The sequence below is a fragment of the Mustelus asterias genome, chromosome 3 (genome assembly GCF_964213995.1).
Source record: "Mustelus asterias chromosome 3, sMusAst1.hap1.1, whole genome shotgun sequence".
Classification (NCBI taxonomy): Eukaryota; Metazoa; Chordata; class Chondrichthyes; order Carcharhiniformes; family Triakidae; genus Mustelus; species Mustelus asterias.
This window is the reverse complement of record NC_135803.1, coordinates 154,413,153-154,485,241: the sequence shown is the minus strand read 5'-3', so window position 1 is coordinate 154,485,241 and position 72,089 is coordinate 154,413,153. Positions and strand designations below refer to the sequence as shown.

General features: G+C 45.7%; 1 protein-coding gene across 1 annotated transcript; it reads right to left on the bottom strand.

Annotated features, from left to right (window-relative positions):
• Positions 1-26,151: 26,151 nt before the first annotated feature.
• mcm2 (minichromosome maintenance complex component 2) lies at positions 26,152-70,589 on the bottom strand. The gene is made up of 17 exons (XM_078209964.1): positions 70,499-70,589; positions 62,988-63,175; positions 61,963-62,135; positions 59,927-60,015; positions 59,213-59,387; positions 57,496-57,715; positions 53,204-53,411; positions 50,803-50,937; positions 49,463-49,654; positions 47,776-47,869; positions 46,152-46,402; positions 44,821-44,947; positions 41,415-41,527; positions 40,087-40,329; positions 33,287-33,469; positions 30,867-31,022; positions 26,152-26,774 (listed from the first exon to the last, which is right to left on the bottom strand). The coding sequence occupies exons 1-17, from the start codon at positions 70,502-70,504 to the stop codon at positions 26,664-26,666; spliced, it is 2,664 nt and encodes an 887-aa protein (XP_078066090.1). The 5' UTR covers positions 70,505-70,589; the 3' UTR covers positions 26,152-26,663.
• Positions 70,590-72,089: the final 1,500 nt, after the last annotated feature.

Here is a 72,089-nt window from a genome sequence, read left to right as displayed (position 1 = left end):
AACCCCCACCCCCCACCCTCCCAACCCCCACCCCCCATCCCATCCCATCCCCCACCCCCCACCAACCCCATCCCATCCCCCACCCCCCACCAACCCCATCCCCCACCAACCCCATCCCCCACCAACCCCACCCCCCACCAACCCCCCCCCCCCAACCTCCCACCCTCCACCAACCCCCCCCCCCCAACCTCCCACCCTCCACCCCACCCCCCAACCGTGAGAGAAAGTGCAAAACCTGTGAAAAAGGCCACAGCTGTGAGAAAGTTGATAGTTTGTCGACCTGGGAGGTGAAGTTGATCCAGAAAGTGGAAAACCGAAACGGAAAGTGGACGCGGCGAAGGAATGGGAAATTCCACCATCACATTTGTCCGCCATTATGAAACGCAAGGCAAACACCTTTGAACAATCCAACCAGCGGGCATTTCTCCAATGAGGAAGAGGATGAGAATGGCTGCCTGTCCCAACACTGAAGAAGCTCTGTTAAACATGGGTCAGGACAGCCCAAGCAGAGAACATTCCCAACTCCAGTCCAATCCTGCAGGAAAGGGGGAGCCACCCTGGCATAGACGCTGGGTCACACGGAGTTCACTTGAAGCGACTGAAAGCTGGCCCAAGGTGAGACAAGGCATCATCTTGGTGCGGTAAGCAGTGAGGGTACCGCGGTTACAGGAGCAATGACAGGTGATTGGCTCCACAATGGTCACACCCATGTCTTGAACCAGTTTGCACCGTGAGATATTTTTAACGCAGATGGAACCATCTTTTTACCATATTTTGCCAAACCACTCTGATGTTTAAAGATGAACGTGTCAGGTGGGGAGTGGAGAAAGGAGCACATTACTGCCCTGGTCTGTACCAACATGGATGGTACAAAAAGCTTGAGAGAATATTCAAGAAGCCACGTTGCTCCGTGAATGTTGGGACGCTACCCACGCAATACAATCTAATAAAACTGCCTGGGTGGCCTTGAGCATTTTTGAGGCATGGATCAGGAAACATATCAGTGAATGAAAAGGAAGACACGGTGGCACAGTGGTTAGCACTGCTGCCTCACAGCGCCAGGAACCCGGATTCAATTCTGGCCTCGGGGTCAGTCTGTCTGCAGTTTACACATTCTCCCTGTGTCTACATGGGATTCCTCCGGATGCTCCGGTTTCTTCCCACACTCCAAAGATGTGCAGGTTAGGCGGATTGGCCATGCTAAATTGCCCCTTAGTGTCAGGTGGACTAGCAGGGTAAATTATAAAAGAAATAATTGGAGATTGGGGTTAAAAGGATAGATCAGCAGACAGTCAAATATCATTCTTAAACCACAGTGGGTCCAGGGAGATTTACTAAAATGGTTCCGGAGACGGAGCAGTTCAGTTTTGGCAGAGAGAGAGAGACTGGGGTTATTCTCCTTTGAACAGAAGTTAAGGGAATGTGTGATGGAGGTAGTGGTTTCCTCCCACAGTCCAAATACGTGCGGGTTAAGTGAATTGACCATGTTAAGTTGCCCCTTAGTGTCAGGGTCCCTCGCAGGGTATATACGTGGGATTACGGGGATAGAGCCTGGGAAGGATTGTGGTCGTTACAGGCTCGATGGGCTAAATGGCCTCCTTCTGCACTGTAGGGATTCTATGAAGACTGTCATCAATACAGACGACTGCCCTGCTCATTCTGACCACGCTGGCCTCAGTAACATCTAGCTGATGTCCTTGCCTTACAACACCATGGAGCATGCGAATGGATCAGGGGTGCTGAGTGGCCTGAAGACCCAGTACTGACTGCAGCTGATTCCTCAGGTTACTGAGGTCATATCGATAAGAAGCAGGAGTACAATCCAACTGTTCTAGGGGCCATGTTCGTGATTAAGAAGGCACCAGGGGAGATGGTGTCAGAAGCCACAATTGTCAACATGCTTCCAGCATGCTGGGTTCAAACAAGTCACAACGGTTCAAGGCCAACCAATCCAATGATGCAACACTTGGCTTTAACCCATGAAAGTTTGGCATGGAAATCCTAGCCGAGACAGCCATGGAAGCAGATACGGAGATGGATAATTCCACACGATTCCACTGACAGATGCGATCGTAGATGCAGTGCATTCTACAACCGAAAAGGACACTGACTCTGAGGAGTCCGAGGAATGCCCACTTGCCTATTTCTCTAGATGATGCCACAAAGGCAGTGGAGATGCTCCGCGGTTTCACGCTGCAGCACGAAATACACGTTTGACTGCACGAGTGGCACGGTGGACAGTACCACTCGCATCCGATGACAGCACGCTAAGCCAGAAAAAGACGATGAAATTTTTCTGTTGCTAACTCCTGATATTTTCCAATGCAAAGTTCCGGCTCAAGGTCGAAGGAAGATGTGAACAAATGGAATAAAGACTTGACTGTGCCTTCATTTGGCATTTGAACCAGTTCCTTTTTTTCATAGAATCCCTATAGTGCAGAAGGAGGCCATTCAGCCCATCAAGTCTACACCGACCACAATCCCACTCAGGCCCTATCCCCATAACCCCATGCATTTACCCTAGCTAGTCCCCGAAACTAAGGGGCAATTTATCATGGCCAATCCACCTAACCCACACATCTTTGGAGTGAGAGAGGAAACCAGAGCACCCGGAGGAAACCCACGGGGAGAACATGCAAACTCCGCACAGACAGTGACCCAAGCCGGGAATCAGACCCGGGTACCTGGCGCTGTGAGGCAGCAGCAGCTAACCACTGTGCCACCCCATGTCTCATCATGTAACCGAAATCCCTCCCATCATTGGTATTATTCAAGTAAATCCCCTCTACGAGGTTTTGATACCTTTCCTAAAGTGCAGTACCCAGGCAGCACGGTAGCACAGTAGTTAGCACTGCTGCCTCAAAGCACCAGGGACCCAGGTTCAATTCCCGGCTTGGGTCACTGTCTGTGCGGAGTCTGCACGTTCTCCCCGTGCCTGCGTGGGTTTCCTCCGGGTGCTCCGGTTTCTTCCCAAAGTCTAAAAGACGTGCTGGTTAGGTGCATTGGCCATGCTAAATTTTCCCTCAGTGTACCCGACCGAATAGGAGCCGGAGTGTGGGGACTGGGGGATTTTCACAGTAACTTCATTGCAGTGTTAATGTAAACCAACTTGTGACACTAATAAATAAACATAAAACTTTTTAAAAAATGAAGCAGACACAATACTCTAGCTGAGGCCTAATCGCGTGTTTTAAGAAGGTTTCAGCTCCTGTTTTTTTTTCACGCTATTCCTTTGCTAATAAGAGCAAGAATTCCACATATCTTTTTGCAGCTTTTTTAATTTGTCCTGCTTCTTTAAAGTTTTGAGTCCATCAACTCCAAGGTCTCCCTGTGCCCATGTCTCCTTTAAAATGATGCTATTTATTCTTTATTCTCCCTATCAAAATGCATTACTTCACATTTCTCTGCACTAAATTTGATCTGACAAGGTTGAGCTATAAATATCCCACACTTTTCTCTGAATAAATCTTTTATGTCCACCAGAGAGGCTAAATGGGCCAGATTTTAATGTCACAGCCAAAAAGCAATGTCAGATACTGCAACACTCGCCCAGTGCTACACTGTGAATGTTCGGCTGGATTATACATTCAAGTCCAGGGGGATAGGACTTCAACCCACAACTTTCGAAGAGTATGAACCAGTAACATGGGTGGCACAGTGGTTAGCACTGCTGCCTCCCAGGGCCAGGGACCCGGGTTCGATTCCCGAATTGGGTCATTTTCTGTGCAGTGTTCGCACGTTCTCCCTGTGTCTGCTGCGTTTGTTTCCTCCCACGGTCCAAAGGGTGTGCAGGTTAGGTGGATTGACTATGGAAAATGCGTTGGGTTGCAGGGATAGGGCAGCTGGGTAAGACGCTGTTTCAGAGAGTCAGTGTAGACACGATGGACTGAATGGCCTACTTCTGCACTGCAGGGAATCTATGGATATGGATTCTACTGGACAATAATGTTGACGAACTGGTATGTACATGGTATAAAAACAAAAAATGATGGAAATACTCATCAGTTCAGGCAGCATCAGGTGAGAGAAACAGAGTTAACGTTTCAGGACGATGATATACAGCAAGATCCCTGAATGCACCGTGCACTCCTAGTCCTTCCCTCAAGCTTCTCCTAGAGTTGCTCAGTGGGTAGCACTGCTTGCCTCCAACCTGGAAGGTTCTGGGTTCGAGTCCAGTTCCAGGGTTTGAGTATAAAAGTCAAGGCTGATACTCCAGTGGCTGAGTGATATATTGCAGGAGATGCTGTCTTCTGTGGCACAGTGGTTAGCACGGCTGCCTCACCGCGCCACGGACCCGGGTTCGATTCCCGGCTTGGGTGACTGCCTGTGCAGAGTTTGCACATTCTCCCCGTGTCTGCGTGGATTTCCTCCGGGTGCTCCATTTTCCTCCCACAGTCTGAATGATGTGCTGGTTAGGTGGATTGGCCATGCTAAATTCTCCCTCAGTGTATCCAAACAGGGGGTGGCGACTAGGGGGTTTTCACAGTAACTTCATTGCAGTGTTAGTGTAAGCCTACTTGTGACACTAATAAATAAACTTTAACTGTAACTTTTGGATCAGCTTTGTCTGTGCTCAGTGGATATAAAAGATTTTACAGCACCATTTTGAAGAGGATCAGGGGAGTTCTCCATGGTGTCCTGAGCGATATTTATCCTTCAAATCAACATCACAAAACCAGATTATCTGGTCATTATCACCCTGCTGTCTGTGGGAGCGTGCTGTGTGCATGACCTAGCTGCCCAGTTTCCTAGAATGATAACAGTGTTTATTTATTTGTCACAAGTAGGCTTACATTAACACCGCAATGAAGCTACTGTGAAAATCCCCCAGTCACCACACTCCGGCGCCTGTTCGGGTACACTGAGGGAGAATTTAGCATGGCCAATGCACGTCTTTCGGACTGTGGGAGGAAACCGCAGCACCCAGAGAAAACCCATGTAGACACGGGGAGAACGTGCAGACTCCACACAGACAGTGACCCAAGCCAGGAATCGAAGCCGGGTCCGTAGCACTGTGAGGCAGCAGTGCTAACCACTGTGCCACCGTGCAGCCCTAAAAATTATTTATAAATAAATAAACAAACAAACATTCTCTCTCTGTCGGCATAGGTTTCCTCCGGGTGCTCCTGTTTCCTCCCACACTGCAAAGATGAGCAGGTTAGGTGAATTGGCCATGCTAAATTGCCCCACAGTGTCCAAAGATGTGTAGTTACGGGAATTTATGGGGTAACTATGTGGGGTTACAGGATAGGGCCTGGGTAAAGTGCTCTGTCGGTGTGGGCTCAATGAGCAGAATGGCCTCCTTCTGCATTGTAGGGATCCCATGATTCTATTTCTCACCATTCCTATTACAATGACAATTCCCTATCTGACTACGAGACGTACAGATTTAAACAGCACCCGTGGGCTTGATTAACCCAACCAGTTTCTGTGCCTGTGGCTCACAGCAACGAGACTGAACTGGGCTGTTCACCATCTAGGAAACTGCAGGAACAAATCTCCAAACAGCAGTCAAGGCAAGTTAAACTATTGATACTGAACATGCCACTGTCAGTCCATCGGTTCAATAATTTAACCGTGCACCATAAAGTAAATCAAACAACTTAAAAAAGCCTTTCAAACGTCTGACTGATTTACCTCCGTTGTAACTTTATCTGACCTGACAGTTGAAATTTCCCTGTTAGAAATGCAGAGCGTTTGAGTGATCAGCTGTGACTCAGTCGGGTAACATGCCTGTCTCTGAGTCCCAAGGGTTTAAAGTCCCACTCCAGGCTACCGGAATCTAGGCTGATACCTCAGTGCAAGGTTGTCTCGGCTGTTACTCAGGAGATGGCAGCGCGCAGTTTGTGAATGAGCAGGGTTTGCATTCATGTAGCGCCTCTTCATCACTCCGAAACATCCCCAAGATGCAAGCACCTTTGCAGCCAATGGGAATACTTTTTTGTTTGGGAGGTTTAGTTACTGTTGTAGTTGCAAGGGAGCGAGGATAAGACAGTAAACTGATTGAGGCTCTGTCTGCTGGGTCTTACAGCACTGTTAAGAAGAGGAACAGTGTTCCCTACTCCCGGGTTCGCTGGAGTCTGATATTTAGCAATGGGGTTGAGGGATAAATAAAGGGGCATTTATACATTTTTCAATTAAACACATGTTCAATAAATCAAACAAAAATAACCGCCCCTGGTGGAGGCACTGTAAGTAAAACAAAGACCTCAAAGGAAACTTAAGGGGCAGCACGGTGGCACAGTGGTTGGCACTGCTGCCCTACAGCACCAGGGACCTGGGTTCGATTCCTGGCTTGGGTCACTGCCTGTGTGGCGTTTGCACGTTCTCCCCGTGTCTATGTGGGTTTCCTCCGGGTGCTCCGGTTTCCTCTCTCACTCCAAAGATGTGCAGGTTAGGGGGATTAGCAGGGTAAATACTTGGGGTAACAGGGGATAGGGCCTGGGTGGGATGCTCTGTGGGAGAGTCAGTGCAGACTCGATGGGCCGAATGGTCTTCTCCTGCACTGAAGGGATTCTACGAAACTTAACGAACGAAACCATGATATTATTGGGGTGGGGAAGAGGGGGGTGATGATGCACCCCCACACTAAACATAATCTGCTGAGTTACCACACTGCTCCTTGTGGGATCTTGCTGTGTTGTAACTACAATAGGGACTAAACCTCCCAAACAAAAAAGTATTCCCATTGGCTGCAAAGGCGCTTGCTTCTTGGGGATGTTCCGGGGTGATGAAGAGGCGCTACGTGAATGCAAACCCTGCTCATTCACAAACTGACTGCGCGCTGCCATCTCCTGAGTAACAGCCGAGACGACCTTGCACTGAGAGAATGTCCTCAGCAATCCCCTCGCACATTCACACTCACCCTGCAACATTCTCCCCTTCCCCCAGAGCATCGACCCCTTTCAAATCCAGAAACCAACCCCCCCAAAGAATCAAACACTTTCACTCACCTAATGGACAAAGGAGAGACTGTGTGGGGTTCATGGTGCAGGGAGAGAGAGAGAGGATGATTCTGTTTTCCCCTCTCTCTCTGCCTTTCCCTTCCTCTGGCTGAATGTATCTTTCTCTCTGGGAGATATCTTGATGAAGGTTCCTTCCTCAATGCAATGGGTTAACAGCAGCCTCCGAACGCCTGGTACCCTCGCCCCTTTTTGTCCTCCTTGCCTGGGAGAACAATTGGATAAAGAAAAAACGGCGTGAAAACACATTTCAGTCAATCACAGCCTCTGCCAATCTCCAACCCCTCCCTCCTTCCAGGGACATTCGCAGCGCAGATGAATGAAACTTACATGCGATCAATTTCACAAATGTATCTCTTCCTCTCTCTCTCTCTCCCACCACCTTTCCCCCACCCTCTCTTGTCTTCCTCCTCCCTCTCTTTTCTGCTGGCAAAAACTATTGCAAATAAGTTCTCCTGTCCTGCCCTCTCCCCTGCCCGGTGAGTTTTCAGGCTGCTGTAAGAATGGATAATCTTTCTGGTCACAGAAAAAGCAGCAGGAACCCACTGATGATTGCGCAGTGTGTGTGTGGCCTCTCGGTCAAATCCTATTCGCTCCTGGGTCCTAAGCTCCTCTGGGGCCCGTGGCATTAAATATGTGGGAGAGGACCGCCTTCAGTGGCAGGCAATAAAGTTAAAAGTTTATTTATTAGTCACAAATAAGGCTTACATTAACACTGCAATGAAGTCACTACTACTTTTTACTAGGATGCGACCAGGACTTGATGGTTTGAGTTATAAGGAGAGGCTGGATAGACTGGGACTTTTTTCTCTGGAGGGTAGGAGGCAGAGGGGTGATTTTAGATCAGCTAGATGGTCAATATCTTTTCCCAAAGGTAGAAGAGTCTAGAACTAGAGGCCATAGGTTTAAGGTGAGAGGGGAGAGATACAAAAGTGTCCAGAGGGGCAATTTTTTCACACAGAGGGTGGTGAGTGTCTGGAACAAGCTGCCAGAGGCAGTAGTAGAGGCGGGTACAATTTTGTCTTTTAAAAAGCATTTAGACAGTTACATGGGTAAGATGGGTATAGAGGGATATGGGCCAAACGCGGGCAATTGGGATGAGCTTCGGGGTTTTAAAAAAAGGGCAGCATGGACAAGTTGGGCCGAAGGGCCTGTTTCCATGCTGTCAACCTCTATGACCACACTCCGGCGTCTGTTCGGGTCAATGCACCTAACCAGCATGTCTTTCAGAATGTGGGAGGAAACGAGGGCACCTGGAGGCAACCCACGCAGACATGGGGAGAATGTGCAAACTCCACATAGACAGTGACCCAAGCTGGGAATCGAACCAAGGTCCCTGGCGCTGTGAGGCAGCAGTGTTAACTATTGTGCTACCGTGCCCCCTCTTCAAAGTTATAGAATCATTGAATGCCTACAGTGCAGAAGGAGGTCATTAGTCCCAGCGAGGCTGCGCCATCAACAAATCCCACCCAGACCCTTTATGTTTTAACCAAAAGAGAAAATGCTGGAAAATCTCAGCAGGTCTGGCAGCATCGATACGTTGAGAAAAGAGCTGACCTTTCAAGTCCAGATGACCCTTTGTCAAAGCTCAGATTCCAGCATCAGCAGTCAATTGCTTTTATCCTTTACGTTTTAAAGTTTATTTATTCATTAGTGTTACAAGTAGGCTTACATTAACACTGCAATGAAGTTACTGTGAAAATCCCCGAGTCGCCGCACTCCAGCGCCTGTTCGGGTACACTGAGGGAGAATTTAGCACGGCCAATGCACCTAACTAGCACGTCTTTCGGAGTGTGGGAGGAAACCGGAGCACCCGGAGGAAACCCACGTAGACACGGGGAGAATGTACAAATTCCGCACAGACAGTGACCCAAGCCGGAAATCGAACCCGGGTCCCTGGCGCTGTGAGGCAGCAGTGCTAACCACTGTGACACTGTCTCACACCAGTGCCTCATTTCTCTGACTCCCCCCCAATTCCCATTCACACCCATGTGTAAGATGGGTATAGAGGGATATGGGCCAAATGCGGACAATTGGGACTAGTTTAGTGGTAAAAACTGGGCAGCATGGACAAGTTGGGCCGAAGGGCCTGTTTCCATGCTGTAAACCCCTATGACTCTATGAGCCCCAAAATACAAGGTTTCATCAGTGTACGCAGGAGAATATTTTTACAACACCTCTCATCTGGCATTTTTATGCTTTCTCAAAAATCAAAATCCCCCCCATGTAATTCAAACAGTTTTTTCTCTCTCTCTCTCTCCCTACAGATGCTGCCAGACCTCATAGAATCCTACAGTGCAGAAGAAGGCCATTTGGCCCATCAAGTCTGTACCAACCACAATCCCACCCAGACCCTATCCCCATAACCCCATGCATTTACCCTAGCTAGTCCCCCTGACACGAAGGGGCAATTTAGCATGGCCAATCCAGCTAAGCCGCACATCTTTGGAGTGCGGGAGGAAACTGGAGCACCCGGAGGAAACCCACACAGACACGGGGAGAACGTGCAAATTCCACACAGACAGTGACCCAAGCTGGGAATTGAACCAATGTCCCTGGCGCTGTGAGACAGCAGTGTTAACCACTGTGCCACCGTACCACCACGCTGAATTTTTTTCCCCAGTGTGCCCTAGTTTTTTGTTTCAGATCTCTAGCATCTGTAGTATTTTTCATATTTGCTTAATTCAAACAGAATTTGACTTAATCTGCACATCAAGTACCAGTGACTTTGGCTATCACACAATCCAGACATGCCCAGAAGGGGGCCTTTCAGCACCAAAACAGAAAATGCTGGAAAATCTCACTAAGTCTGTGGAGAGAGAATAGAGCCAACGTTTCGAGCCTGGGAGCTCAGGCCTTTCAAACCCTCTTAGAAAGCACTACCCAATTAAACCCACTTCTTTGCCCTTACCTGATAGAATCATAGACACGAGAAGCAGGAGTAGGCCATTTGGCCCTTCCAGCATGCTCTGCCATTCATTTTGATCATGGCTGATCATCAAATTCAGTATCCTGATCCCCCCCTTCCCCCTTATAGAAATCATAGAATCCCTGCAGTGCAGAAGGAGGCCATTTGGCCCATCAGGCCTGCACCAACCACAATCCCACCCAAGCCTATCCCCGTAATCCCACATATTTATCCCTCTGACCTATGCATCCTGGGACACGAAGGGTTAATTTAGCATGACACCCACTGCCTATTCCACCAAAATCCCTTAAAACTTCAAACATCCCCATTGAGTCTCACCTTGACCTTGAATGTCATTGGTGGAGAAAGACCCAAATATTTTCACTTCTCCTCAGCGGGGCCCTGGAACATTGAGTCCAGTTTGTAGTTCGAGTCCATCGGCTACTGGCAGGACGAAGAAGATAAGAATTGGGAGCAGGACTCGGCTGTTTGGCCCCTCGAACCATTCAATAAGGTGAGGACTGAGCTGATTGTGGGTCCACTTTCCTCGTAATCCTTAATTCCCTCATAGATCAGAATCTGTCTAACTGGGCCTTGAATATATTCAATGACCCAGCCTCCACTGCTCTCTGGGTGAGAGAGTTCTAAAGGTTAATAACCTTCTGAGAGAAGATATTCCTCCTTTAGTTTATTCATATAATCCTCATAGAATCCCTTCAGTTCAGAAGAGGCCATTCAGCCCATCGAGATTACACCAACTCTCTGAGAGAGTATCTTACCCAGGCCCTCTCCTCCGCCCCATCCCTGTAACCCCACACATTTACCATCCATCAAACCTACACATCTTGGGGACACTAAGGGTCAATTTATCATGGCCAATCCACCTAACCTGCACATCTTTGGACTGTGGGAGGAAACCGGAGCACCCGGAGAAAACCCAGGCAGACACGGGGAGAATGTGCAGTTGTGACTGAGGAAGTGCTGTCCAATCAGAGGTGCCGTTGTGTAGGTGAGGCCTTTAATCGAGACCCTTAGGTAGATGTGTAAAAAATCACATGGCGTTATTGCCAAGAGGCGTAGGAGAATTCTTCCTGGTAATTTGGCCAATATTTAGCCTTTGACCAAATCAGATTATCTGCTCATTAACTCAGTGCTCTGTGTGGAAACTTGCTGTGCACAAATTGGCTGTTAAGTTTCGTACATTACAACGATGACCATGTTGGGGACATCCTGAGGTTGTGAATGGCATTTTCTAGATCTTTTTTTGAAGATGTTGTATGTGTGAAATTTATTACTGAATTGGCTTCAATTCTTTCTCCCTCACAACCCTTTCTTGTCTCTCTCTGCTCTGCGCATGCTGCCTTGTTCAGCTTTCTGGCCTTGTTCCTCCTCAACTGTAAACACAACATCCTACACATTCCCCTCATCTCTCATTGCACTGACTCATCATACCACCTCCTGCTCGAGCTCGCACTTTCCCAGGACTCATAAAAACTCTGATCCTCCTTAATTCCTCAGTCACCCTTTTCCCGAAAACCCGTACTTGGTGCCAGCGAACTACCGAGGCCTGAGTATTCGCTGAATGTTCACAATAATACACTGCTTCACTCAGAGCGGACATTCCACTGCGGTACTGAGGGAATGCCACACTGTCAGAGGTGACATGGACAGAATGGGTAAGGAGCAACTGTTCTCCTTAGTTGAAGGGTCAGTCATGAGGGGATATAGGTTAAAGGTGAGGGGCAGGAGGTTTAGTGGGGGATGTGAGGATAAACCTTTATACGCAGAGGGTGGTGATGGTCTGGAAATCACTGCCTGGGAGGGTGGTGGGGGCGGGATGCCTCATATCCTTTAAAAAGTACCTGGATGGGCACTTGGCACATCATAACATTCAGGGCTATGGGCCAAGTGCTGGCAGATGGGATGAGGTGGGAGTTCAGGTGTTTCTAATGTGTCAGTGTGGACTCGGTGAGCCGAAGGGCCTCTTCTATGCTGTATGATTCTATCATCTTTCAGATGGGTCACTCAATGAGATCCTGTCTGTCCCCTCAGATGGAACTAAAAGATCACATGGCACTAATTTGAAGTCATGATGTGGAGATGCCGGCGTTGGACTGGGGTGAACACAGTAAGAGTTTTAACAACACCAGGTTGAAGTCCAACAGGTTTATTTGGTAGCAAATACCATTAGCTTTCGGAGCGCTGCTCCTTCGTCAGATGGAGTGGAAATGTGCTCTCAAACAGTGCACAGAGACACAAAATCAAGTTACAGAATACTGATTAGAATGCAAATCCCTACAACCAACCAGATCTTAAAGATACAGACAATGTGGGTGGAGGGAGCATTAAGCACAGGTTAAAGAGATGTGTATTGTCTCCAGACAGGATAGCCAGTGAGATTCTGCAAGTCCAGGAGGCAAGCTGTGGGGGTTACTGATAATGTGACATAAATCCAACATCCCGGTTTAGGCCGTCCTCATGTGTGCGGAACTTGGCTATCAGTTTCTGCTCAGCGACTCTGCGCTGTCGTGTGTCGTGAAGGCCGCCTTGGAGAACGCTTACCTGAAGATCAGAGGCTGAATGCCCGTGACCGCTGAAGTGCTCCCCCACAGGAAGAGAACAGTCTTGCCTGGTGATTGTCGAGCGCTGTTCATTCATCCGTTGTCGTAGCGTCTGCATGGTTTTATGTCACATTATCAGTAACCCCCACAGCTTGCCTCCTGGACTTGCGGGCTGTCCTGTCTGGAGACAATACACATCTCTTTAACCTGTGCTTAATGCTCCCTCCACCCACATTGTCTGTATCTTTAAGATCTGGTTGGTTGTAGGGATTCGCATTCTAATCAGTATTCTGTAACTTGATTTTGTGTCTCTGTGCCCTGTTTGAGAGCAGATTTCCACTCCATCTGACGAAGGAGCAGTGCTCCGAAAGCTAATGGTATTTGCTACCAAATAAACCTCGGGTAGGACCTTACAAGCCTCGGGTGGGCGAGGCGGTAAAATTCCGGCAAGTGCCTCTATGGGATGCCAGGTTATCTGCCTTCATTTTGTATTGACATTATCTCCCCACCGTCCCTGTGCTCACTGACGCACACTGGCTCCTGGTCAAACAACATCTTGATTTGAAAATTCTCATCCTTGTTTTCAGATCCCTGTGCGGCCTTGCCCCTCCCTATCTCTGTAATCTCCTCTATCTCTACAATTCTCCGTGATACCTGCACTCTTCTAATCCTGACCTTTAGGGGCATCCTCAATTTTAGTTGCTCAAACATTGGAGCCCTAAGCTTTGGAATTCCTTCCCTGCTCCTCGCTTTCCTCCTGTAAGACACTCCTTAAAAGCTACCTCTAAGTTCAAGCTTCAGGCCATTTGGTCACCCTATTATAGAAAGGATATTATTAAACTAGAAAGAGTGCAGAAAAGATTTATTAGGATTCTACCGGCACTTGATGGTTTGAGTTATAAGGAGAGGCTGGATAGACTGGGATTTTTTTCCCTGGAGCGTAGGAGGCTGAGGGGTGACCTTATAGAAGTCTATAAAATAATAAGGGGATCAACTAGATAGTCAACATTTTTTCCCAAAGGTAGGGGAGTCTAAAACTAGAGAGTATAGGTTTAAGGTGAGAGGGGAGAGATAGAAGAGTGTCCAGAGGGGCAATTTTTCCACACAGAGGGTGGTGAGTGTCTGGCACAAGCTGCCAGAGGCAGTAGTAGAGGCGGGTACAATTTTGTCTTTTAAAAAGCATTTAGACAGTTACATGGGTAAGATGGGTAGAGAGGGACATGGGCCAAACGCGGGCAATTGGGACTAGCTTAGTGGTGGAAAAAAGGGCGGCATGGACAAGTTGGGCCGAAGGGCCTGTTTCCATGCTGTAAACCTCTATTATTCTATCTGACGGAATATCTTCTTATGTGGGGGCTCCTGTCAAGTGCTTTGAGACATTTCATTATGTTAAAGGTGCTATATAAATATAAGTTGTTGTTGTTATTGACAGATTATTTTTGTTACCCATACCCATGCCGTTTCCGTCAGAGTAGCTGACACTTTCCTTCCAGTGTTGGAGCAGGAACTCCCTGTGCGACTTGCCAGCTCCTGGAACGCTGTTGACGATTGTAGCGGGCTAGAGAAGATGCCAGGGAGTTTTCTCAATTTGGCCGGGGGTCTCACAGAGGATGAATACCACAGGGAGAGGGAGGTGGGGTGGCGGGGGGGGGGGGGGGGGGGGGGGTGGTGGTTGGCATGTGGTCCCTGGAGGATCCTAACATTTACAGCAGACCTTGGAAGTGTGCCGATATGTGCTGGCGATCCCATACAAAGAAAACTGTGAAAATCTCTGGTACTGAAAATATGGTAAGAAGTCTCACAACACCAGGTTAAAGTCCAACAGGTTTATTTGGCAGCAAAAGCCACTAGCTTTCGGAGCGCTGCCCCTTCGTCAGGTGAGTGGGAGTTCTGTTCACAAACAGGGCATATAAAGACACAAACTCAATTTATTTCATAGAAATTTCATAGAAACCCTACAGTACAGAAAGAGGCCATTCGGCCCATCGAGTCTGCACCGACCACAATCCCACCCAGGCCCTACCCCCATATCCCTACATATTTTACCCACTAATCCCTCTAACCTACGCATGTCAGGACACTAAGGAGCAATTTTAGCATAGCCAATCAACCTAACCCGCACATCTTTGGACTGTGGGAGGAAACCGGAGCACCCGGAGGAAACCCACGCAGACACGAGGAGAATGTGCAAACTCCACACAGACAGTGACCCAAGACGGGAATCGAACCCAGGTCCCTGGAGCTGTGAAGCAGCAGTGCTAACCACTGTGCTACCATGCCGCTATCAGTCTCTGCTCAGCGACTCTGCGTTGTCGTGAAGTCCGCCTTGGATAACGCTTACCCGAAGATCAGAGGCCGAATGCCCGTGACCGCTGAAGTGCTCCCCAACAGGAAGAGAACACATTTGCCTGGTGATTGTCGAGCGGTGTTCATTCATCCGTTGTCGTAGCGTCTGCATGGTCTCCCCAATGTACCATGCCTCGGGACATCCTTTCCTGCAACGTATCAGGTAGACAACGTTGTGTCTTTATATGCCCTGTTTGTGAACAGAACTCCCACTCACCTGATGAAGGGGCAGCGCTCCGAAAGCTAGCGGCTTGTGCTACCAAATAAACCCGTTGGACTTTAACCTGGTGTTGTGAGACTTCTTACTGTGTTTACCCCAGTCCAACGCTGGCATCTCCACATCACTGAAAATATGCTCTGGATGATGTACAAACCAGGATGTAACGAATCCAGGTGGGAGTGGATCAGCATTGCCTGGATTGGGTTGTTACGGGCACGGGGAGGCAATCATTTGACCTGCAAAACTCAGTGGCGAATAAGTCCTGCCTCTTGACAGGCTCCCGCCAACAGCTAGGCCTCTTGGAAGAGATTTAGTCAATAGGCAGGCTCAGTCTGGATCAAGGGTTTGGCAGAGGTTTTAAGTTCCAACAAAGGCTGCCATTGATGGAACCCACCACTGGCTAACAGCTGGGAAGCAGGAATTCTCTCTGCTGGCGTACACACACACACACACACACATACACAAACACACACACTCGTATGGGTTGATTGATTGCCAACAAACATAGAGCCATCTTTGTTTGAGGCCGGCCTTGAAATAATTGGTGAACCTCTTAAGAGCCTCAACAAGATTGCTCCTTGCAGACTGCACTTTATATTCTCAGCCTTTCACTTTGCAGGGCACCATTTCCCCGCATGTCACTCAGAATTAACATCAACACTCTATCCATTGGTTACACCCTTCCATGAAGTGGAGATGTCGGCGCTGGACTGGGATAAACACATTAAGAAGTCTAACAACACCAGGTTAAAGTCCAACCTGTTGTACTTTAACCTGGCGTTGTTAGACTTCTTACCGTGTACACCCTTCCACCCAGACCTCCCAGGAATGGGTTCTTGTTGTTTTAGAAAGCGGGAGATGGATCAGAGATTCAACACTACAGCAGGGATTTATGCCAAGGAATGAACGAGGGGAATCAACAGGAGGGGTGAATCTCTAGGGGCCCTTAAAAACCAGATTCACATCGTAAATACACAGCTTACAATCTGTCCGTCTGACTTTCCTCTGATTGGAGGAAGAGGAGGAAAAGGGAAGTCTTTCTGGAAATGTCTCTGATTATAGAATCCCTACAATGCAGGAGGCCATTCAGCCCATTGAGTCTGCACTGACAACAATCCCACCCAGGCCCTATCCCCTTAACACCATGAATTTACCCTGCTCAACGCCCCGACACTGAGGAACAATTTAACATGGCCAGTTCACCTAACCTGCACGTCTTTGGACACTAAGGAACAATTTAGCATGGCCAATCCATCTAACCTGCACATCTCTGGACTCCATGAGGTGGAGATACCGGCGTTGGACTGGGGTTAAGACTCACATTCCAATCTGTATTTATCTTGCAATTGTGTCTTTGTCTACATATGCTGTGTTTGTGAACCTACGTCAACTCACCTGATGAAGGAACAGCACTACGAAAGCTCGTGATTCCAAATAAACCTATTGGACTTTAACCTGGTGTTGTGAGACTTCTTACTGTGCCCATCTTTGGACTGTGAGAGGAAACTGGAACATCTGGAGGAAACCCACACAGACACAGGGAGAACGTGCAAACTCCACACAGTGACCTGATGCTTGAATTGAACCTGGGTCCCTGTCGCTGTGAGGCAGCAGTGTTAACTACTGTGCCCTGTGATGCCTCAGCTGAAGGGCTACTTGTTAGCTACCAGCCAAGGCCCAATGGGGAGGACTCGCACCTCAGAATGAGAAGATTATGGGGTTCAGGACACATTCCGGAGACGTCAGTACAGAAATCCACACACTCAGTCTCAATACGGAAGGAGTGCTGCATGGTAGGAAGTGCTGTCTTTGATATAAGACATTAAGCTGAAACATAACTGCCCGCTCAGATAGGCGTAAAAGACCCCATGATGGTATTTGAAGAAGAACATGGGCATTCCCTGCAGTCTCATAGCCATCATTTGTCCCTCAACTAATGTAACTAAAGCAGAATCATTGTTACATAAGATATAGGAGCAGAACTAGGCCATTCGGCCCATCGAGTTTGCCCCTCCATTCGATCATGGCTGATATGCTCCTCATCCCCATTTTCCTGCCTTCTCCCCATAACCCTTCAACCCATTAGCAATTAAAAATCTGTCTAACTCCTCCTTAAATTTACTCACTGTCCCAGCATCCACCGCACTTTGGGGTAGCGAATTCCACAGATTCACAACCCTTTGGGAGAAGTAGTTTCTGCTCAACTCTGTTTTAAATTTGCTACCCCTTATCCTAAGACTATGACCTCTCGTTCTAGAATGCCCCACAAGAGGAAGCATCCGCTCCACATCTACTTTATCCATACCTTTTATCATCTTGAATACCTCAATTTGATCTCCCCTCATTCTTCTAAATTCCAGAGAGTATCAGCCTAAACTGTTCAATCTCTCTTCATACGACAAACCCCTCATCTCCGGAATCAATCTAGTGAACCTCCTCTGAACTGCCACAGAACTGCTTTCTGTGAGAGAGAGCTTGCTGTGCATAAATTGTAGGGTTGCCAATCCTCCAGGATTGGCCAGGAAAGTCAATCTTCTGCTCAACTCTCGAGAAGGATCATCGTGACATTTAGAAATATTTTCTTTGAACATTTCTCTTTACCAGATAGAAAAATATTGAAAATGGTGGCGGAAAGGATTGTCTGACAGTCAACCATCATCCAATTGGGTAATGTGTCTTTGTGCTTTCTGATTGGTGTAGGAAGGCTGTACGCCACACGGATGGATGCGTTGGCCGACTAATATTTGGAGCAGGGGGACAAATGATGTGATAAAACCTCCAGAAATACATTTAATTGGAGTTGGCAACACTATTAAATCAGCTGTCACATTTCCTAGGTAATAACAGCTACATTTCAACAATCATTTATTTTTAATGTAACATAAGGCCTTTAATGTAATAAAACATCCCAAGACTCGTCACAGGAGTATTATGGAACAAAACTTGACACTGAGGCACACAAGGAAGTATTAGGATAGATTTGATTTGATTTGTCATATATTAGTGACAAATCAAACAGTTTGCCTACCACCACAATAGGTCCACAGCAGACGCCATCTCCCTGGCCCTACACTCAACCCTGGAACACCTAGATAACAAGGATATCTATGTCACACTCCTATTTATTGACTACAGCTCAGCCTTCAACACTATTATTCCCAAGAAACTCATCTCCAAACTCCGTGGCCTCAGTCCCTCTGTGACTGAATCCTGAACTTCCTAACTCACAGAACACAATCAGTAGGATAGGCAACAACACCTCTTCCACGCTCATCTTCAACACCGGTGCCCCACCGGTGTTCCCAGCCCCCTACTATATTCCTTATACACCTATGACTGTGCGGCCAAATTCCCCTCCAATTTGATTTTCAAGTTTGCTGACGTTACCACCATAGTGGGTCGGATCTCAAACAATGATGAGACAGAGTACAGGAATGAGATAGAGAATCTGGTGAACTGGTGCAGCAATAATAATCACTCCCTCACTGTCAACAAAATGAAGGAGATTGTCATCAACTTCAGGAAGCGCAAAGGAGAACATGCCCCTGTCTAAATCAATGGAGATGAAGTAGAAAGGGTCGAGAGTTTCAAGTTTTTAGGTGTCCAGATCACCAACAACCTGCCCTGGTCCCTCCATGCTGACACTATAGTTACGAAAGCCCACCAATGCCTCTACTTTCTCAGACGCCTAAGGGAATTTGGCATGTCAGCTACGATTCTCACCAACTTTTACAGATGCACCATAGAAAGCATTCTTTCTGGTTGTATCACAGCTTGGTATGGCTCCTGCTCTGCGCAAGACCGCAAGGAACTACAAAAGGTCATGAATGTAGCCCAATCCATCACGCAAACCAGCCTCCCATCCATTGACTCTGTCTACACTTCCTGCTGCCTCGGCAAAGCAGCCACCATAATTAAGGACCCCATGCACCCCGGACATTCTCTCTTCCACCTTCTTCCGTCGGAAAAAAGATACAAAAGTCTGAGGTCACATTCCAACCGACTCAACAACAGCCTCTTCCCTGCTGCCATCAGATTTTTGAATGGACAGACCTTACATTAAGTTGATCTTTCTCTACACCCTAGCTATGACTGTAACATTAAATTCTGCACTCTCTCCTTTCCTTCTCTATGAATGATATGCTTTGTCTGTATAGCGCGCAAGAAACAATACTTATCACTATTTAAAACATGTGACAATAATAAATCAAATCAAAAAGTATACAGTGAAAAGTATTGTTTTGTGCATGCTATATAGACAAAACATACCATTCACAGAAGAGAGAGTGCAGAATGTAGTGTTACAGTCACAGCTAGGATGTAGAGAAAGATTGACTTAGTGCGAGGTAGGTCCATGGCAGCAGGGAAGAAGTGGTTTTTGAGTCGGTTGGTGCATGACCTCAGACTTCTGTATCTTTATCCCGACAGAAATGGGTGGAAGCGAGTATGTCCTAGGTGCGTGGGGTTCTTAACTATGATGGCTGCTTTTCCGAGGCAGCGGGAAGTGTAGACAGAGTCAGTGGATGGGAGGCTGGTTTGCGTGATGGACTGGGCTACATTCACAACCTTTTGTAGTTGCTTGCGGTCTTGGGCAGAGCAGGAGCCATACCAAGCTGTGATACAACCAGAAAGAATGCTTTCTATGGTGCACCTGTAAAAGTGGGAGAGAGTTGTCGCTGACATGCCAAATTTCCTTAGTCTTCTGAGAAAGTCGAGGCGCTGGGCTTTCTTAACTATAGTGTTGGCATGGAGGGAGCAGGACAGGTTGTTGGTGATCTGGACACTTAAAAACTTGAAGCTCTCGACCCTTTCTACTTCTTCCCCATTGATAGTAAGAAGCTTGGCCACAAGAGGTAAGTTTTAGGGTTTGTGTTACGAAGGTTAGAAAAGGTGAAAAGGATTAGGGAGTTAACTCCAGAACTCAGGGTTTAGGCATCTGAAGGCATGCTGGCCAATGGTGAAGGAATTAAAATTGCGGAGGCTCTGGAATTCAGAATGAGATGAAATGAGATATTAAAGAGCATTGTGGGGCTAGAGAAGGTGATAGAGAGGTATGAGACCATGATAGTTGTAGGCATTTGGACTGCACCCGGTACAGATATCACTTCCAGATTGACCATCATCTGACATGGCTGCAGAGGCCGACTCATGTATTGCAGTCCCTTCTGCTGCTGGCACAGAGGAACTAGCTTGGCCTATCTTTCCTCACAGCTCCAGGGACCCGAGTTCAATTTCGGCCTTGGGTGACTGTCTATGTGGAGTTTGCACGTCCTCCCAATCAACATAACCTGCACATCTTTTGGACTGTGGAGGGAAACCGGAGCACCCGGAGGAAACTCACGCAGAAACAGGGAGAACGTGCAAACTCCACACACAGAGTCACCCAAGACCGGAATCAAAGAACAAAGAACAGTACAGCACAGGAAACAGGCCCTTCGGCCCTCCAAGCCTGTGCCGCTCCTTGGACCAACTAGACCAATCGTTTCTTTCCCTCCATTCCCAGGCTGCTCATGTGACTATCCAGGTAAGTCTTAAACGATGTCAGCGTGTCTGCCTCCACCACCCTACTTGGCAGCGCATTCCAGGCCCCCACCACCCTCTGTGTAAAAAACATCCCTCGAATATCTGAGTTATACTTCGCCCCTCTCACCTTGAGCCCGTGACCCCTCGTGATCGTCACTTCTGATCTGGGAAAAAGCTTCCCAACGTTCATCCTATCTATCCCCTTCATAATCTTGTACACCTCAAACCCGAGTCCCTGGCAAACTCCTCCCTGCTGTGAAGCAGCAGTGTCAGTGCCGTGTATCGCCTGTCACAAGAACAGAAGTGGAGATGTTGGCCGGAATTAGCGCAGCTGGATGGGAAGATCGCGGCTGTTCACTGCAGTGTGTTCAGTTTCATAGAAACATAGAACAGTACAGCACAGAACAGGCCCTTCGGCCCACGATGTTGTACCGAGCTGAAACCAAGATCAAGCTATCCCACTCCCTATCATCCTGGTGTGCTCCATGTGCTTATCCAATAACCGCTTAAATGTTCCTAAAGTGTCTGACTCCACTATCACTGCAGGCAGTCCATTCCATTCCACACCCCAACCACTCTCTGCGTAAAGAACCTACCTCTGATATCCTTCCTGTATCTCCCACCATGAACCCTATAGTTATGCCCCCTTGTAATAGCTCCATCCACCCGAGGAAATAGTCTTTGAACGTTCACTCTATCTATCCCCTTCATCATTTTATAAACCTCTATTAAGTCTCCCCTCAGCCTCCTCCGCTCCAGAGAGAACAGCCCCAGCTCCCTCAACCTTTCCTCATAAGACCTACCCTCCAAACCAGGCAGCATCCTGGTAAATCTCCTCTGCACTCTTTCCAGCGCTTCCACATCCTTCTTATAGTGAGGTGACCAGGACTGCACACAATATTACAAATGTGGTCTCACCAAGGTCCTGTACAGTTGCAGCATAACCTCACCGCTCTTAAACTCCAACCCCCTGTTAATAAAAGCTAACACACTATAGGCTTTCTTCACAGCTCTATCCACTTGAGTGGCAACCTTTAGAGATCTGTGGGTATGGACCCCAAGATCTCTCTGTTCCTCCACAGAGGTTTCATTCTCTATTCCTCAGGTAAAGAAGCAATCCATGCCTTTTTGCAAGAACTGGTCAATTTTCAGGTGTGGGCAGGTATGTGGCAAGTAAAATTCATGCCACACAACTGCCAGGCAATGGTCCTCTCAAATGGATGTGTGTCTAACACTTCCCCACGATATTCTGACAATACCATTGCTGAATTCCTCACCATCAACATCTTGAGGATTACTATTGACCAGAAACATAACCAATTACATAAACACTGTGCCTACAGAGGGTGGGCAGATCACCTCCTGACTGCACCCTCCGCCACCTACATGGTACAGATCAGGAGCCTGATGGAATTCTCTCCATTTGCCTGGATGAACTGAATTCCAACACCACCCAGGAAACTTAACGCCATCCTGGACAAAGCAGTCAGTGTGCTCGATCGACACTCCATCTATCACCTTAAAATATTCGTTCCCCAAGCTTCAGTGCACAGCAGCTGAAGGCACAGCAACCAATGGGGGAAGCAATTAGAAGGAATGTACAGAGTTCCAAATTGCAGGAATGCAGAGATTTCAGAGTGTTTGTAGGGCCAGAGGAGGTAACAGATAAAATATGGTGTTAACTGCTGCATTAACTCCAAGAGTCACTAAAGATGCCTTAGTTGCATCTGTGTTATGCACAAGGAGGTAAAAGCAAACTGACATGTTCACGAATATGGGGGTCTCGTAATGTCACTGGAGTTCAAATTTCACCACAGCAGTTTGAAAATTTTTTGTTTTCAATTTTAGACAAACCTTCAATGCAAGTGACCATGAAGCCTCAACCCAACTAGTTCAGGAATGCTCACCAAACATCTGTGTTTTACAGCCAAGGAAATATTGTTTATTTATTAGTCACAAATAAGACTTACATTAACACTGTAATGAAGATACTGTGAAATTCCCCTAGTCGTCACACTCCGGCGCCTGTTCGGGGTCAATGCACCCTAACCAGCACGTCTTTCAGACTGTGGGAGGAAACCGGAGCACCCGGAGGAAACCCACGCAGACACGGAGAGAATGTGCAGACTCCACACAGACAGTGACCCAAGCCGGGAATCGAACCCAGGTCCTTGGCGCTGTGAGGCAGCAGTGCTAACCACTGTGCCATCATGCCGCCCACAAATATATCTGAAATGTGTTGCTGGTGTAATAGAACATAGAAAAATTACAGCACAAACAGGCCCTTCAGCCCACAAGTTGCGCCGGTCATGTCCCTAGCCTACCTAGGCATATATATAGGCTTACCTCTCACCCTCAATCCTATTAAATCCCATGTACTCATCCAGAAGTCTCTTAAACAACCCTATCGAGTTTGCCTCCACCACCACTGACAGCAGCCGATTCCACTCACCCACCACCCTCTGTGTGAAAAACTTACCCCTGACATCTCCTCTGTACCTACTCCCCAGCACCTTAAACCTGTGTCCTCTCATAGCAGCCATTTCAGCTCTGGGAAAAAGCCTCCGAGAATCCACCCGATCTATACCTCTCAACATCTTGTACACTTCTATCAGGTCACCTCTCATCCTTTGTCTCTCCAAGGAGAAAAGACCGAGCTCCCTCAACCTATCCTCATAAGGCATGCCAACCAATCCAGGCAACATCCTTGTCAATCTTCTCTGCACCCTTTCAATAATTTCCACATCCCTCCTGTAATGAGGCGACCAGAACTGAGCACAGTACTCCAAGTGGGGTCTGACGAAGGTCTTATAAAGCTGCATCATTATCTCCCGACTCCTAAACTCAATCTCTCGATTGATGAAGGCCAGCACACCATACGCCTTCTTAACCACCTCCTCTACCTGCGAGGCCGATTTAAGAGTCCTATGGACCCGGTAATGCAGCAGCTAATTTGTACACAGCAAGCTCCCACAGACAGCAATTAGATAATGTTTTTGGGGCATTGAGGGATAAATATTGGCCAGGATGCCAAGGATAACTTCCCTGCTCTTTAGAAATAATGTAATGGGATCTTTTTGCATCTAGTTCCACAGGCACATGGGCCCTTGATTTTAACGCCTCATCCAAAGGATCACATACTTCAATGCTAACTATTGACACACAGATTCCCAATTTTAATTAAAAACAAATTACTGCAGATGCTGGAATCTGAAATCAAGAGAGAAAACATCTGTGAGGAGAGAAAAGAGCTGATGTTTCTAGTCCAGATGACCCTTCGTCAAAGCTTTGACTCGAAACTTCAGCTCTTTTCTCTCCTCACGGATGCTGCCAGACCTGCTGAGATTTTCCAGCATTCTCTCTTTTGGTTCCTAATTTTAATTGCTGTACATTGATTGCGAGGCCTCAAACTGCTTAGGCTCCAAGCGCTGGATTTACCTCCTGAAACCTCCTCTGCCTCTCCTTCTCAAAACCATATAATTTCCATGACCTCAGTCAGGGCAACCCAAAGCGCACACAGCCTCTTTTGGAAAGTCAGTCGCTGTTTAATGTAGCAAGTGTGGCAATTAGTGCACAGCTAGCTCTCACAAACAGCAATGTGATAATGATCAAGTCATCTGTTTGTGATGTTAGTTGAAGGGTAATTATTGGCCAGGATACCAGGGATGGGCAGTAAAGTGCTAGCCCTTCCAAAGAATGAACAAATTTCAATGCCATGAACAGCAACATTCCTTATATGTAACATTGATCAACAGTGTTCATAAGATATAGGAGCAGAACTAGGCCATTTGGGCCCATCGAGTCTGCTCTGCCATTTGACCATGGCTGATATGCTCCTCTTCCCCATTTTCCTGCCTTCTCCCCATAACCCTTCAACCCATTACCAATTTAAAAAATGTCTAACTCCTCCTTAAATTTACTCACTGTCCCAGCATCCACTGCACTTTGGGGCAGCGAATTCCAGATTCACAACCCTTTGGGAGAAGTAGTTTCTCCTCAACTGTTTTAAATTTACTACCCCTTATCCTCAGACTATGACCTCTCGTCCTAGAATGTCCCACCAGCAGAAGCATCTGCTCCAATCTACTTTATCCATACCTTTTTAACATCTTACCTCAATTTGATCTCCTCTCATTCTAAGTTCCAGTATCGGCCTAAACTGTTCGATCTCTCTTCATACGACAAACCCCTCATCTCTGGAATCAATCTAGTGAACCTCCTCTGAACTGCCTCCAATGCCACTACATCTTTCCACAAATAAGGGGACCAAAACTGTGCACAATACTCCAGCTGCAGCCTCACAGCGAAATCCGTCTTGATTAGCAGTGGTCACTCCAAGCGGTTGAGCAACTTTAGCTGCCTAGTCATTAATCATCAGGCACAGCAAATGCAGATGGTCCAACATCAAATGCAGTTCCCATCAGATGCTGAAAAAAGCCCCGAGTCTGGGTTGTTTTTTTCACCCCCATGGCGACACTGATAAACACAAAAGCAGACATCTGCACAAAATACTGGGCTGAGGGCAGCATTTTCAACTTCGGCGCACTCGAGGCGGAAACCAAAATAAGCAAACAGAAGTTATCCTTATGCCTCTCCAGCAATCTATAAATATCGATCAGTGCGTCGGGGCCAGCTTTATGTTATGGAAGTTAACCAATTTCCTTTGCTGAACCGGAGGTTATGCACTAGATTACACTGGGCAAAGCACAATGCTAATGGCACAGAATGCTTTATGTATCTGGTCCACACACACAGAATTGGAGCAGAAAATCAATAGTTATATACAAAAGGCACGTCGCCAACTTAATCCCAAGTTAAAGCTGCGGGTTCAAGTACAGCTGCACTGACAATATTCTTACCCTGGTGGTCTTTTCACTATGAAGCATCTTGCTAAAGGCACTGCGATCACTCAACAATCGCCACTGACCACCAACTAACTTGCATTCATACACCTTTTACATAGTAAAATACCCCAAGGAGCTCCATAACAATCAACATTGAGCCAAAGTGGACAACATTAGAACAGATGATCAATGATGGTGGTACAGTGGTTAGCATTGCTGCCTCTCAGCACCAGGGACCTGGGTTCGAGTTCCGGCTTGGGTCACTGCCTGTGTGGAGCTTGCACATTCTCCCCGTGTCTGCGTGGATTTCCTCCCTCAATCCAAAGATGTGCAGGTTAGGTTGATTGGCTATGCTAAAATTACCCCTTAACATCAGGGGGACTAGCTAGGGTAAATGCATGGGGTTGTTGGGATGAGGCCCTGGGGGTGGGATTGTGGTTGGTGCAGACTTGATGGGCCGAATGGCCTCCTTCTGCACTGTGGGGATTCTATGATTCTAAAAGTTTGGTCAAAGGTAGGTTTTGAGCACCATCTTAGAAGGAGAGAAAAGTGCAATGGCCAAGAGTTTTAGGGAGAGAATTCTGGAATTCAAGCAACTGAAGGCTCAGTTGTCTAATAGGACACTAAGAACAAAAAGTTAAGGATGTGATAGGAGGCCAGAATTGGAGGAGTGAGGGCTTCCTGCAAGTAGCAGGGCTGGAGGAGATTACAGGGAGGCAGCGAGGTCTTGAATGTGCTTGGAGTCTACAGTTTGACTATTTTTTTGAAAAGATTTGAAACCAAACAAACTTGGAAAATCATCTTTATTGATAGTTAATATAACAAAAATTGAGAATGTACACCTAATTTTAATTATACACATAGAAAGGAGCACAATGGTGTGAGGGAGTTGGGGGCGGGGGGGGGGGGGGGGGGGGGGGGAAGAGAAAGTAATTATGCAAAGTAGAAGAGCTCCTGTTAAAAAATGTGACAGACTTAACTTCACTTTTTTGTAAAGCGACGTCTTTTGCACAAGTTCTTTTTTAAAATCTGTTGAAAATCCAGACAATAGTTGGTAAAGACGGCAGGCAAAATCCAAAGGGGGCATTCAGAATGCAGCTGGGCAAGAAAAAAGTGTTCAGGTACTTCAAGGAATGAGCTTCTGATGGGTCAAACAGCCTTTATCATAAACCATCCTTGCACGAAGTACATCACTGACATCATCCAAAAACACTCATCTCTGCCAGGGACACGCTGTCAGTTTTCTGCATTACGCCAACCTCTGCACAGATTTCTTCTCCCTCCTTTTGTTTGTGAGAATTAGAATTGCTGTATGATCAATTTCCTTCGCATGTCATGAGTGAACTTGTTAATTTTGAAGAGATCACTTTCATAGAACGAGGTCATGTTGTGAATGTTGATCTGACGAGCCTGGAAAGAAAAAGAGCCAAGCCTTAAAACAACCAAATCAGCAGAAGAGACAGAGAGAGAGAGAGAGAGAGGCTCTCAATAGCTTAAATGCTGACAAAAAGGAACAATGCGATTCAATAACATTCAATAATGCAGGTACACAACAAATGTACACTTCACGTCAACCAGAGCACTGGACTGGGAACACAAACATCATTGAAGCTCCCATTAAGTCTTAAAAACACTGCTCTATAAAAACAAGTTCATTTTATTGTTTTGCCCACATTTATACCAGGAAATTTCCCACACTACTTAAATCTGCCAGTTAGTTGGCTACAGGATTCCCTAAACACCCATGAAAATTTTGGAATTCCACGCAACTGAAACAGAATTGGACTTGATCAATGAATTAACCTGGCCAATCATCCAGAGATGCATAAATTTACAATTCTTCAAAAAAAAACAATACACGTATATAGCAGTGTTTCGTTGAACAGTGTTTTGTTTACAGCAACATGGGGGGGGGGGGGGGGGGGAGAGAGAGAGAGAAGAGAGAGGGGGGGAGAGAGAGAGAGAGAGAGTGCGGAGGACATGTTTCCCTCCTCCCCACCCTCACAAACAAATTGACATGGGTTTCTCACCTGGCTTCTTACCTCGCTCAGGAGATTACATGGCTTTTGGTTGGGGCAAGTAAATGTAGTGTGATACTATAATTGTATCAGGCAGGCTGATGCACCGGAGGAATTTTCCTCCCCTGTCCATCATTATTCTGGGGGATTTTAACAGTGCAATGAAGTTACTGTTAATGTAAGCCTACTTCTGACTAATAAATAAACTGAACTACTTACTTACTTATTCATCTAAAATAACACAGACAACCAATCTGGTTCTTGAAACTGCCACAACACGGCAGAGTATCCAAAATCTAAAGTAGAACAGCATTCTGTTCCCCACACAGCACAGGAACCAAGTACCAGAACCGGTTCCACAGAAGTCAATCTTACCCCTTGCTGTATATTGTTCAGTGCCCAGGCACGCAGCACTGGAGAACACAGACATAGCTGAAAATTAAGCAATCCCAACCCTTCAGGTGACATGCTAAGTCATGCAAGGAGGCATAGACAGACTTATACTATCTGCTCCCAGGTCTGCATGCCGCAGTGTTAGCAAGTTATATGATCATGGGAGTGTGAGGGGACTAAAACTTCACTAAATTTTAGAAACGGTGCCAAGGACCTTTTAAAATGGTTGAAGTTTTGTCCGTGTGTGACCCTCCAACAAAACGAATTACGGATAGTATCAGGAAAACTTCACCTCGTGACCTTTGTGTGTGCAACACAAACCAAATTCAAAGAACTATACAAAGGTCATCTGCATTTCATAACCCACTCTGGTCCAAGTGGAGCCTACTGGTCTGCTAGGACAAAGGGCTCTGAGACATTCCTTTCAATTCTTAATGGCTGGGAATTTCAGTGACCCAGACAAGGGTTAGATATCCTTTGTCAAAGGCATTGTGGAGGGATGGGAGACATGTCACATAGATCTCTAATTTGGGGAACCAGTACCATTACCTTGTGGAATTACAAGTATGTTTGTTGTTTACCATCCTACAAGCAGCCACCAGAAAAGGAGCTCAATCCAGGCTGAATACCTGGCCCCATCTACACTTTCTACTGGAAATTGTCTACACCCTAGCTATGACTGTAACACTACATTCTGCACTCTCTCCTTTCCTTCCCTATGTATTTTTTAAATTCATTCATGGGACATGGGCGTCGCTGGCTGGACAGCATTTATTGCCCATCCCGTATGCCTGAGGGCAGTTGAGAGTCAACCACATTGCTGTGGCTCTGGTGTTACATTCAGGCCAGACCAGGGGGTGGCACGGTAGCAAAGTGGTTAGCACGGCTGCTTCACAGGGACCCGGTTTCGAATCCCAGCTCGGGTCGCTGTCTGTGTGGAGTTTGCACATTCTCCCTGTGTCTGCGTGGGTTTCCTCCGGGTGCTCCGGTTTCCTCCCACAGTCCAAAGATGTGCGGGCTAGGTTGATTGGCCATTCTAAATTGCCCCTTAGTGTCCCGGGATGCATAGTTTAGAGGGGTTAGTGGGTAAATACGTCGGGATATGTGGATAGGGCCTGGGTGGGATTGTGGTTGGTGCAGACTCAATGGGCCGAATGGCCTCTTTCTGCACTGTAGGATTCTAAAAGGTAAGGATGGCAGATTTCTTTCCCTAAAGGGCATTAGTGAACCAGATGTGTTTTTCCGACAATTGACAATGGTTTCATGGTCATCAGTAGATTCTTAATTCCAGATATTTTTTATTGAATTCAAATTCCACCATCCGCCGTGGTGGGATTCAAACCTGGGTCCCCCAGGACATGAGCTGAGTTTCTGGATTAATATTCCAACGATAATACCACAAGGCCACCGCTTCCCCTGTACGATATGCTTTGTCTGTATAGCGTGCAAGAAGCAATACTTTTCACTAATACAAATACATGTGACAATAATAAATCAAATCAAAAATTTTGTACCATCGCCTACAAGACTGATTCACCTGTGTGTGCCATTCATTGTGTGAAGTCAACATCACCGGTAAAGTGAATACCCAGTTCACAGATCTCTGCGAAGGAATACCACATTGGACTTTGATTCTGGACCCTGGAACCCACGTAAAACCACTACTCAGGTTTAAGGTGCTGGGGGGTAGGTACAGAGGAGATGTCAGGGGTAAGTTTTTCACTCAGAGGGTGGTGGGTGAGTGGAATCGGCTGACGTCGGTGGTGGTGGAGGCAAACTCGTTGGGGTCTTTTAAGAGACTTCTGGATGAGTACATGGGATTTAATGGGATTGAGGGCTATAGATAGGCCTAGAGGTAGGGATATGATCAGCGCAACTTGTGGGCCGAAGGGCCTGTTTGTGCTGTGGCTTTCTATGTTCTATGTACTCCTTTCTGCGGTCTCCATACTGTAAATCTCTCTTTTCTCTATCCCTCTTTTATTGTATGAATGCAAATGTGTGGCAACATTGCAACTCCCCTCCCATGTTTTGAGTGTGTGCAAATAAACTAACCCTATGAGTTCATCCTACCTTGAGTTTGCTGTGGAGTAAATAGAAATTGGGAGGTTATGACGCATCCGTATAAAATGTTGGTTAGGCCACAGCTAGTATATGCTGTTCTGGTCGCCACACTATAGGGAAGATGTGATTGCACTAGAGTGCGCAGAGGAGATTCACCAGGATGCTTTTTGGGGCAGGAGTGTTTCAGCGAGTAAGAGAGGCTACTTATGCGGGGGCTGTTTTTCCTGTTTAGAGTAGAGAAGGCTGAGGGGGACATGATTGAGTGCACAAAGTTATGAAGGACATCGTGGGGAAATTTAATTACTCTCTTAGTTGAGGGGTCAATAACCAGGGGGCATAGATTTAAGGTAAGAAGCAGAGAGTTAGATGGGATTTGAGGGAAAACCTTTTCCACCAAGAGGGTGGTGGAAATCTGGAACTCTGTCTGGAAGGGTGGTAGAGGTAGGAATCCTCAACATTTAAGAAGCATTTGGGTGAGCATTTGAAATGCCATAGCATACAAGGCAATGGACCAAGTGCCGGAAAATGGGATTAGAATAGATAGGTGCTCGATGACCAGTGCAGACATGATGGGCCAAAGGGCCTCTTTCTATGCTGTATAACTACAGAACACCAAAACCCGAGGGGGGTTGGGAAATACTCTACCGCTTACAAAGGTAGAAGCAAATCAAAACACCTTTCTGTTTACAGATGGGTGGTAAAGGAGAAATCAGTATGGTCCATAACAAGGGATAAGACCCAATTGTGTCCTAGGGATGGTATCTACTCCCACTACAGGCCACTAAGATAGTCATCAACACAAAACAGCAGATAATTTCCCCTCCTTCTTCGATCAAAGTAGGTGACTACAAAGCAAGTGAGAAACTGGGAGCTTTCTAAGCTGTAATAGAGGGTACAATACTTATCAATCCAGTTGATGTGTGTGTTTTATTTTCTGTTAAGAATAGATCTTAAAACCTTTATTGAATTGCATAGTCCAAAGTTGGCAGGAGATCACAAACTGCAACACCACCTCCACATTCCTGTTTACCTTATCCACCAAATCTTTTTCAGGTATTTCAATGGTGTCCTGTTGTGCCCCATATCTATTGCGTTGGTACGTGGCCTGCTCTGCCACTAACTGCTTCAGAACGAAGAGCAGCAGCTCATTGTTGTCCCGTTTGAATGTCAAGTATCTTGAAAACGTCTGAGGGGGAAGAAAGAGTGGGAAAATTCAATGCAGTGGTTAGAAATAAACTTTGATGAACACATCTCCCATGAGCTCAATTTAAAAAAACAAATTGAAACTGAAAACTTTTGCTTCCAGCATCAATTTGAATTCTGCCCAGCCTGACAGAATTCTCTCCCTGATCCCCATGTGTAATGAATTTGGATTGTTCCAATCCAGCGTTGAGTGAGCGTGGGCCCAACAATGCAATCCAATATCCCCAGTGAGTACCATTAATGACCAGATCAGTAGCACAAACACTATTACTTGGGATTTCCTTAGGCAGATGGGCCAAGCAGAAAATAGAGTTCTGCAAATTAAATTTAGTTTTGAAAAAAAAAAACTTAGAAGCTTCTGTCATTACAGTCACAACTTTAAAACTAATGTGAGCAACTACTGGTGCACTTCATTCAATGCGGCTGGGTGATTTAATTAAGCAACTTTTCAATAAAGAAGGACAAGGAAAAGCAGTAGACTACAGGCCAATAGTCTAACATCAGTTATTGGGAAAATACTGGAATCTATTAATAAGGAATAATGCACTTAGAAAACGGCACGGTAGCACAGTGGTTAGCACTGCTGCTTCACAGCTCCAGGGTCCCGGGTTCGATTCCCGGCTCGGGTCACTGTCTGTGTGGAGTTTGCACATTCTCCTCGTGTCTGCGTGGGTTTCCTCCGGGTGCTCCGGTTTCCTCCCACAGTCCAAAGATGTGCGGGTTAGGTTGATTGGCCAGGTTAAAAATTGTCCCTTAGAGTCCTGGGATGCGTAGGTTAGAGGGATTAGCGGGTAAATATGTGGGGGTAGGGCCTGGGTGGGATTGTGGTCGGTGCAGACTCGATGGGCCGAATGGCCTCCTTCTGCACTGTAGGGTTTCTATGGTTTCTAAGGTTTCTAAAAGCATAGTATGATTAGGACAAGTCAACAATGTTTTAACTAAAGAGAAATGGTGTCTGACAAATTTATAGCATTTTTTTGTCGATGTAACTAGTAAAGTATTTAAAGGGAAGCCAGTAGACGTGGTATACCAGGATTTTTAAAAGACATTCCATAAAAGTGTCACGTAAAAGGTTAACAGGCAAGGTAAATGGTATGGCCTTTATTGCGAAGGGGATTGGAGTACAAGAATAAATAAGTCTGGCTACGTTTGTACCGGGTTTTGGCGAGACCACATCTGGAATACTGTGTGCATCTTTGGTCTCCACGTTTAAGGAAGGACATATTTGCATTGGATGTGGTACAGCAAAGGTTCATTAAATTGGTCCCTGGGATGAGGGGGTTGTCCCTCATGATGAAAGGCAGAGTAAACTGGGTTTATATTCTCTGGAATTTAGCAGAATGAGGGGCGATCTCATTGCAGCCTACAAAACTCTGAAGGGGCTTGAGAAGGTGGATGCTGAGGGATTGTTTTCATCGGTTGTTGAATCTAAATCCGAGGGGCATAGTTTCAGGATAAAAGGCCGATCATTCAGGACTGTGATGCAGAGAGCAGAGAAATTACTCCACTCTTAAGAGTTGTTAATCTTTGGAACTCTATATCTGAGGATTGCAGATGCCCCATCATTAAATGCATTTATGGCCGGATTAGACAGATCTTTGGTCTCAGGGAAATAAGGGTTATGGGAGTCCAAGATCAGCCATGAGCATACTGAATGGTGGAGCAGGCTCAATAGGCCACAGGGTTTACTCGTGCTCCTATTTCTTGCGTTTTTGCAAAAGATGCTGCACTGGCATAGATTAACCTATAGGCCGTTGCAATCAGCTGCATGAGATAGATAGATCCTAGAAAATCCACAAGGTCTGAATTATTAATACCTGAAATTGGACAGTAAGAATTGCATTTTAAACTTTTTTTCCTCCTTCAATTATTGGCCTACCAGTCACATTTTTTTGTGCAATATACTAACAACATTTTATGTCACAATATTCTTTTGGATAGCTGACACAATACACGGGAGATATCACTTGGAGGGTTTCCTCAGAGGACTGAACACCACTGGGTTAAACCCAACAAATTTCCAGTCAGCCCTTTAGAATGCACCCTGCCATTCCAATGTTATTCATACTCGGGGCTGGACAAAGATCGAATTTGACCTAATCTGATAATAGTATAAAGATATAAATTTCACATCTGTCACTCACACACAATTGAGACCATCTTCTACCTTGCTCCGTAACGCAACCACGCTACAGTAGCAAAATCAACAAAAAGAAAAATCACGAAAGCCACCTTCTTCTCACTCACCTTCCTCATACTCCTCATGACGCTAAACTTCTGTGTGTCGATGAAACTCTCCAGCATGACCCGAATGGCCATGTTGACATCATCCTCCATCACATAGTCTCTCAGGTGAATGCGAGCATGCGCCTCGGCCATACGAATCATGGATTCAATGTGGCGCACTGTGATGGGAATACTACCTGTGGCCTACATGGGAGAAAAATATGTGCATCAAATAAGTGACATTCGAGAATGTCTAACAATCGGCACCATCTTGCACTGATGTTGAAGAGGCCCAAGATTGGAACATCACTCAATGCTGGCTGCTTTGAAACAACATGTCACATACACCCTTTCTTTTGCCCACTGCCGGTCCCTCCTGCTCTCTCTCTCTTCTTTTCCTCCGGAGACTTGGATGTCTCAGGGACAGGACTGGATACTCCAGGTGCCGGGATTCAGATGTTTCAGGAAGGACAGGGAGGGAGGCAAGAGAGGGGTGGGGTGGCACTGCTGATCAGGGATAGTGTCACAGCTGTAGAGAAGGTGTATGCTGTGGAGGGATTGTCTACAGAGTCTCTGTGGGTGGAAGTTCGGAGTGGGAAGGGGTCGATCACTTTGCTGGAAGTTTTCTATAGGCCGCCCAATAGTAACAGGGAGGTGGAGGAGCAGATAGGGAAACAGATCCTGGAGAGATGCAATAATAGCAGAGTTGTTGTGATGGGAGACTTTAATTTCCCAAACATAGATTGGAATATCCTTAGGGTAAGGGGATTGGATGGGGAGGAGTTCGTTAGGTGTGCTCAGGAGGGTTTCCTGACACAGCATGTGGACAAGCCTACAAGAGGAGAGGCTATACTTGATCTGATACTGACCAATGAACCTGGACAGGTGTCAGATCTCTCAGTGGGAGAGCATCTTGGGGATAACGATCATAGCTCTATCTCCTTTATGCTTGCATTGGAAAAAGAGAGGATCAGGCAAGCTAGGAAAGCATTTATATGGAGTAAGGGGAAATATGAAGACATAAGGCAGCAAATTAGAGGAGTAAATTGGAAGGAGGTATTCTCGGGGAAATGTACTGAAGAGAGGTGGCAGTTTTTCAAGGAATGTCTGTCTAGAGTTCGTAAGAAGTTTAACAACACCAGGTTAAAGTCCAACAGGTTTATTTGGTAGCAAAAGCCACACAAGCTTTCGAGTGTGGCTTTTGCTACCAAATAAACCTGTTGGACTTTAACCTGGTGTTGTTAAACTTCTTACTGTGTTTACCCCAGTCCAACGCCGGCATCTCCACATCATGTCTAGAGTTCTACAGGACAACGTTCTGAGCAGACAGGAAGGAATTGGTAGGTTAAAGGAACCGTGGTGCACAAAAGCTGCGCAGGACCTAGTCAAGAAGAAAAGGAGAGCATACAGAAGGTTCAGAGAGCTTGGTGAAGATAGGGATCTAGATGAGTATACAGCTTGTAGGAAGGGACTAAAGAAGGAAATTAGGAGAGCCAGAAGGGGTCATGAGAAGGCCTTGGCAGGTAGAATTAAGGAAAACCCTAAGGCGTTCTATAAATATGTGAAGAGTAAAAGGATGAGACGTGAAGGAATAGGGCCTATAAAAGGTGAAGGTGGGAAAGTCTGTACAGAACCAGTAGAAATGGCAGAGGTGCTTAATGAGTATTTTGCCTCGGTTTTCACAGAGGAGAAGGACCTGGGTGGATGTACTGCAGGCTTGCAATGGACTGAAAAGATTGAGTATTTAGACTTTAACAAAGAGGTTGTGCTGGAATCTTTGAATGGCATCAAGATAGGTAAGTCACCGGGTCCGGATGGGATGTACCAGAGGTTACTGTGGGAGGTGAGGGAAGAGATTGCAGAGCCTCTGGCGATGATCTTTGCGTCGTCAATGGAGACTGGACAGGTGCTGGAGGATTGCGGATGTGGTTCCTATTTTCAAGAAGGGGAATAGGGATAGCCCAGGTAATTACCGACCGGTGAGTCTAACCTCAGTGGTTGGTAAGCTGATGGAGAAGATCCTGAGGGACAGGATTTATGAGCATTTAGAGAGGTTTAGTACGCTCAAGAATACTCAGCATGGCTTTGTCAAAGGCAGATCGTGCCTTATGAGCCTGGTGGAGTTCTTCGAAAATGTGACTAAACACATTGACAAAGGGAAAGCGGTAGATGTGGTTTATATGGATTTTAGCAAGGTGTTCAATAAGGTCCCCCATGCAAGGCTTCTAGAAAAAGTGAGAGGGCATGGGATCCAAGGGGCTGCTGCCCTGTGGATCCAGAACCGGCTTGCCCAAAGGAGGCAGAGAGTGAGTATAGATGGGTCTTTTTCTAAATGGAGGTCGGTCACTAGTGGTGTGCCCCAGGGATCTGTTCTGGGACACTTGCTGTTTGTCATTTTCATAAATGACCTGGATGAGGAAGTGGAGGGATGGGTTGGTAAGTTTGTCGACGACACGAAGATTGGTGGGGTTGTGGATAGTCTGGAGGGATGTCAGAAGTTACAGAGGGACATAGATAGGATGCAAGACTGGGCGGAGAAGTGGCAGATGGACTTCAACCCAGATAAATGCGTAGTGGTCCATTTTGGCAGGTCAAATGGGATGAAGGAGTACTATATAAAGGGAAAGACTTAGTATTGTAGAGGATCAGAAAGACCTTGGGGTCCGGGTCCATAGGACTCTAAAATCGGCCCCGCAGGTGGAGGAGGTGGTTAAGAAGGCGTATGGTGTGCTGGCCTTTATCAATTGAGGGATTGAGTTTAGGAGTCCGGGGATAATGATGCAGCTATATAAGACCCTCGTCAGACCCCACTTGGAGTACTGTGCTCAGTTCTGGTCACCTCATTACAGGAAGGATGTGGAAAAGATTGAAAGGGTGCAGAGGAGATTTACGAGGATGTTGCCTGGACTGAGTGGCATGCCTTATGAGGATAGGCTGAGGGAGCTCGGTCTTTTCTCCTTGGAGAGATTTAGGATGAGAGGAGACCTAATAGAGGTGTATAAGATGTTGAGAGGCATAGATCGGGTGGACTCTCAGAGGCTTTTTCCCAGGGTGGAAATGTCTGCTACGAGAGGACACAGGTTTAAGATGCTGGGGGGTAGGTACAGGGGAGATGTTAGGGAGGAGTTTTTCACAGAGGGTGGTGGGCGAGTGGAATCGGCTGCCTTCAGTGGTGGTGGAGGCAAACTCAATAGGGTCTTTGAAGAGACTCCTGGATGAGTACATGGGACTTAATAGGATGGAGGGTTATAGGTAGGCCTAAAAGGTAGGGATATGTTCGGCGCAACTTGTGGGGCCGAAGGGCCTGTTTTGTGCTGTAGTTTTTCTATGTTTCTATTCTATGAATAGGTTTGTGTGGACCACAGACATTGGCGAAGACCAGTTGGGATGAATGGCCATTTAAAAAAATATTTGCTCATGGGATGGCTAGACCAGCATTTATTGTTCATGTCCAATTGCCCTCACGAAGGTGGTGATGAGCTGTCTTCTTGAATCGCTGCAGTCCATGTGGTGTAGGCACACCCGGGCCAAGTTCCAGGATTTTGACTTAGCGACAGTGAAGGAACAGCAACATAATTCCGAATCAGGATGGTGTGTGAATTGGAGGGGAACTTGCAGGTGGCGCTGTTCCCAAGCATCTGCTGTCCTTGGCCTTCTGGTTGGTAGAGGTTGTGGATTTGGAAATTGCTGTCAAAGGAGCTTTGGTGAGTGCATGCAGATAGTACACCTACTGCCACTGTGTGTCAGTGGTGGAGCGAGTGAATGTATATCATGGTGGATAGGTGTCAATCAAGTGGACTGCTTTATGCTGTAGGGTATCAAGCTTCTTAAGTGTTGTAGGAACTGCACCCATTCAGGCAAGTGGAGAATATTCCATCACGATCCTGACTTGTGCCTTGTAGATGGTGGACAGTCTTTGGGGAGTCAGGAGGCGAACTACTTGCTGCAAGACTCCTAGCCTCTGACCGGCTTTTGTAGCCACAGTATTTATATGGCGACTCCAGTTGAGTTTCTGGTCAATGGTAACCCCCAGGCTTTTGATAGTGGGGATTCAGCAAAGCTAATACCATTGAATGTCAATTTTAGACTATACAAATTCTGTGTAAGGTTTGTGAGACAGTCGATTAACTGGGAGATGCCACCCCCTCCCTTCTGCAGCAAGTCTGCATTCTTATCTCCGCCTGGAACAAATTGCATTAGAGAAGCGGATATATTAGAGTGGTAGCTGTTTGGAAGGCTTATTTCACTCTTATAATTGAAAAAGATTCAACATCTGCCAAGTGTCATTTGTTCTGCACTCAAATTGGATGAATCTGATGCTACTCTTGAAATAACCTCCTATCCATACATTTTCACAAAATGCTGAATAACAGAGTAAGAGGCAGCAAGTCGTACAAAGAAATACACTTTGATCACATCACATGCAGATTTAAGCTGACTCAGTTTACCTTTGGACCAGAAAGTGTGTGTTCAATTCCAGACTCTGAGCTCTTGAGAGAATGCTATGTCCCATAGAATCCCTACAGTGCAGAAGGAGGCCATTCGGCCTATCAAGTCTGCACCGACAACAATCCCACCCAGGCCCTACTCCCATAACCCCCCATGTTTACCCTGCTAATCCCCCCTGACACTAAGGGGCAGTTTAGCATGGCCAATCAACCTAACCCGCACATCATTGGATTGTGGGAGGAAACCGGAGCACCCGGAGGAAACCCACGCAAACACGAAGAGAATGTACAAACCCCACACAGACAGTGGCCCGAGGCCGGAATTGAACCCGGGTCCCTGGTGCTGTGAGGAAGCACTGCTAACCACTGGGCCACCCTATCTAAGCATAATATGAATTCGATCAGCTAGATAGCCAATATCTTTTCCCAAGAGGGGATCTTATTGAAACATATAAGATGATTAGAGGTTTAGATAGGGTGGATAGTGATAGCCTTTTTCCTCTGATGGAGAAATCCAGCACGAGGGGGCATGGCTTTAAATTGAGGGGGGGTAGTTATAGAACCGATGTCAGGGGTAGGTTCTTTACCCAGAGGGTGGTGAGGGATTGGAATGCCCTGCCAGCATCAGTAGTAAATGCGCCTAGTTTGGGGGCGTTTAAGAGATCCGTAGATAGGTTCATGGACGAAAAGAAATTGGTTTAGGTTGGAGGGTCACAGTTTTTTTTTTTAACTGGTCGGTGCAACATCGTGGGCCGAAGGGCCTGTTCTGCGCTGTAATGTTCTATGTTCTATGTTCTAAAGGTAGGGGAGTCTAAAACTAGAGGGCATAAGTTTAAGTGAGAGGGGAGAGATACAAAAGTGTCCAGAGGGGCAATTTTTTCACAGAGGGTGGTGAGTGTCTGGAACAAGCTGCCAGAGGTAGTAGTAGAGGCGGGTATAATTTTGTGTTTTAAAAAGCATTTAGATAGTTACATGGGTACGATGGGTATAGAGGGATATGGGCCAAATGCGGGCAATTGGGATTAACTTAGGGGTTTTAAAAAAAAAGGGCGGCATGGACAAGTTGGGTTGAAGGGCCTGTTTCCATGCTGTAAACCTCAATGACTCTAAACCTCTATGAGTGACACATCACTGCTACTCTCCATCAGCAGATTGTATGGTGGATGCAGGTCAGACAAGTATTTCTGTACAGTCCGTGCTCTCACTGTCAAACACAATTGCAGCATCTTTCAGTTCTGCATGACTGAATATTTTCTCTATCCCATGCGTATAACTGCTCATACTACTGATACAAGTATAGCAGCAAATAAATGGGAATACCACGGCACTATTGCAAACAGCAGGGGCGTTATCCCCCTTGTCCTTGCCAATGTTTGTTCCTAAGTCAACATCACAGATTACCTGATCACTGCTTTTTGTGTGGGCTTGCTGTGCGCTTCCTACATTACTATAGTGACTACACTTCAAAAGTACTTAACTGGTAAGTAAAGCACTTGGGACATCTGCTGGTCACGAAATGCTCTAGAAATACACATCTTTCTAAGGAGATTAAAGATGAGATGAGAGTTGTTCTAACAAATTAAAAATAAATAGAAAAGTTATTTAATCTAAAGAAGCTAAAAAAATGACACATGCTGGGACATAAACGGGAGGAGAATAGAGGACCTAGAAATTGCATGTATTCTAGTGAGTACAGATATATGTTGGATAATTGGAGACCGTGACTGATGTAATGCCCATTTCCACTGAGAGTGATGGATCTTACCCAAATAATTCAAAATCATAGAAAAATCTCCCCTGAACCCTCTCGAGGCTATCACCCCTTTTCTATTCTACCTTTGGCCTAACTACCTTTTGCAGCACAACCTCCCTATTCTTATAATCTGTGTCTCAGCTAAATATTCCATATGCCTCTTGACACATCTACCTGTCCGCCTTCAGGGACCTGTGGACAATGCACTGTCCTTTGCTCCTCCACACTTCTTTGTATCTTCCAATTTGAGTATTCACTTGTCTTGTTAGCCTTTCCCAAAATGCATTATCTCACACTCTGGAGCCACTCTTTGCCACTGTTGTGCCCATCTAGCCAGTGCACTGGTATCTTCTTAATCATCATCCAAACGGCCGAATGTAGTACTCACTTGCAGATTTCTTAATCATGCTCCCTACGTTTGGCTTTAAACCATTGATACATAATCGCAAAAAGAAAGGACCTAGTACAAATTTGTAGATGATACAAAGAGGCACGATAGTAAAGCAAGAAAGCTGTAAGGGAATATTGTTCAGATAGTTACTGAGAAGACAAAGGAGTTAGCAAGAAATCATTAAAAACTTAAGAGAATGAGAGCAAAAGCAGAATGGGTTTTTTCTTACCATTGACTCCTTTCGAAGGTCACTATACATCTTGGCCACTTTGTCCTGGTCCATCTGATTCAACTTCGGATGGACTTTCTCTTTGCCATAAATGATATATTTCTTCAGCAGCTCCTGTTGGATAGGATCCACCCCGTACGTGTTTGGCAAATAAGTTTCTTCTGGTTCTCCATTCATATAATCCTTGTTGCTTGGGTGGTTTTTGATGTGACTGGCCACAACAAAGCGGGCTAGCAATTCATCCTGTGTAAGGTAGGTAGTGAATAATTACAGCTGTCATTGCATGGCACACATCATTAAAAACCTTCCAACTAAGATTGGATAAGGAAGGAAAGCACAATATCCTCATAGTTCAAAGCACTAGATTTGGGGAGGAGAGACATGGAAAATTAACAACATGGGATGTCCAGTGTGTCTGTGCCATCCACAAGTTATCCAGCCCTCTCCAACAAACCACCTTCAGTCCTACAATCCTCAGATCAAAGCTTCACTCTGGCCTCTTGCTTAACCCATTTCTTTCACCCCACTAGTGGTGACCCTGCCTTTAGCTTTATGGACACCAAGCTCTGGAATTCCCTCCCTAAAACTCTCCACCTCTATTCTCAACATACTTAAATTTACCTCTGACCACATGCTCTATTATTCCACATTGCTTGCTGTCAAATCTGGTCTTGTCCACTGCTCGACTACAGAAAGTCAGTTCACAGAATCCCCACAGTGCAGAAGATGACCATTCGGCCCATTGAATCTGCACCGACTCTTACCCAGGCCCTATCCCAGCAACCCCATGTATTTACCCTCCTAATCTATATATCTTGGGACACTAAGGGGCAACTTCCCATGGCCAATCCACCTAACCCGCACATCTTTGGACTGTGGGAGGAAACCCACGCAGACATGGAAAGAATGTGCAAACTCCACATAGACAGACAGCCAAAGCTGGAATTGAACTCTGGTCCCTGTGCTGTGAGGCAGCAGTGCTAACCACTGTGCCAATGTGTTGTCCATATATTTCCCAGAAAGTATAGAACTGAAGCCAGTCTTTTACATACTTTCACATTTATTTACAGAGCTACAGCATTACAAGCAGACATTGCCTAATCCAATAGCCACAGTTTCAGTATGTCCATTCGTAGGGGCACAATTGAATCCCCCAGTTCATGACCACAGCCTGTGTTCAATTAAAATGCAAACAACATATCTTAGCACATGAAAAACAAATTTTAAAAAACACTCGGGGTCAAATTGTTCCACTTGTATCACTGCAATAGGAACTTTACATCAAAACAAAACTGTGTCAACCAACGAGAACAGAATTTAATTCTTACCTGAACAGGGTCAATAGTATCTCGAACAACACAAAGAACATCAAATCTAGACACAATAGGCTCCGAAAGATCCACATTCTCCGCAAAGGTCAAAGAAGGGTCATACCGACCACCTGAACAATACACAAGGTAGGTAAATAAATTAACATTGCCGCACACCACATCCCTGGAACATTCTTTCACTATTTGTTAAACGTAACAATGATTTTACACATTAAATAGCAGCATGGGTCAGCTGGGAACCTTGCCATCCCACTCGAGCACAGGATCTAGGCTAAAGCACCATTGAGCTGTGCAAAGTGCAGCATTGTCAGAGGTCCCAGCACTGAGTGAAGAGATGCTGGAATTAGACCCCGTCAGCCTACTCCGCTGATTCAAGCAGACTACAAAAATCACCAAAAGATATTCAAAAATATGACAGGAGTTGGCCAGCATTTCACCTCACTCACACCCGCTTGGGGTTATTAATTCAGCAAGATTTGGTTCTGCACAGTTTGGGAGCTGCATAAAATTCACAACAACAGTGACTGCTCCTAAATTTGAGACTTGATAAAGGTGTTACAAAGATCCCAAGTCTCTTTCATACAAGGGGACAGAATAAAACTTATACCATAAAACATATGAAATAAAAGCCCTTAACCCAGCAATTCGATAAAAACATGGTCGATCAGTTTGTGTGGCGTTCCACATTCCCCATCTACCCCTGATAACCTTTGATTCCCAAACAACTCCCTTTGTGTATTCAGAACAGGTCAAATCTCAGAAGGAATTGAGTGAAATGCACCCTAAAACCATGATTTGGATCATAGAAACCCTACAGTATAGAAAGAGGCCATTCGGCCCATCGGGTCTGCACCGACCACAATCCCACCCAGGCCCTACCCCCATATCCCTACATATTTACCCACTAATCCCTCTAACCTACGCATCTCAGGACACTAAGGGCAATTTTTAGCATGGCCAATCAACCTAACCCACACATCTTTGGATGATCCAATAATAAAAATTTGAACCAATCTTGTTTCCTCTTTACAGGTATATTCAATTGAATCATAGAAACCCTACAGTACAGAAAGAGGCCATTCGGCCCATCGAGTCTGCACCGACCACAATCCCACCCAGGCCCTACCCCCATATCCCTACATATTTTACCCGCTAATCCCTCTAATCTACACATCTCAGGACACTAAGGGGCAATTTTTTTAGCATGGCCAATCAACCTAACCCGCACATCTTTGGATTGTGGGAGGAAACCGGAGCACCCGGAGGAAACCCACGCAGACACGAGGAGAATGTGCAAACTCCACACAGACAGTGACCCAAGCCGGGAATCGAACCCGGGACCCTGGAGCTGTGAAGCAGCAGTGCTAACCACTGTGCTACCATGCCGCCCCATTGGTTGTAAATTTCCAGCATCTGCTATTTTACTTCCATGATTTGCAGTATCTTTTTTTTTCAAACTTTGGTGCAATAAAAAGCAAAACAATTCCATAATTTTTCAAAACCTACATCAGTCATGTCATTGGTTGATGTCCAGTGCCAGCAGTTTATTTAAAAAAAAGTCATCGCCCAAGTGTAGCAGCTCACTTAGTAAGGCTGTGTGAATAGCAATTGTATGCTCAGTGATATCCCACAAACTATAATGACATAAACAACCAACTTTGACAGTATTCCACTGAGGAGAAAACGCTGTCCAGGACACCAGGGAAACTCCCTAATCTACACTGAACAACAGCCCACCCAAACATGACCTTGTCCTTCATTTTAAAGGTGCTGAATCAGGACCTGTTAGCCCCTCAGTGCTGCCCACGAATGATTTGTGCGAGACTTGATCCCACAACCCTTCCACACTGAAAGCATAGATTTGCATTTTTACTGCACTTCAGAGCATCTGGAAGTACTTCACTACCAATTAAGCACTAACACGTCTCCTGCTCCACCAGAGGCCCAAACATCCCAGACCACTGCTACACAAATATCAAACATGCCTACCGCTCTATCGCCCGCCCACACTTTGGCAAATCAGACCACAAGGCTGTGCTCCTGCTCCCAGCTTACAAGCAAAAACTGAAGCGGGAGAATCCATCAAAGAGAGTTGTGCAATGTTGGTCTGAGGAATCGGATGATCTACTACGGGGCTGCTTGGAGTCAGTGGACTGGTCAGTATTTAAAAGCTCTGTGGCCAGCCTGAACGAGTACGCCACTACAGTAACTGACAACTTTGCAGTATCGTCATTGTTCTAATGTAGAAAACATAGCCAATTTTCACTTAGCAAGTTCCCACAAACAGCAAATGGACAGATAATTGTGTTTTAAAAAAAATGTTATTTTGACTGCAGGATATATATTGTCCGGGGCAGCAGGAAGAACTCCCCCGAAGGGTGTCTCCCCCCACTAACCTAATAAAACTGTCTTGATTTGAAAGACAGCATGGCTGTCTCTGCACTGGGTGTAGCAGCCCAGATTGTGCACTCTAGTCGGAGGAGTGAGACAAGCTCACAACCAAGTGCTATCCACTGAGCAATCACTGTCAACCCCTCTTTTAAAAAGTTTGCATTTGTGCGCAATGATTATATTTCCTCTTTGTTTTAATGACCTCTTTTCTTCCTCTTGATACAAGCCTAGGCTGAAAACATTGAGGAAGGGAAAGGGAATGGGTTCAAGTTGTTTAATACTATATGGAGGAAGTATCAGTCACATAAAAATAATTAACACTGGTGTATTCTATACAGTCCAGCTGCAGAGATAAATAAATTCAACTTCTCTATTTTTGGAACTGATGCAAGTTCCTTCAAACCAGTTCCCCAGAAGAGGCTAGAAGCGTAACTAACTGATTGTTTTGTACATCAGTTGCAATGAATTCAAACAGGGGGAATTATACTGAATGCACTGCACTTTTCATACTGTGAGGGATCCAAATCCTGTTTCTAAAAGTAGAAACACAGAAATGCTTGCTCGACCAAAAATGATTCTTCTAGTTCACTTACCATCATCCTGGTGGTTGCTTCTTATGCTAATGGAACAATTGACTGATCTTAGCCATTAATCCCTCAATTTACAACACTCGCAGGCAACAGAAATCTGTGCTGGAGATCCTTCGGATCACAGGGCTACACAAGCACTTGACTTTTAACTACCCTCTGATGTGCCACAGCAAGCCACAAGTATGTCAAAAAATGCTCAATCACTGCATTGACTGTAAAGCACTTTGGGACATTCTGTAGTTATGAAAGGCACTCGACAGGTATGTTTTCAGCGCACATTTGAAAACTTCCTTCAGGTACCAGCCATCTTTTCTCCTCATTGCTGCTGACCAGTGTTACATTCTGGTCAGATTCCAACTGGCAGCCAGTTTGGCTCCACAATTCTGCAGCCCAACAGGAGGCATTGTTTGATTTATTCTCACCTATGGGATTGGCAGCAGCAATTATCGTGCACCTAGCCTGAAGAGAAGTCACGATACCAGCCTTCGAGATGGAGATGCTTTGCTGTTCCATCGCCTCATGAATACTGGTCCTGTCCTGTTCATTCATCTGAAAATATAAAAGCAGCATCATCACACACGTCGCTCTTTCGAAAGGGATGTTAAACTTTGTCAGAAATCTCAGTTGGATGTAAAATATCCCACGACACTACATTTGCAACAGCAGGGGACTATCCCCAGTCTCCTGTCCAATACTTATCCCTCAATCGGTATCACAAAAACAGATTATCTGGTCATTATCACATTGCTGTTTGTGGGATCTCAGTGTGATTAAAATGGCTGCCATGTTTCCTACATTATAACAGTGATGACACTTCAAAATTGCTTCACTGTCAGTAAAGTTCATTGGGATGCTCAATGATCATGAAGGCATTATAGAAATGTAAGTCTTTTCGCTCCCCTTCAGTAAATTTTTGAACCTTTCTACAGGTACCAGGTTTGATTCCCAGCCTGCATGAAGTTAGACTGCTATCAAGTGTGAAACAACTAGCCATAGCAAACCAATAATCTGTTGATGCTCGCTAGGGAAGAACAAGTGCCAAGTCCAAATTTCTCTTGTGTGACATCTGGTAGAAGGTGCATGCTGTTTATCTCCCCTCTCTTTATTCTCAGGATGGTCATTTATTGCCCATCCCTAGTCACCTTTAACTGGTCACATCTCTTCTTCTGGAATAGGTTTTGATGCAACAAAGTGGCTTGCAACACCACTTTTCAGAAGCCGGGTGAGTCAACTACATTGGTGTAGGACGGGAATTGCAGGCAGTTTGGGTAAGAGCAGCAGGTTTGCGAGACATTAGGTGAACAGGTTAGCTTTGTGTAAGCTGGTAGTGTTAACTGGCACAACCTTATCACTCCAGGCTTTTTTTTAAGCCCAAAGTTAAATTCTCAAACTGTTATGGTGGGATAACAAACTCGGGCAAGTAACAGGCAAGGAGTGGAGATAGCTCAGGAGTGAATTACCCACTTTAAAATATATTTAAAAATCAGCAAAGAATGGTAATTGGGAAAAGGTTCCACACCACAGCTGGTGCCCAAGGAACTAGCTTGGAGCACAACTCAGCGTTTACAGGTAGAAAGTGGGGATGATGTGGAGATGCCGGCGTTGGACTGGGGTAGGCACAGTAAGTAGTCTCACAACACCAGATTAAAGTCCAACAGGTCTAACCTGTTGGACTTTAATCTGGTGTTGTGAAACTACTTAAAGTGGGGATGGTTACAGGCTGATAAAATTTTCTAAGTGTGGTTCTTCTTACCTTGTCAAACTCATCTATGAGACAGACTCCTCTATCTGCCAACACCAGAGCTCCAGCCTCCAAGGTCCATTCCCTGCTCACCGGGTTCCTCTGCACATAGGCGGTTAGACCAACAGCAGATGCACCTTGACCAGTGGTAAAGACTGCTCGACTGGAGACCTTCTCAGCATACTTCAGGAACTGTGATTTGGCCGTGCCTGGGTCACCACATAGCAGGACGTTGATGTCCCCACGGACCTTGTGCTTCCCACCTGAAGCCCAAGCAAGCAGAAAGAGAAATTTGTTTAAAATCCTCAAAAGTAGCATCAAGGAAGATCCAAGGTCTTCATGAAGCTAATTCCTTAATCTCCACTTGAGAAATCCAATACAAGAGGTTACAAACAGAAGAAATAGTCATCAATAAACTCAATAGAGAATTCATGGGAAACTTCTTCACCCACACAGTGATTAGAATATGGAACTCATACCATAAGGTCAAGTCAAACAGCATAAATGCATTTGAGGGAAGGCTACATGAACATGATGGTGATAGGGTGTGAGGAAGCTGGTGAAGCATACAGATTGGAGATCTTCAAACAAATAAAATAATGCACAGGGCTTGAGAACAAGAAATAGGATGAAAGATCAGTTTTGCTGTTAGCAAAGACACGTTCTTGGAGAAAAAGGTTAAAAAGTGGAGATAACGAGATGATGTAATGGGTCAAGCATTAGTAATTAGGTGACACCATAGTCTTAGAAAGTTTTAGAATGAAATGAACCTTGAGAATAAACACTCAAGTCTTTTTTTTTAAAATCAATTTACGGAACATCTTGAATTACAAAAAGATTCCAAGATGCAATCAAAAAAACGTTAAGAGACAAATGATGAGATAGTGGGTGCGATTTTCCAGCCCTGCTACGCTGGTTAAGTAGCAGAGCAGGGCAGGAAATGTGAGCGAGAGGCCAAAAACGGTAATCGCGACCGGCGTCTGGCTGGTCACGATTCATGCAGGCCACTTTTTATGGTGTAAACAGCGGTGTGCAGTTGATTTAAATATTTATATCCTAATTGAAATCTATTTAGCAAGCCTGGGACGGTATCGTCTGTGCCCACTGATGTTTCCAACCCTGCTGGTGGAGGTCCACACCAACAGGGATCATGTATGATCCCTTGCAACAGGGACCAGGCATGAAAGCCTCGCTGGTGGGACCGGAGGACATTGAGGCCCCCAGGAGATCAATGGCAAGGGGTTGCCACTGCCCACCTTGGCTTTGCTAGCCTGGCACACTGCCAGGGGGCAGGGCAAGGTAGGAGAGGAGAGAAGGGTGGGCAACTCTGCATGGCCGGGGGAGGAGGGGGGGGGGGGGGGGGGGGGCATCGGGGTGGTGGAGATGAAACATATGCAGTGGCCCCCTCAGCAGTCTGATGCCAGCCTCTTGAGTGTGATTAGGCCCCACCCCCACCGTTGGGAATCACCTGACAGTCTGTGTTGCACAGAGTGGCGTAAATTCACAAAGCTCGCCCAAGAAACAGGCAATGAAAAGCTTGGTCCACGGGATGGCTTTTAAGGCAGGTCTTAGGAGGAATGTGGTTAAATCTGTCAATGTTAACAAGGAAGCTTAATTTCTTAATATATCGACCTACCTGGGTTTTTAGCTTCACCTCCGAACAGTGCAAGCGCAAGGCCCCTTTTTATGTCCTCGTGACCATATATAGAAGGTGCAATACTAGCAAAGATCTAGGAATGGGGAGGAACAGATATTGTAATCAAAAGGTATAGATACAAAGTCAGTCGTAGCTATGCTTAGAATGTTTAGGCAGTTTAGTCTAATGCGGCTAGTATCCAGCGGTGTAACATGCACCACCTTCACCATGACTCAGAGTACAACAAGAATCCACTTTGCACATCACACACAGACATAGGAAAGTAAACTCAAAACTTTCATGGTCTCGCACTAAAGTCAATCATTCCAAAAAGTTGTAGACTTCCTGAAAACCACTGCTGGTACACGGGCACAGAAAAGCCTCATGATTATGCTGATCTGAGTCACAATGAAAACTGTTCCTTTGCTTTTACTTGGAAAAAAAGTGAAGTTTAATTGCTGGAAAGATTTTCAAATTTATACACCGCCCAAAATGTCTGCTGGTGCCAGAGAGGAGAGGGTGGAGACGGAATTATTTTCCCACTCCTGGTACCCAGTGCAAGTATGAGTAATAGGTCTGGTTTATCAAAGACCAGAAACAGAGTATATCTTCTGACAACATAGTAATCTTAAACTCCCCACATGGAACATTGAGCTCCTTCCCCAAAGCTGGGTGGAGGCAGAGCGAAGTCCAATCATGTACGTGCAAAGACAAAACAACCTCTGGATGTAATAAAGTGATCATTCCATTTTTGCACACCAAAGTTCTCAATACCTTCTGGACATGAAGCCAAATTGCATCTGGGGATGACTAGGCCTTGTGCTGAAATCCACAAAACCAGGAGTGAACACACGGGGAGATATTGAGCCAAATTTATCGGGTGAAACAAGCATGGGGGCAGGAGGAAACAGAGGAAATAATGAATTTTTCAGCAGTTGGCTCAGACACCTCATATTTTCTGGGGTTGTACCCACCAGCTGCCAATTTAACAGCCAACAATGTTCAAGCGTCCTGGGGACCTGCTTGAAACATGTGTTCTGCTGTTTGAATGTGATAACCAGCTGATCAAAAGACACTCTGACTGAACATGCCATAAACAGAGCCCAATTTCTCCTGTTTCCCAGAAAGGCCAAACCAGCACCCCTTGAAAAGATGAGGCCACCAAGAAAAATGCTTTTGACTTGCATTAGTTAACAGGCTTCTGCTCAAATATGCCTCAGAACATAAACATGCACATGTATGTGTGTGTGCATACCTGCACACACACACAGGAGATACATCCTGCGCTGTTCGGTTTTCTACCCAACTGCATTAATCAACTTTGATAGTTTAGATTTAAAGAACCCCTGCAGTGCAGGAGGCCACCATTCAAGTCCGCATCGACAACAATCCCACCCATGCCCTACCCCCGTCACCCCACATATATACCACACTAATCCCTCTAACCTATGCATCCCGGGACACCAAGGGTCAATTTAGCACGGCCAATCAACCTAACCCACACATCTTTAGAGTGTGGGAGGAAACCCACGCAGACACAGGGGGAACGTACAAACTCCACACAGTCACCCAAGCGGGAATCGAACCCAGGTCCCTGGAGCTGAAGGGCAGCAGTGCTAACCACTGCTACCCAGTGGTTATTCAGAGTTTTGCATCTGAAGCCTCACCCATCACAACACAGACTCACCCTCTCCCCAAGGCGTTCATCTTTTGAAAGGCCCACAATGGTCTTGATGTCTTCATCAGTAAGCTCACCAACGGCCACTTTATTGTCTTTCTTTGTGATGTGATTTGCCATGATCACTGTAGCGAAGACTGGGAACCCATTGGCAGTATTGAGGGAACCGTCATAGTTATTATGATATATGCCGGTGAGCTCCTGCAAGAACAGACAGAACAAGCATACAATCAGCCTCTCGGAATAACAGCAAATAAAACCATTTAAATTATATTACCATGAAATGCAAATGAGGGTGATTCATTCACACCATTTGGGGATGGTGGGTGAGGGAATTGAGTTGAGGTAATTGGTTTCAATCTTGTTGAATAGCAGGGTAGACTCAAGGGGACTACACTGGCTCAAATCGTTTTCTTAAATAGGTACATTCTTTCCACCCCATCCCTCCATCCATTATTTACTCTTTGCCCATTAACAAGGAGGACTTTACTCTCTGCTATAAACACAGCCTAATTTCTGAAGGAACACATTTCCAGTTTCTACATCAATTAAGCCTCTTGATGTTTTACCAACTTTCAATGCTATGCAGATAATTATTCTGTATAGTTCTCCTTTTTGCATGTTAGTTTGAGATCAATAATGTAAGAGTAACATGTGACCAAGATCAGTTATACTACTGGTCTGACAAGTTTATGTGACATTGATCACACCTATACTGTGAATTGGAGTTGAAAAACTTTCCATAAGAATGTGTTAACATTATAAAGTTGACTGAAACTAATCGACACAGCCACAAAACGCACAACATGGCTGGCATATAAAGTGCCCTTCCTTTTAAGAACATAAGAAATAGGAACAGGAGTAGGCCATCTAGCCTGCCCCGCCATTCAATAAGATCATGGCTGATCTGAAGTGGATCAGTTCCACTTACCCACCTGATCCCTATAACCCCTAACTAATTCCCTTACCGATCAGGAATCCATCTATCCGTGATTTAAACATATTCAACGAGGTAGCCTCCACCACTTCAGTGGGCAGAGAATTCCAGAGATTCACCACCCTCTGAGAGAAGAAGTTCCTCCTCAACTCTGTCCTAAACTGACCCCCCTTTATTTTGAGGCTGTGCCCCCTAGTTCTAGCTTCCTTTCTAAGTGGAAAGAATCTCTCCACCTCTACCCTATCCAGCCTCTTCATTATCTTATACGTCTCCAGAAGATCCCCCCTCAGCCTTCTAAATTCCAACGAGTACAAACCCAATCTGCTCAGTCTCTCTTAAAACTTGACTAGAAAATAAACATGCTTTACTTCTCCATATGATTCCCCACATGCACAGAGGATCGAAAACTTACAATTTCATCGCCTGGTTTGCAGCTATCCACCAGGTCTGCCAGCAGAATCGCATCTTTTGAGCGTGGTAGCCTCCCAGCCGCAACCTTGCCTGGGCTTTCCTGAATGGTGATCCTTTGATAATTCTGGTACACAGTCTGAAGGGAAACAAGAGGCTGATTGGTAAACAGGACATCGGCACAAAATTCATTTCAGAGTAAGCACTCATGTTAAACTGGATGAGTCAAGCTAAACACCAATTTTCATTTTGAAAGCATCTTTAATGTAGGAAGATAAAACTATGTGCAGTCATAGAATCCTATAGTGCAGGAGGTCATTTGGCCCATCAAGTTTGCACCGACCGCAATCCCATCCAGGCCCTATCCCCATAACCCCACGCATTCACCCTAGATAATGCCAGGGGGCGAAGGGGCAATGTTTTTTATCAAGGCCAATCCACCTAACCTGCACATCTTTGGAGTGTGGGAGGAAACAGGAGCACCCGGAGGAAACCCACGCAAACACGGGGAGAATGTGCAAACTCCACACAGACAGTGACCCAAGCCGGAAATCGAACCTGCGTCCCTGGCGCTGTGAGGCAGCAGTGCTAACCACCGTGCCGCCCTGTCGGAAGCAAATAGGACTCTTTTGGTCTTCAGTCACAATTTCACCATTTTATTTTTAAAAAGACAGAGAGACCAAATACACCATGCCAGGAATAATCCTCGCCATCTTCATAAACCTCACACCACAGTTGGATGTTTAGGGGCTCAACCAAAAAAATAGTGTAATTAACTTGCATGAAGTCACTGTTACTTAGAGATTATCTGTGTTTGGATTTAGAATTTATCCACCAATGACACAAAATCCGCAAGATCAGCCTTTCCCAAACTACCAGGCTCACAAAATTCAAAGCAGCAGACCAACAACTGAGACACATGAACAATCAATAAATGCTACTTGGAGGTTTGAAGGACAGTTTGCTGGAGGACAAAGGATGCCCGACAGACATCTTCCAAATCCCGATGGGGTTTGATGAGGTGGATGCTAAAGATGCTTGCACTTTTGGGGAAGACCAAAACTAGAACACATATTAGGGAAGACAGTGGTCACACGTTTTACAGGTGAACCATGAGGAATAGTTCAAATTGTGACCGGGACCCTGCAAGTTAGACCACTGTCGGTATACTGAACTCCTGCCCAGAGATCTTCATTCCTGGTGGCATCACAACCATTCACACTGTCAGCGGAAGCCCAGTCGAATGGATTGTTAGCAACTGCTTCCCCAGCCAAACAAATAAAAAACAAAGATGTCACCAATAAATAGACTCACCTGATGAAGGAGCAGAGCTCCGAAAGCTCCTGCTACCAAATAAACCTGTTGGGACTTTAACCTGGTGTTGAGAGATTTCTTACTATGCCCACCCCAGTCCAATGCCGGCATCATGACCAATAAATCCAATAATGAACTCGGGAGTAATTTCTTTAAGTAATAATTACAGCACAGAAACCGGTCATTTGGCCCCAACAAGCCCACCCACAAACTAACGGGCACCTTTTTCATCTATCCCCAAAGTATCTTCTTATTTATTCCTCTACCTCCCCCACCTGCCTTATTGTGTTCATCTAGCCCCCTCACCCCCAACTAATCTATACTAGTTGCCTCAACTACTCCATACCGTAGCAAGTGTCACATTCTCACCAGCAATTTTAAAAGACAAATTGAAACAGAAAATGCTGGAAATACTTGGTCAGACTCTTCTGTGGAGACAGTAACAGAGTAACATTTCAGGCCGAAAATCTTTTGCATTAAAAAAAAGATTCAAAACACAAAGGTAAAAACAGCACAAGATTATATGGACAGCATTTAGATAAAGTTTGGTGGCAGGAGACTCGCATGGATTCTGGTGGGAATTGACAGGAACAAGTACCTGGTGCCCTCTGGCAATGGCTCAACACAACATCCACACAAACTACAAAGAATGTTTGTTCCCCAAACACTGGATCAACAATCTTTCTTCCCAAGGACAATCCCACAGTAGAAGCTGCCAAAGGAAATAGTCACAGCCCCATCACTGGGAAACTTCAGGACCCATTCTTAGGTAAGTCTTTCATTATCAGGACTACCAGCTCAGCAGGTCATTTCTGGTTTAATCAGCATTACCCACAAACATCGACGGAACACAACTAACAGTCTGTGATGCTGTTACAACCAAAGCAGAAGTGGACAAAACACTAGCACAGGTCAGCTGGGTCAAACTGTCTGTTTCTGTGCTGTAAATTCTACATACTTTTTAAAAACAAGCAGTGGTGCGATCAGCATGTCACACCACTTCTTGCATAGCTGCCCAGCAGAGTAAGTAAAGAGACGCTGAATGCAATACCAGGTCGAGTTGAGTCACCCAATGGACTAAGCTAACATACCTCCTCCATGTTGATTTCAAATGGCCCTGCAGACTGACATTCAGGACAAGAACCCGGCTTCACTTCCTGGTTCTGGGACTGGAAGAAAGGTCCAAGGACAAAGTTACACTTGTTACAGTTGTACTTGACCATGCTGAGCTGTGGCAGAACCCCTGTAGAGCTGGTGACCACTCCACTTGTCCGGATCAGCTGATTCAAGTGAAGCTGCCTGTAATAAAAAGAATAAGTCAGGCACTAAAGGCAGCAGAACAATTTGATAAGGCCATTAAAAAGAAGATATCAAGTACAAAAGTAAGGACATTATGCCAGCTGTTTGTGAGTTCTTCGTTAGCCCTCGGCTGGGAGTATTTAGGAAAGACGACGTAACCTTATTCCAGGTTAAGAGGAGGTAACAGGTATTCAAAATCACGAGGGCTTTTAATAACTAGGGAGAAATTGTTTCCATTTGCAGAAGATAATTATCAAAGGAGCAATATTTTTAATGCAATGAGTTATGATCTGGAATATGCTGCTTGAAAGATTGGTGAAAGTAGATCCAATAATAACATGTTATAAAGAAGGCAAGTGGATATATATTTGACCCTCCATTGATTTTAGGGAATGAGGAGTGCAGTTCCATGTGGAAGGATGGAAGTAACATTCTACGCAATTTAAAACATTGAGACACAATCACATTGAAACCATAAGATTATTAGGGGCTTTGGCAGGGTAGATGCTGAGAGTGTGCCTAGCACTGCTGCCTCACAGCACCAGGGATCTGGCTTTGATCACTGTCTGTGTGGAGTCTGCACATGCTCCCTGTGTCTCCGTGGGTTTCCTCTGGGTGCTCCGGTTTCCTCCCCCAGTTCGAAAGACGTGCTGGTTAGGTGCATTGGCCGTGCTAAATTCTCCCTCAGTGTACAGTGTACGCCAGCTCAGGGATTTTCACAGTAACTTCATTGCAGTGTTAATGTAAGCCTACTTGTAACACTAATAAATAAACTTTAAACTAGGGGGCATAGGCTCAGGTTAAAGGATGGTCATTTTTGATTGAAATGAGGAATTTTTTCTTCAATGTTCTAAATCTTTGGAATTCTCTAAGCCAAGGGATACAGGAATTCAGTGGGAAAGTGTAATCAAGATATGGGATCAGCTTTGATTTGATTATGGTTAAATGGTGGAACAGGTTTGAGGGCGACCTGATTGTGGAACAGGTTTGAGGGGTCAAATAGCATACTCTATTTGTTTTGTTAAAAGAAAATGCAGTGCTCAGGGAAGGGGCAGTGTGATGGGATTAAATGGAATGCTCTTCCAGAGAACTGGCATAGTCACGATGGATCACATAGCCTCTTTTCTACTGCATCCTTCTATGACTGCTGATGACTCTGGGTTTACCACAGCATGTGAAAGACAAATTTTGACGAAACATTTTTTTGGCACGTGCGAGAACCCCAGAGCCCAGGCGTTCAAAATTACTTACACTTGACAACCAAGTGTTAAGGTGAACTGTGATACGAAGATTCAATGTTCAAATTTGCACCATGTGAGGCAGCAGTAGGAGCAATAACCAGCCCGAGAAGTCATCAGTTGGATTCAGGAAAAAATAGAATGGGCATGATTCCAAAACACCAGACTCCGAGGCGCATGCAGGTGATAAGATCACAGGCCTTCACTGTGATACCTCCAACTGAAAAGTCAGTTGGAGCCGCTGGGCTCAGCTGACAGAATAACCATGAGCATGGAAGATGAGCACTGCTCTCGGAGTTAGTTAAAACCATGAGAGAATTGAAAGTGATGCATGTAAATTGACTCTCGTACAAGGAGTGAGCAATCACGGTCAGTGAGACCAGATCAGCTCGCAAAAATCATTAAGAAAAGTGGGTTATGCGGTAAATTAGCATAGCATCCTTGCAAAAAGTAGAATCTGGATGTGATTCCAACCAATCGAGGCTGATCGGACCAAGGACGTTCCCTCTGTCAGTTGTAGGTGGGCTGTGATGACCAACCTATTAACCCAAGTCTACAAGATTATATGGGGCATGGACAGAGTGGACAGTCAGAAGCTTTTTCCCAGGGTGGAAGAGTCAATTACTAGGGGACATAGGTTTAAAGGAGATGTACAAGGCAAGTTTTTTTTTTTACACAGAGGGTGATTGGTGCCTGGAACTTACTGCCGGGGGAGGTAGTGGAAGCAGATAACAATAGTGACTTTTAAGCGGCATTTTGACAAATGCATGAAAAGGATGGAATAAAGGGATATGATCCCTGGAAGGGTTGGGGGGGGGGGGGGTTAGTTCAGACGGGCAGCAGCATGGTCGGTGCAGGTTTGGAGGGCCGAAGGGCCTGTTCCTGTGCTGTAATTTTCTTTGTTTGTTCTAACTAACTATTTCTGGACACAAGCCAAGCATGGAGGTGAACGGGGACTGGCAGGGGTGGGGTGGACGGGAAGGGGAAGCAGAATCGACTGGCCCGAGAAAAAGGAAAAGTCAAACTGATGCAGAATACTGTTTCAAATAACTAAGAATTGAGACCAAAACTCATCTAGAAGCAGAAATAAAATTAGATCTAAAACATTTCAACCGAAACTCGAGATCAAAAGAGACACCAAAGTAAACATCTCAAACTGAAGTGACGGCAGAGCCCAAAAACCTTGCAAAATAACTCAAACTGTAACAGATAACTGAACATTTCCTGTGGTCTTGGGATGCGGGAAATGAAATAATTGACACTTTTTAAAGAAAGCTTTGAATACTAAGTCAGAATTATTTGAAAAAAAAGTATTAAAAAAAACTACAGCTCCTCTTCCCTGCCATCCCTTTCAAATAAAAATATTGAAAAAGTGAATACAAAATGCTTTAAAATATGAACCAAGAGACCAAAAATTGATCTCAGGGGTGAGCAATTCGCAGCCCCGAATGGACGCTCGCATGGCTCGTCACAGTTTCTGGCCCAAGACCACAGCAATGGAGCCGGAAAGATTTGCCCCAACCTTGGAGCAAATAGGTTGCTCGATTGAGGTGGGGTCAAGTTTTGGCATGTGTTAATGTTATACTTGGCCAAGGGCAACTGGATGTTGACAATAACACTGACAGTTTTATTTTTGGAATTATACAGCACAGGGGAGGACATTTGATCCATTGTACCTATGACACAAGAACACAAGAAAAAGAAACAGGATTAGGCCACAAGGCCCTTCAAGCCTTCCTCGCCATTCAAAATGATAATGGTTGATCTATGCTGACTGACCTCAACTCCTTTTCTGTGTCATTTCCCCATAGCCCTCTATTCCTTGATCTATCGTATAGTATAGACTGATGTATATGGGGAGATTGACTAGGTTAGGAGTGTTTTCGCTGGAGTTCAGACGAATGAGGGAGGGAATCTCAGTCTTATAAAATTCTAACAGGACTAGACAGGGTGGATGCAGGAAGGATGTTCCCGATGGTGGGGAACCATCCAGAACCAGGGGTCACAGTCTGAGGATACAGGGTAGACCATTTAGGACGGAGGTGAGGAGACATTTCTTCACTTAAGAGTGGTGAACCTGTGGAATTCCTTATCACAGGAAGTAGTTGGTGCCAAAACATTGAATGTATTCAAGAGGGGGCTAGATATAGCACTTGGGGCGAATGGGATCAAAGGTTATGGGGAAAAAGCAGGATTAGGCTACTGAGTTGGACAATCAGCCATGATTGTGATGAATGGCAGAGCTGACTTGAAGGGCCAAAGAGTCTCCTCCTGCTCCTACGTTTCCATATATTTATCCAACTCCACTTTAAATACTTCTAATGATCCAGCCTCCACTGGGGCAGAGAATTCCAGAGATTCACCGCCCTCTGCTAGAAGAAATTTCTATGCACCTCAATTTTAAATAACCGGCCCTTTATCTTGTAGCTATGTCCCCTTGTTTGAGACTCTCCCATTAGTGAAAACATCTCACTTTCTACCCCATCAAGCCCCCTCACGGTCTTATATATTTGAACAAGGTTCGCCCCATTCTTCTAAACTCCAAGGAATATGGACCCAGACTATTTAGTCTCTCCTGCTAAAATAACCCTTTCAATCCAGGAATTAATCTTGCGAATTACTTTTCGACTGCCTCTAATGTTACTATATCATTTAAGGTAAGGGGACCAAAACTCTACACAATATTCTAGGTATATCCTCACCAACACCCTGTATTGAGGACAACATCAATATATTTGTGGACAGCATATAATTAAAAATATAAATTCGAAACAGGGCCAATTAACCAAAACAAGTCACTTAAAGACACAGAATACAGCTTTACCTAAACCTCAGGTCTACCATACCTGAGTGACCGGAGTTCTTCAACCAGAGGCAGGCTGGAAATCCTGACGTGAATTTCCTTGGCAATCCGGTCATATTTTGGGTACATGGAGAGAACCACCTCTTTGGCTGCTTCATCAAATATCTTCAACATTTCTGCCGGAGCCTCAGGCAGAAAGTAGGCCAACACATGTTCCCTGGCAGCCAAGTCCTCATAATTAACCGCGAGGCTTTCTCGGTTTTCTGTAAAAATAACAGTCACTTCAGGACTACAGGCAGTACTAGCTGAAAGACTGCGTCACACGCTGGGGTTGTCATTTTAGACATAAGTGTCATTATAAATTCCAAATAAATATCGACATCAGTGTCAGTCACTCAATCAACTGGGAGCATGACTGGACAATCAGAGTGTCAATTTTATTGTAAATAAATTAACGTTCTCTCTACAAACTACATGAAGCAGAATTCAGACTGAAACAGCAACGTCTGTGATAAAAGCCTCATTATTTCTCCAGCAAAATTTAGTGAGTTGTGGGTAGTGGGCAGCACGGGGGCACAGTGGTTAGCACTACTGCCTCAGCGCCAGGGATCCGGGTTCGATTCCCGGCTTGGGTCACTGTCTGTGCGGAGTTTGCACCTTCTCCCTGCGTCTGCGTGGGTTTCCTCTGGTTCCCTCCCACAGTCCAAAAGGTGAGATTAGGTGCACTGACCAAATTCTAAATTCTCCCTCAGTGTACCTGAACAGGCATCGGAGTGTGGAAACTAGGGGATTTTCACAATAACTTCATTGCAGTGTTAATGTAAGCCTATTTGTGACACTCATAAATAAAATAAACTTTAAACTTATCAAAAGTGATACATGTGCAATTAATAGAAACATATTCTTTTTCCTTAAGGGGAATGTTTAAAATTTCAGATTTTTTTCCTGCAGGCAACCAGCATGTTTGGAAAACATTGAGCTCCAGGAGGTAACAGCAAGTTAGTTAGTCATTGCAGCTGGGAATTTCTTACTTCCATCGAGCAGGTGGGCTTTTGCTTGTATCAAAAGATCCTTTGGGAGGTTGATTGACAGGGTCATGTGATAATGTAAAGAACTGGATCTGTGCAGAGTGAAAGGGTTTTTTCTCAGCTCTAGCTGGGAGTTTGCTGAAGGCAGAGGTCGATAAGCAGCTCCAAAACTCATTCCTCTCTCTGAAAGCTTCACTTCAGGACTGTTAACAATTTAGCAACTACATTTATGGTTGCCAACTGTATTTGAAGTGGCATTTATGTCTATAAGAGGAAGCTTGCTTATTTGGAACAGAAACAGTGATAAGCTAAAAAGTAAAGTGTCTTCCTTTCAATTTTAAATATTGTTCAACTGTTATAGTTAAGCTACATCATTTGTTACGAGTTAAATTTAAACTATGTTATTAAATAAAGCTTGTTTTACTGTAAAAAGATTCCAACTTTGTCAATGAAATCATTCCTGGAAGGAAGTATCCGTTCCTCACATTTATGCCAGTATGGCTTCCTAATGTAATTTGAGATTCTGGTCCAGCACCCAACAAAAAAAGTGTGCGCAAAACCAATTGTTCCTTACTCTCTACATAAATTGATAACGTTTTTGGCCAACTTGATTTTCATGAGCACTGGGAAGCTACTGCAAGGTCTCAGCATTGATTAAGACTGACCATCAACATTTGCGCAAGAGCCGATACCAAGATACTTCCCCGACACTGGTACCTCTACTAGACTAACCTTTGCACATGTCACTAATCTTCTCCTTGAAAACGTTGTGTCCATGTTCATCGACATGGGTCCTCAAGAAATTCTTGAAACGGTGGTAGATTTCCAGTCTGGGGGCTGTTATGGAGACCCACTCCCTGACTGAGTGGCCCTTCATGTCCTCCAGGTTCTCAATACTCTCGATCATCTGCACAAGGGAAAAGAGGAGGGGGAAAAAATACCTAGTTAGAAACTGCCACAGGCCTCACTTCAACTGTATTACTGATAGGTCCAAAGGACAGTCAATTTTCCTCCGACAGTAAGCACCATACACAAAGACTAGGACAGTTGACTGGGCAAAAAATCCATTGCTCTGAGCTACGAAGGGAGATGTAAGCCTTGTGATTGGCTTCTGATCTGCTACTATCAATTTATTTTCTGTGTTATGGGTCCCTGAATGAGTCAGTGGTCCAAACACAATCACTGGATTGTTGTACAACGTGTTTTTAGTCATTCCATCCTACCCGATTTAGCAAGATTCACAGGATCAATATAATTAATCAAGTCAAGTTGGCTGGACAATTAAATTCTGTTCTTTGTCTATCCTTGGAGAGGACTTGTGAATTTGGGGGGGGAGGGGGAAGAGAGAGAGAGAGCATTTAATATGATACATAGTGAGACAGGCAGGACAGACGAGCAGTTCTTTACTGGTCTGTCATTTTTCGACATCAGAACAAGGTCACACACCTCCTCTTCATCATCGACTGCCCCGTCTGCTGCTCGCTCTGCCAGCCGGCGTTTTCTTGCTGGCCGTTCTTCATCCTCATCGTCACTTTCTGAAACGAGACACACATTTCCTTGATATGTGTCCCCTGCCCAAGATCCCTCTTCCACGCCCCCTCACGTCCTGTCAGGTTTCAATGTATAAAAATTGGATTGCTTTAGAGAGCCAACATGGACTCAACGGGCTAAGTGGCTCTCCTGTGCCTCCTGTAATCACTCTATGGTTGTAGGTTCACAATCCACTCCAAGACTTGAGCAATAATCAAGACCAATGTTCCAGTTCAGCATTGAGGTAATGCTGCACTGTTAGAAATGCTATCTTTCAGGTGAGCCATTTAATCAGAAACCCCATCTGCCATCTCAGATGGACAAAAAAGATCCCACGCCACATATTGAAAGAAGAGCAGGGGAGTTCTCTTGCTCCTTACAGTCATCACCACATTGCTGTTTGTGGGAGCCTGGTGTGCACAAAGTGACCGCCACATTTCCCTTCACTGGAGTGACAACACGTCAAAAATATTTAATTGGTTGTAGGGTGTTTTGGGGTCAACTGAGGGAAATGCAAATTCTTGCTTTCATCGCCTATTGCCTTTATTCATGACACCAGCAGAGTCCTTCCAAACCAGTAAGTCCTGTGCCTCAGCTGCTCAATCAGCCACTTCAGTCATTAGCTACCAGAGACAGGTTTTCTCACAAACTTCACCATTGAAATCATAGAAACCCTACAGTGCAGAAAGAGGCCATTTGGCCCATTGAGTCTGCACCGACCACAATCCCACCCAGGCCCTACCCCCAAACTCCTACATATTAACCCGCTAATCCCTCGAACCTACACATCTCAGTACACTAAGGGGCAATTTTAGCATGGCCAATCAACCTAACCCGCACATCTTTGGACTGGCCATATACATATCTGCCATCATTGCTGTTCTTTTTATTCCACAAGCTCTAAACTTTGCTCACGAGCCTGTCATGTAACACTTTATTAAATCCCTTTTGGAAGGCCATGTACCCCATATCACAGCATTAACCTCATTAACCTCCTGTTACTTCATCATAAACTCAAGCAAGCTCGTCAAACACAATTTTCACTGAAGAAATCAGTTCCAGTTTCCCTTAATCCACCTTTATCCAAGTGATTGTTTTGTCCCATATCCGCATCTCTAAAAGCTTCCCCACCACTGAGGTCAAGGTGACAGACTTGTCGTTGTTGGGCTTGTGGTTAGACCCTTTTCCAAAAAGGCTGTGAGATTTTCAACTCTCCAGTCCTTTGGCACGATCCTCAACTCCAAGGAGGATTTGTAGATTATGACCAGTGCCTCTGCAATTCCCACCCCATCTTCCCTCAGTATCCTTGGGAACATTTCAACCAGTCCTTGTAAGTACAACCAGCCTAATACCTCCACTTAGTTCAGAAAGTACCCATTCGCCAACTACCTCAAAGCCAAGCCAAGCCACATTGGGAACAATGCAATAAAGGAACATTAGTTACCTATAAATAATACAGTACAAATAAGAGACTATTCTTTAATGCAGGCAGTTAAGTAATTGGGACAGAACAGAAAGCCAGTAACTTCTCAGTCTATCAGGTAGCACAAAGCAGACAAAGACTCCATGGGTTTGGAACAGCAAACATAGCCTGGCAGTAGCCAACCCTCACCCACAGAGTGGAGTTTGACTGATCAGGAGCAAGACCACTGGGCTACAATGCCTGAACAACATCACTAGGTAGAAATATGGGATTTCTCTTGGGGTGCATGTTGCGAACATTGCACTTTTCCCAAAGTCTCGTCCTTATAAAAAGGACACAATTATTAAATTCCCTACAAAAAGGGAATATAATTATAAACATTCTTGCGTCCAGGTAAGACTAGTCCTGTCAAAATACATTCCCAGTCCACAAGAGAATGATAATAAATAGATGAAATTGAAGAATTAATTGATTGCTGCTGATCTTCCTACAAGATATTTTAGGCACAGCACAAAGGACTGGCGCTTACCGTATAGGAGATCTATCCTCATACGGCCTTGCCGCAAACCCTCTGCATGGTCTCTCCTTCGCATTTCTCTTTCAGCTTCTGCTCGTTGGCTGGCAGTCATCGCCTCCAGGTCTTCATCGTCGTCTAGGCCTTCCCGCTCATAGACATCCAGTGCTGGAATGGCCAGGTAGTCGCTGAAGATGGGAATATTCAACATGTTGTTTTACAATCAATATGGGGAAATGAAATGTGCAAAAAGGGACGGTTACTCTGGAGGGATCTTTGGGGGCAGTGGGAGAGAAGTGAATACTGTTAGCCATGGACTTTTCATGTCTGGAACCCAGGTTCAAATACAGATTAGAGTTAGGACAAAAATTTGCTTCAATAATGTTGGCTGCACATGAAATGGAGGTGGGCAATATTTGCAAGATTTGAGCCAAAATCCTTGTGCAGAACCGACTCTACTGGATAACATCATGAAAACTGGGGAAATCCATATATGGGTGCAGTAATCGGTGATCCCCAGTTTTGATGCCCAGAGTCTTGCCTTAACCCCACTTTTGTGTAAAGTTTCCAATTCTCTCAACACCTTTAATCCTGAGCAATACTTAACCAAACAGAAATTAGACAATTTCTTTTGATGCCCAATGGCCTTTTAAAATTAAGGATTAAACAAAATACAACCTTCATTATGTGCTATGGAAAGGTAAAAATCTTAACTGCCACCAACATATGGAGCTCTTAATCACTGCTGTTGGAGCCAACAAATAACAATTTTCCACAATTATTATACTGAACCACAGGATTAATTTGTCCTCTTTCACAGCAAAGCAGCTGGCAGCCATGGCTAAGCAAAAAAGCTTCACATTTCAACATTAACAATTAGACAATGCTGCAAGTGACATCAATTAGAAGCTGAAAACGAAGGCACACAATCTTTTCAGGTTGACATACTTGTAATTACAGACAGACAATCTCCAATCCATAAACAGAGAACAAACACCAGGTAGAACGGCAGTATTTGTCACTTTGCAATCATTACTGACCGTTCCAGATCATCTCCTATCAGGTCCTCTCCATCCTCTTCCTCCTCCACCAGAACATCAGTCCCCAGCAATCCTTCTGATTCATCTTCAAACGGGGGGAGATCTCTTCCTGGGCTGGAGGTTAAGGCGTCCCCACGCCGAGGGGTTCGGTTGGGGCTGGTAGCCATGGTGAATGACTCAGAAGAATCCTAAATAAGAGAATCACAGAAGATGTTTCACGTTTGCACAGATCAGTCGACTATCTTAAGTTACCGGGACACAGGTTAGTGGGCAAAGACTGCCCACATTTGGTGTATCACAAATCAAATGATTAGTCTACATATCAGTTAACACACAGCCAAAGGAATGCATGCAATTTCCATCTAATATTCAGCTGATGCAATAGAGTGCACACTTAACAGTTGCAGCAAACCGACTCATCTTGCAAGGCTCATGAAAAACTGGACCTCAGATGCAGTCAGAACTGTACAGGTTGAATCCTTTACAGTTGCACATGCCAATGACTATGTAATTAGCCATTTTCGACAAATGACCAATTGGCACCTCTCCATAAGAGAAAATTTGTTAGACACATCTGGAGGGACACCACTCGATAAGCATGGGGTAAAGTGAGGAGGTAGGCCTCAATGACCGTACAAGAAGTAAAACTGGTAACACTCGCCTGAAACAGAAAACAGAGACTCAAGTTCAAAATACAGACCAATATTTTCAGTGCAGTATTGAGGGGGGGCAGCACTATCAGGAATGAAATCTGTTGGATGAGATATCAAACCCAAACCCCGTCCACACTCTCTCTCCCCAAGATACTCTCAGAGGCTTTTTCCCAGGGTGGAAATGGCTGCTATGAGAGGACACAGGTTTAAGGTGCTGGGGTGTAGGTACAGGGGAAATGTTAGGGGGAAGTTTTTCACACAGAGGGTGGTGGGCGAGTGGAATCGGCTGCCGTCAGAGGTGGTGGAGGCAAACTCAATAGGGTCTTTTAAGAGACTCCTGGATGAGTACATGGGACTTAATAGGATGGAGGGTTATAGGTAGGCCTAAAAGGTAGGGATATGTTCGGCACAACTTGTGGGGCTGAAGGGCCTGTTTTGTGCTGTAGTTTTTCTATGTTTCTATATAAGATTCCATGGCAAATTTTTGAAGAGCAGGGGAATGTGCACCTGGGCTAATTTTTAAAATCGGTGAGCCAATATTTATGAAAAACAGGTCACCAACACATTGCTGTTCCAGGAAGCTCGCTGTGTGAAAATTGGCTACCCTATTACTCCACATCACACCAGTACTATTTTTCAAAAGTATGTCACTGGTTGTAAAGCACTTTGGTAGATCCTGAAGGTTGAACGATGCAATATAAATGCTAGTTCACGTTTGAGACTACTTTCAATTTCAGCAACTTGCATAGACACACAATACCCAATTTAAAAATTCCTTTTAAATCACCAACTCCAATAACGATCATGAAAATAGGGCAAAATCATTGGCTGGAGATGGATATGGAACAACAAGGCAGCATAGTAACAGTGGTTAGCATTGCTGCCTCACAGCACCAGGGACCCGGATTCAATCCCGGCCTTGGGTGACTGTGTGCAGTTTGCATGTTCTCCTCGGTGTTTGCATGGTTTCCTCCCACAATCCAAAGATGTGCAGATTAGGTTGACTGGCTATGCTAAATTGCCTCTTACCCAAGATGTATAGGTTAGGGGAATTAGTGGGGAAAATACGTGGATTGCGGGGATAGGGCCTGGGTGAGATGCTCTGTCGGGAGAGCCAGTGCAGGCTCGATGGGCTGATAGGGATGCTATGATTCTAATACTGGATTGGAAAGAAGAAAATTCTAAACAAGTTCAGAGCTGACTTTCATTACTGCAGAGAATCTGATCGGAGGCAATTGTTGCTCAAGCCAAGGCTCTCGATTTTCACAGTGCAATCATGGAATATTGTTACATATGTATTTAACAAAGTGTTGCGCAAGGAGAACCGCAAACTAGGTCTTGTAAACTTAAACACTGGGAAATCCTTTATTACAGGTGTGCACTGTCCCACAGTCAAATCCTAGACTGCTTAACTGGATTGGTACTACCACCCTCAGGGTCACATGACCCACATTCTTAAAGGGGCAGCACACATCCTGAACGTACATATAAATCAGACCCCTCTCCCTTTGGGGCGACACGGTGGCACAGTGGTTAGCACTGCTGCCTCACAGCACCAGGGGACCCGGTTTGATTCCTAGCTTGGATCACTGTCTGTGTGGAGTTTGCACATTCTCCCTATGTCTGCGTGGGTTTCCTCCCACAGTCCAAAGACGTGCAGGTTAGGTGAATTGGCCTTGCTAAATTCTCCCTCAACATACCCGAGCAGGCGTCGGAGTGCGGCGACGAGGGGATTTTTACAGCAAATTCATTTCAGTGTGATTGTAAGCCTACTTGTGACTAATAAATAAACTTTAACTTTTTAATCCAGAACTCCATCAACCAAAACATAAATACATACAATGAAGAGTATATGATTCTATGAATATTTACAGAGTAGTGCAAACTACTCCCGATGCAAAGTCCAGTCAGACAGTTCACATGGACATTATGAGTCTATCGGGGGATGGCAGTTTTGTACAAGCTGCTTCCTTGTTTCAGGAATCTTTTGCTGGAGTAGTCACCAGGGATTTTGGAAGATCCTGCTGCTCAGCGTGGCGATCCCTCTTAGGCAGGCTGCTGCTGCCGCTTCCTTCCCATTTGGGCGACAATTGTAGCCGGTATCTGCTTCTCCCCAGAAGGGTCATTACTGGCTAGACCGAACAGCCCTTTCTGGAAAGTCCTCAACTTCGCACTCCCTGCTCTTCTGGCCATCTGTCCCTCTTGGTTCCACTTAACCACCTCTCGGACCTTCTTTGGCCGCAGCAGGTCGAACATGGTTCTCAATTGTCGGTTGAACAATGAAGCCAGCGAGCACTGGGTTCACAGAATCCCTACAGTGCAGAAAAAAGCCATTCGGCTCATTGAGTCTGCACCGACTGCCCAACAGAGCATCGCATCCAGGCCCTTTCCCGGAATCCCATGTACTTAACCTGTTAATCCCCCTAACCCACACACTTTGGACACTAAGGGGCAATTTACCATGGCCAATCCACCTAACCCGTACATCTTTGGACTGTGGGAGGAAACCAGAACACCCGGAGGAAACCCACGCAGACACGGAGAGATTGTGCAAACTCCACACAGGACAGTGACCCAAGGCCAGAATTGAACCTGGGTCCCTGGAGCTGTGAAGCAGCAGTGCTAACCACTGTGCCAGGTTGTCGCACATGGCAGTACATACTCCAGTTTATTTATCCACTGCCCTAGCAACCCTTCCCTTTGTAACACTTTCAGAGATTGTTTCAAGGTCTGAACAAATTGTTCTGCCAGACCATTTGGCGTTGGGTGATGCAGTGTAAACCTCATGTCTGGTTTTGTGGTGCTCCATGCACTCAACAAAATATTGTGCCACAAATTGGGTCCATTGTCACTGACCACTTTTCTGGATTGCCAAACATTTCATCGAGTTTGTCAACTGCTGACTCCGCTGACATGGATTTCATTGCCAGTACCTTCTGTGATAATCCAGGTCAGAAACTCTAAGGTGATTTATGAAGTAGGCCTAGACCATACGTTTTGCACTTTGACACAAGTAAGCTTAAGATATTTCACTCCGGGTATGATTCAAATGACCCACTAAAGTTTTTAATCAAAGAAAGTTTATTGAAGTATATGGTTAATACGCAAGACAATTACCAATTGCAAACAACATATTGTATAAAAAACATGAAATTGTATACACCTTAACAGCTAACTATAATGGCGGATGGTACCAGACGTACTTATAGAATCCCAACAGTGCAGAAGGGGGCTTTTCGGCCCATTGAGTCTGCACCGACCACAATCCCACCCAGGCCCCATCCCTGTGACCACATGTATTTACCCTGCTAATCCCCCTGACACTGAGGGTCAATTTAGCATGGCCAATCAACCTAACCCACACATCTTTGGACTGTGGGAGGAAACCGGAGCACCCGGAGGAAACCCACGCAGACACGAGGAGAATGTGCAAACTCCACAGACCCAGAATCGAACCCGGGTCCCTGGTGCATGGGGAGGCAGCAGTGCTAACCACTGTGTCGCCGTGCTGCCCTTCAGGACGATTATCTGTTCTCAGCCATAATTTAACCTGGTCACCCTCCTTCTCTGCAAGGGTTCCTTGAAAAATATCTTTAAATTTCTCCAAACCTGCGTTGGAGTCCACCAGCCCGTTAGTCACTCCCCAGTTCAATTTCAACTTGTGTGACCAGGGGCATCCGAATAACGCAAAGTAGTCGTCTTTTACCACATATAGTGGAAATTGTGCAAATTGGTCCCTCAACTGTACCTTCACCAGTGCATAACTCTCGAGGGATACCACTTCCTCTGCATATGCCTGCAATGTGATCTTGGCTGGCTTTAGCAGCAGGGCCTTTAACTTCTCCCTGTATACTGATTTGGGTATCAAGGACACCACCGTCCCCATATCAACCTCCAATTTCACGGTTTTCCCATCCAGTTTAGGGAGAACCCAGAAACGATCGACTTCACCCCGCACCGACAGAATGTTCAGCCTCAACTCTTGTTTCTCTGGGTGGTCTGCTTCCCCTGCAGACGCTTTCCATGGCTGACAACACGGACCTTTTGTTTTGCCCTTCTAAATGCTTCCTTTTGTTCCCCTCACTCTGGGCCGAGTTGCACCCAGCAATTACAGGTAATGTTACCAACTCACTTGCACCTCTGACATCGACTCCCTGTAGCCTGTCTTGCCACACCGGTTGCATTCCACCTGCAGTGCAGAATTCTGCGGGGATTCCGCTATCTTGTGCACGGGGCAATCTTCAAAGCGGAATTAAATTCTAAATTCTGTTCAGCTAATAATCTCCATTGGTTTCATGCCACAGGCCAGCCAGTCCTGTACGGCATCCTGAGTGCGCTTCCGAACTTGCAGTGCTCTGCCAGTCTCTTCAGTGTTGCCACGAATTGAACAATGGACTCGTCTTTGAGTTGGTCGGGTTCATAAACTCTGAACTCCTCTGCAATCGTCAATGGCTTGGGTGCGAAGGGAGTCTCGAACACATGGCACAATTCTTCCTTCCCAGCACCGTCCGAGGTCAGGAGTGATGCTTCATTCCCTCGCCCTTCACCCGAACGGAAACACCAGCAGCAGCATCGTCGCCAGTTATATATGTGTTTAATGGAGTATTATGCAAGAACCACAAAGTATGAGTTGTAAACTATTGCAGGTGTGCACTGTTCCACAGTCAAACCTTAGATTGATTAACTGGGTTTCACACTGGGAGATTAACGCGCCCCCCCCACCCCCCCCACCCCCAATTACATGAACCACACTCACAGTGGGGAGGCACGGTGGTTAGCACTGCTGACTCACAGCACCAGGGCCCTGGGTTTGATTCCCGGCTTGGGTCACTGACTGTGCGGAGTTTGCACGTTCTCCCCATGTCTGTGTGGGTTTCCTCCGGGTGCTCTGGTTTCCTCCCACAGTCTGAAAGATGTGCTAGTCAGGTGCATTGACCCAAACAGGCACCATAATGTGACAACTAAGGGAATTTCATGGTAACTTCATTGCAGTGTTAATGTAAGCCTTACTTGTGACTCATAAATAACCTTTAAAGGGGAGGTACGCATCCCAAACCGCCATCATAAATAAATAACAAATACTACCCCTTAAATGTTTTTGGGAGGGGGGGGAATTCCTATGTACCTATCTGATTGAAAGGTAGCTATTTGGCCAAACATTAAAAACGCTTCGGCCTGAAATGGCAGACATGTGTGCCTTCATGTAGACAAAGAGGGCGTATACATAGATTCACCCAAGCACCAGGTGATAACATAAACACTACAGAACCACACATATTAATGTTGGAGACCTAACAATAATATTTATTTATAGAACACTGGATGTAGCAACACATCCTGACAAACAGCACAAATAATGAGAAAAAAATTGACAAAGGAAATATTAGAACAGATGATCAGAAACTTAATCAGGAAGGTTGATAGGGAGCAGTGTTACGAGAGATAGAGGTGGTCCATGGAGGAAACTCCAAAGTTTAGGGTCAAACAGAGAAAGGCAATGGCGGAGCAAATGGAGTGAGGGACGGACAAAAGGCTAGAATTGAGGGAGCCCAAAAATCTGGAGAGACTGAAAGTAAGCCAAAGCAGTGAAAGCAAGGCCATGAGTTTTAAAATTGAGGCTTTGTTAGACGAGGTGGCAACACAGGTCAATAAACACAGGGGTTTAGTGCATGCTAGGATACCAGAGCAACATTTCACACAGGCTGAATAAATTATCCATGCCATCGTGTCCTGCTGTCATCCCACCGTCATACACTTCCCGCTGCCTCGGAAAAGCAGCCAGCATAAATCAAGGACCGCACACACTCCAGACATAATCTCTCAGGAAAAAGATCCAAAAGTCTGAGGTCACACATTTTTCACTGTATGCCAATAATATGTGACATATGTTCACATGTGACAATAATAAATCAAATCTATCCCTTCCCGCGCTGCCGTCACTCCCCTGTCCCGCCATCCTCAACATGGAACAGCTTTACAATGATCAACACCACAGGAGTTCTTTCGATTTATTGTCACATGTATTGGGATACAGTGAAAAGTATTGTTTCTTGCGTGCTATACAAAGCATACCATTCATAGAGAAGGAAAGGAGAGAGTGCAGAATGTAGTGTTTCAGTCATAGCGAGGGTGTCGAGAAAGATCAACTTAATGCGAGGTAGACACATTCAGAAATCTGACAGCAGCAGGGAAGAAGCTGTTCTTGAGTCGGTTGGTACGTGACCTCAGACTTTTGTATCTTTTTCCCGAAGGAAGAAGGTGGAAGAGAGAATGTCCGGGGTGCGTGGGGTCCTTAGTTGTGCTGGCTGCTTTGCCGAGGCAGCGGGAAGTGTAGACAGAGTCAATGGCTGGGAGGCTGGTTCAATCAGCGGCATTGCCTTTCCTGTTACCCCCCCCCCCCCCCCCCGCGCCAAAAAAAAATCCGATAAACAAAGAACAAACAAAGAACAATACAGCACAGGAACAGGCCCTTCGGCCCTCCAAGCCCGCGCCGCTCCCCGGTCCAGGATTGAATCCTGAATCCAGGATCCCCGCCCAATTTTCCAGCCTACGTTACAGAATTTAAAACATATTGTCCCGGGTTTAGTTACAAGACGAATGCAGGAGGGGGCACTGGAAATAACTACTAACGGTGCCCCTGCCCCCGGTCAATAAGTCACCAGCTGCCAGGGCCCGATCCCGGGGATCGGGGCACCGGGCCTAACCGGCAGCTGGTGACTTTTTGCCCGGTGTGTATTGTTGCTGGAGGCGGTGGAGGGATCACCCGCAAACCCCACCCGCATTTCCCTCAGATCACCGTCCCCGCGGGCCCTTCGCTCGGCTCATTCCTCTCACTCCCGCCCACCCTCACTCACTCACCGCCATTGTTCCGCTCGCTCCCCTCAGCTTGAAGCGGACGAAACCCTTTGGCGCCAAACTGCCCACCTGACCCCGAGATTCGCGCCAAATACCGGCTGCGCGGTCACGTCATCGCGCCCTTATGCATACTAATTAGTTCTGACCAATCGGCAGCGACTCTTTGCGCTTATTAATCGTTTCCTCCTGCATGTTAATGTAGCCCAATCAGAAGCGGGTCTTTATGCATATTTAATCGGTCGCTCATGTATATTAATTAATTCGGACCAATCAGAAGCGACGCTATATGCATATTAATACTCTGCGTGATATCGCAAAGAGCCCCGCGACGTCATCAGCGCTGCGCCAGCGGGGACAAGTTTGGAGCCTTGGAAGCCGGGGTGTATGTACAGTGGTGAACAGACCGGGTTAGGGCCTAGAATATGTAGTGAATTATGTATAATTATTATTTGCAGCAAGGTACAAGTTATTTAATCACCAAAAGCGAAGCCGAGTCAATGAGTGAATGGAAAGGGAGCGGTGACAGCCCAGATCCCGCCTCCCGCCGTCCGTCATTGGCTTCTGGCAGCCGCACTTTGACCCCACTACACGCGCTGATTGGCTGGCCGAGCTGTCAGTTAAGCTGTTGTTAAGGGATGGTCTCCAAATTGCTGGGAGATTTCAAAAAAAAACTTGGATTTATGTCAACTCTTGATTTTTGGGTACAACTTTTGGGACTCGGTTCACCACTCCTGTGATGGTTCTTCCAGATCTGTTCTCTGGATGGGCTAGTTCAATGGGTCTTAGCTTCACGTATCCGATTGTAACCTCAACATTCACAGCAATGGGTTATCTTTCTTCCATTATATAATGGTGGCACAGTGGTTAGATTGTTGCCTCACAGTTCAATTCTGAGCCTTGGGTCACAGTCTATGTGGAGTCTGCACGTTCTCTGTGTGTCTGCGTGGGTTTCCTCCGAATGCTCTGGTTTCCTACCACAGTCCAAAGATGTGCGGGTTAGATGGATTGCCCCTTAGTGTCAGGGTAAATACGTGAGGATAAAGCCTGGGTGGGATTGTTGTTGGTGCAGGCTTGATAGGCTGAATGGCACCGCTTATATTTCAAGTTCCCTTCATTTATTTCTATCCTTCCATTCATTACCCATCTATCCCTGTGTCCTCCTCCAACCCTCAAACCCCTCACCTTTGGCGGCACAGTGGTTAGCACTGCTGCCTCACTGTGCCAGGGGCCCAGGTTCAATTCTTGGCTTGCGTCACTGTCTGCGTGGAATCTGCACGTCCTCCCAGTGTCTGCGTGGGTTTCCTCCGGCTGCTGCGGTTTCCTCCCACAGTCTGAAAGACATGCAGGTTAGGTGCATTGGTCATACTAAATTCTCCTCAGTGTAACCGAACAGGTACCAGAGTGTGACAACTAGGGGTTTTTCACAGTAACTTCATTGCAGTGTTAATGTAAGCCTACTTGTGACAATAACAAATAAACTTTAAACTTTAAAAAAACTTTTCGTCTGAATTCTTCATTACTCTGAACTTGCTTGTTGAAATCTTCATCATACTATTGGTGGCTATACTTTCAGCCACCAAGGTCCTCCATCGAA

Coding starts and splice junctions, on each gene's coding strand:
- mcm2 (XM_078209964.1), bottom strand. Junction 53,412..57,495: donor GAAGAACTCCGGTCACTCAG/GTATGGTAGACC, acceptor TTTTTATTACAG/GCAGCTTCACTTGAATCAGC. Junction 47,870..49,462: donor ATGAACGCCTTGGGGAGAGG/GTGAGTCTGTGT, acceptor CCCCATTCCTAG/ATCTTTGCTAGTATTGCACC.